General features: G+C 29.2%; 4 protein-coding genes across 5 annotated transcripts; 3 read left to right on the forward strand and 1 right to left on the reverse strand.

Moving 5' to 3' along the window:
• The first annotated feature begins 2908 nt into the window (after nt 1-2908).
• LOC113859550 (vinorine synthase-like) lies at nt 2909-4090 on the forward strand. Its single transcript, XM_027492293.1, has one exon. It carries the CDS (start codon nt 2909-2911, stop codon nt 4088-4090), a length of 1182 nt encoding a protein of 393 aa, XP_027348094.1.
• Nucleotides 4091-17235: 13145 nt separating this feature from the next.
• Nucleotides 17236-25350, forward strand: LOC113858904 (aquaporin PIP2-4-like). 2 transcript variants are annotated; one of them, XM_027491699.1, is made up of 5 exons: nt 17236-17254; nt 21726-22010; nt 22602-22897; nt 24635-24775; nt 24916-25193. In XM_027491699.1, the coding sequence occupies exons 1-5, from the start codon at nt 17236-17238 to the stop codon at nt 25033-25035; spliced, it is 861 nt and encodes a 286-aa protein (XP_027347500.1). In that variant the 3' UTR covers nt 25036-25193. The 2 variants fall into 2 exon arrangements, with proteins under 2 accessions (XP_027347500.1, XP_027347499.1); XM_027491698.1 differs by lacking the exon at nt 17236-17254 and having other exon boundaries at nt 21602-22010; nt 24916-25350.
• Nucleotides 25351-41299: 15949 nt separating this feature from the next.
• Nucleotides 41300-44948, forward strand: LOC113858207 (WPP domain-associated protein). The gene is made up of 4 exons (XM_027490726.1): nt 41300-43978; nt 44084-44210; nt 44385-44486; nt 44635-44948. Exons 1-4 carry the CDS (start codon nt 41310-41312, stop codon nt 44707-44709), a joined length of 2973 nt encoding a protein of 990 aa, XP_027346527.1. The 5' UTR covers nt 41300-41309; the 3' UTR covers nt 44710-44948.
• Nucleotides 44949-45202: 254 nt separating this feature from the next.
• On the reverse strand, nt 45203-47821 carry LOC113858208 (tyrosine-specific transport protein-like). The gene is made up of 8 exons (XM_027490727.1): nt 47637-47821; nt 47336-47531; nt 46837-47227; nt 46547-46684; nt 46294-46453; nt 45937-46084; nt 45705-45821; nt 45203-45573 (listed from the first exon to the last, which is right to left on the reverse strand). Exons 1-8 carry the CDS (start codon nt 47777-47779, stop codon nt 45379-45381), a joined length of 1488 nt encoding a protein of 495 aa, XP_027346528.1. The 5' UTR covers nt 47780-47821; the 3' UTR covers nt 45203-45378.
• Between the last annotated feature and the right edge of the window lie 24268 nt (nt 47822-72089).

Genomic DNA, 72089 nt, shown 5'->3' on the forward strand with positions numbered 1-72089 from the left:
ACTTAAAAAGAATACGAGTAAAGGAAGCATGTCATATTAATCATGGCATAGTTAGCTTACAAGAATAAAAAATATATAAATAACACTTAGTTTATTTGAACAGAAATATTCAATTCTTCTCATCTTACAAATGAAAAGGTCAAGTTATAGACTTTGCTCTACAACTGACTTCCTAAAAGGTAGCTAATTAACTTGCTTAGTAACAACATATTCCTAAACGTGGTAACAAAATATGAATGATCAAATGCAATAAATAAAATAAATAGAAATGGATAACTTTAAGTGGTTGAAATCTTTGACCAAGTCATCAAGCACACCCTGTGCTCCTCTTGTAACACTACTAAAGGCATGCTTAGGCAGAGCATAACTTGAGTTAGGTCCAAACCAAATTAGTGTTGAAATGATGAGCATCATCGTGCTCCAAAATAGAATGCTCTATGTTGAAAATAAGGGAGTTGAAGTACTTTTTGTCTAAGGTGTAATCAGGAGGAGCATGTCCCATGGTAGAAGTAATTGAGATTGCAGCGTTACACATGCTTAGCATCTAGCCCTGTACAGTCAAGTGAAAAGAACTTTTAGGAATTTGAAGGGCATCTTATCTTTTATCATTCAAAACATCTAACTACCTTTCTATTACTGCTTTGATTGTTACATTTGTGAGATCTCCAAGAGGTGATGCTCTCCACACATTGTTGGTGTATCCTTTCTTTATTCACTATTTAGGATTATGAATGTTTGGTGTTTAGTTTTTTTTTTTACTTCTATTATTAATTATAATTATGTGTAACTAAACATCTTTGTCATATAGCTAAGATGAAATCTTGTGACCTTTTGAACCTCAATTTTATACTATCAAATTGATATTATTTTTTTAATTAAAATTGTCTCTTTATCTATTATGTGTTCTAAACTAATCAATTAAAAAAATAATCTTAGTTAATCAATTAATTGGCAATTGAATTTGTAATGAATTAATGGAATCAATAGCTAAATTGAATCTAATAGTTAAGAAGATCAATCTAATCCCTAAACTTTCAATCAATTACTTAAATTTAACAAATTTAATATTATTTATTCATCTATTTTTTTCTATGACCATTGAGTTAATATATAGGGAGATTGGTATTATTCCATGACCTTTGGATAGTGGTAAGAATTAATTAGGTGATTGGTGATTGTTATTGTTATATATATATATATATATAAAATTCATAAAAAATAATTTTGATAATCAGTGACTTATATTAATTAAATAATATATATTGTATGATTATAAGTATTTTAGCATGCCCTTAGAGCTTATCTTTATGCATTAATTCCTTATTTGAATAAGTTTTACACTCATTATGCTACTAATTGTCGCAGTTTAGTGTGCTAAGAGCTTTGGTGAATCGTTGAGGCATTTTAGGCATTAGTTGATGAAAAATTAGTCAAAGCATGTTCTTGTTTCGTGGTATGCACGCCCATGCTTTGAGACTATGCATATTGACAAGCACAGTCATGCTTACCTTTTGTTGGAACCAAATTGGAGTTTTTGCTTGGAACTTGTAAAGGAAGAATTTGAATTCAAATTTTGGATAAATAATATCTTCTCCAAGAAGATACACCATATCATCCAATCTCTTACAAACAACAACCACCACCTCTTGTAGACCTAAATCCTATTTAAAGAACCTTGAGGGCAACGACTTGTGCATTCTGGATTTGGCACATCTTTGATGGCACTTGGAGTCATAGAGAGCGAATGTCACTTGCAAAGACGAAATAATCTTTTCTAGAGTCTAAGCAAGTGATCAAAATCGTGTTTGAAGAACAAGAACTCTTTTTCACTTCCTTCCCTTAGGGAATTTTTAAGGGGAGCTTACTTGAGCTTCCCTTATTCATTCACTAGATGCTAAAAAAAGGGTTGTGACAATTCTAAACACACTTAAATAAGCTTGCTTTATAATTGAACAAATTCTAATATATATATTGTTTTGAATAGTTGAAAGGTTTGATATTATTTAAGAATATATTACATCCTTTAAAAGTTTAATTCAAGAAATTACCTTTAAATATTTATTTATTATTTTTAATGAATTTATAATCTAAAAATATAAATAATTAATTTTATTATCAACATTTCTTTTTGAATATATTAAATAGTGAACTAAAACGAGTTTTAGAATTTATTTTGATGTTTTAAAAATTAAGAAACTTACATGACTAATAACTTAAATATTAATATGATTTTCATGGTTATTGATTGACTAGAGAAGTTATATTTAAATGAAATGATTGTGTTTATTTAAATAGTTATATTTTTAAGTATTATTTGTTTGTATATGTATTTAGGTATACTTCTTTTCAAAATAATAATTAATTATTGTTAACTTTAATATAATATATAACTTTAGCATTAGTTGTATATAACAACTTAGATATCAAAATTGAAACTAATAAGCTTAAACTTATTCTTTTACGTTATCAAATCTAAAAGTAAGTTAGATGTTTATATCATTAAAAAAAAATTATGTAACTATCTACTTGTAATATTTATTTGTAACATAATCTACATTAATGTAAGGACTTGTTAAGCTAGAGTTTTTTTTATTATTATTATTATCATAACTTCAAACATAGTTAAACGGTAAATAAAATCGTGCACTCTTCTATAACGTTAATAATATACACAAAATGATAAATTAGCATAATTCTTCTTATATGCTCTCCCTTCTTTATATTTATAATCAAGTTTGTGCAATTATATTATGTAGTTAAAATGGAAACTAATATTGCTTCTAGAGAAATCATTAAACCATCGTTGCCTACTTCCACTGATCATAAAACTTATAAACTATGTTTGTTTGATGTGTTTCAACTCAACACATATTTTCCGTTAATTCTTTTTTACCACAAAACCACTAACATGCAAGAATTCTCAAATATCTCAGCTCAATTAAAGAAATCATTATCAAAGGCACTAACCATTTTCTACCCTATTGGAGGTAGAAGAAGTGATTGTTTCTCTGTTGATTGCAACGATGAGGGTGTAATTTACATAGAAGCCATAGTGAATATCACCATGGAAGAGTTCCTAAAACCACCCAAATTAGAATTGTTAAACCAATTGCTTCCATGTGAGCCTAACAAGTGCCACCCGCACGAAGAAGTCTTGCCTCAACTATTAGTCCAAGTGAACCTTTTTCAGTGTGGAGGAATAGCTATTGGTTTGTGCAACCTTCATATATTTCTAGACGCATACTCTTGTAGTACATTCTTGAAAACTTGGTCAACCATTTGCAAAGGATTAAAGGAAGAAATATCCAGGCCAGATTTCTTTTCTGCTTCTACTTTCTTCCCTCCAAGAAACACCTTCGGTGTACGTGCTGGCGTTCTAAATATTAACAAAGGCTTAAACATAGAAGCAAAGTGCGTCACAAGAAGATTCTTGTTTGATACCAAAGCTATCAATAATCTAAAAGTCATGGTAGAAAGCCACTCAAAACCAACACGATATCAAGTTGTATCCTCATTCATATGTAAACATATGATTGTATCGTGCACGAAGGAATCTTATGATGACAAAAGGCCAATAGTTGTTTTACATGTTGTGGACATGAGAAAAAGAATGGGAAAGCCTTTTACAAAAGGTTCAATTGGAAACTTATTATGGCCCGCAGTGGTGCTTATTGAAGACGTAAATAAAAGCACTAGTATGGGAGATTTGGTTAGGATTTTGGAAGAAGAAATTGGAAAGCTTACTAAGGAATTTTTTTTGAAAGTGCAGAGTGATCCTAATTTTTTGTGGAGTGATGAGTGTGCAGAACTAATGCTAGAAAAGATAGCAACCCAAAACCCAACATCATTTGTGTTCACAAGTTGGGCTAATATGGGATTCAAAGAGCTTGATTTTGGCTGGAGAAAGCCTTTTTGGTTGGCTCAAAGAGGAGGTACTAAAGAAACCATTCCAAACACTGTAGTATTGATGGAAACCAATGAGGGAATAGAAGCATGGGTTACAATGGTAGAGAAACATATTGTTAATTTAGAAAATGATATAGCCTTCCTAAAATCAACATTACTTAATCCTAGTGTCTTAAATAAATAATTAGTTATTTAATCAACAAAATAGAATACATGTAAGGTAAAAAAAAAGAAAAAAGTAGTAAACATGCTTATTTTGTTTCTATTTTTTTTACTACACCAAAATGAAAAGAAAATATTTTCCATTCATAGTAAAAATAATGGATAAGAATGTATTCTTATATATTATTTGGGCTACTATTATGTTTGATAAAATGCGATTTTTCATTTATATATGTCAAGAAAAAGAATAATATAACTAAAATTTTTTATTCACGCACCCAAAGTCAAGACATAAAATTAAAGTTTTAAAATTGTTATTCATTGTTAATCTTATTTAGGTGATATATTTGATAGTCATAAAATTTAAAATGAATTCACATTAATATTATAATTTATTGTAGTTATTTTATTGTTTTATTTTGCCTATGAAAGGCATTTTGTAACACCTTGTTTTATTTTTCAAGTAATTATTTTTGAGTAAATTATTTTTTTCACAAATTAAAAAGAGATAAATGGTAAAGTTTCATTTCAAGTAGCTTTAAATGATTGTTTCAAAAAATCTTTCAAAATAAGGATGGATTACAAGTTTAAATCAAATCATTACTACAGGACGTCATTAATACATCATAATTTTAAAAGAATAATTTTTTAAATATTATAGTAGTTTCATTCATCCCTTTCAGTTAGCCTGGTGCTGATTTGTCTCTTTTAATAAATTTACATGACTTTAGGAAATCCTATGTTTTCCTAATGAAGTTAAAGACTATGTCATGAAACAAATGCAATCTCAATATAAGAACAGGCATCATTATTTGTATCGAGCATATCTTAAAAAATAAAATAGGCCAAATGATGTGTCTCCCGAGGATTAGAATTGGCTAATAGAAAATAAATGGAGTGATTCTAAATTTTAGGTACAGTTACTTCTGTATCCATAACTTTAGTTTATTCATTTTATTTATACTTGTAATAATAAACCATTTTCATTACATGTAGAAGAGGAGCTTGAAAAATAAAGCTAATCGAAATAAGCAAGAAATTAAATCTATCACTGATACAAAATCAATTGTGCAAAAGACATTTGAAATGGTTTTTTTTTTTTTTGTTTTATGTTAATTTTTTATGCATTATATATAATATCAGTAATTTGAAATGGTATTTATCTATGTTTATGAATAAAATATGAGTAATTTTTAACTCTAATAAATAATTTTGATATCTTTTATTAAAATTTACAATTGGTAGCTTATCTATAATGACGTTAAATTATTATTTGTTTTGATATCGTTAAATTATATTTGATATCTTTCAAGTTGATGATGTTGAATTATAATTGATATCTTTTATTGCAATTTTAATATCATTCATTTCTTTAGTTATTTTTAATAGAAAGAAGATTTAAAAACTAATGAATGGCCAAATGCTGTGAAAATATGGAAGGTCACACGAATGAGATCTAATGGAACATGGTGTACTCGAAATGGTGCTCAAATTATGGTAAGAGAAAATATTTTTAAAAATTATGAGAGTTGAAATAAAAATTTTATTAATATTTTTTTCCTAAATTGTCTAATTTTTATATTTTTATTTTATTTATCTTAAACTTTTTATAGGAAGATTTGAAGAATATAGAAGATATATATCAAGAAGACATTTCTCAAGCTCCAGTGCCATTAATTGAGCATTTTGCACTCGTATTAGGAAGAAAACTAAATCATTCACTTGGCTTAGGGAGTGCAACAATAACAAAAATATTTATAAACAAACAAATCATTGAAAATCAAGTTGAGAATACAAAAAAAGAAAGCGGATGATTTAGAATTAGAAGTAAGAAAATTGACTGACATCTCAAGAAAATAAGAGGAGACTAATTTTCAACTCCAAATTGAATTACAATCTCAACATGAATTGATTGATGCTTAAAGATTAACTTTTGAATCTTAACAGAAACAAAAAAAGCAAGACCTTAAGATGGAGATGAAAGGTCAATGGACTATCTTATTGAGAGAATTATCATTCAACAAGTTATTTAATGATTCACGTGCTCCAACTACTAATGCAAGTTTATTGATTATTTTAGTTATCATCACTTAATTATTATATGGTTACATTATTAAAATTTTATTAATTGATTGATTTATATTTATTAATATTATTTTATTTTATTTTTTCTTATCTACAGGATCAGAGTCCATGAGAGCATTTTTCATTCTATTTTAGTTGTTTAATTTAATATTAGTTTTTTTTATTTTAGAATTTTAATATGTTAATGATGTATTTTAATTTCATTTATAATTTTCATGTGTAAATTTTTATTGGATATTTATTATATTTAAATTTATAATTCAACATATGGCTTCATAATTTATCATTTATGATTTTAATTTATATTTATTTTATTTAAAAATACAATTGTTATAATATAATCACTTTGATATAACAACAACGTTAATTTAAAAAAATAATTAAAATCATTAGTAATATAAATTTGAGTAATAATATATAAATTATTAATTTAAAGTAATTATTAATTAAATATTATTTTTTTAAAAATTTTGTTATAAAAATATTATTAAAAATAATTTTTAATAGTGATGAATAAATTAGTCATTATTTTTAGAATAATAGTAACTAATAATCATCTTAAATGTTATACATATCAATGGTGAATTATCTTGTCATTAATACTTCTATATATTAGTGACGTTAATTTTCATCATAATAAATAATTTATTTTAATGACTACATAATATCGTCACAAATATAATAGTGACTTAACTATTAGTGACGATAGATGATGAATTTAAATATCGTCACAAACTTGTCTTAATGATGACTTTTAAAACTTTTAATGACAAATATTGTAATCACTACATATGTAATACAAATACTATAATAACTATATATGTAATTTCTTGTAGCGACACTATGGATGGTCGCCGGTTAGCCCCCGCAATGTAACACCCTCATTTTTTATTCCCTTGTTTTTTGGTGAAATAAGAGTTGTGGTGCAACAGGACTTCTCGCTCATGCAAGAAAGGATAGAGTTACCTCAATTATCCTCTCACTCAAGCAAGAAGGGAGCTCGCCCAGGCGGGGGAGCAGCTCGCCCAAACAAAATAGGGATCACACAGGCGAGATGTTGTAGAAAAATTTGGAACTTTCTGGACCCGTTCTCACTCAGGTAAGAATAACTCTCGCTCAAGCAAGGATATCAGAAAAATCATTGTCTGATTAGCTTGCTCAAGCAAGGAAGATCTTGCTCACGCGAGGATGTGTTTGCTCAAGCGAGAGCCCGCTAGCTCAAATGAATGGTATTTAAGGACTTCTGTGTTGAGAAATTTCATTCCTCACCAAAAAATCACTTCTCTTTCTCTGATCTATTTGTTCTCTCCCTCTCCTATCCTAGAGAAAGCCCTTAATACTTCTAAATCTTTGTTGGATCTGAGCTCCAACGTCCGTTCTTCTCAGATCTGAGTAAATTTTTGAAACCCAACCTTCAAATCTAGTTTCTATTTCTCTGTTCTTTCTCCTTTTGATAGTAATCTATTCTGTGGCTTTAGAAAGAACTTTAGTTCTTGGGAAGCTTTACCGATTGAGACATGGAGTTTCTTCTCAGAGCTCACAAAGAACTTAGTTCTCAGACTCATTTCCAAGTAAGGGGAGTATTCTTGAGCCTTAGTTTTATTTCTATATGTAGTGATCCCATGAGAATATGAGTAATCTATTTTAGTAATAATCTATAAATGTTTATGAAACCTTATGGTAAAAGTTAATTTTTGGTATAAAGAAAGGTTTGGGTTTATTTGAAATCACTCGAATAAGATTCTTAGCAAAAGTTATGGGCTAGAACAACATGAAGAAGTTTTAGGACTAAGTTAATTGGGATGTATAGGAGTTAAATAATAAAAGACAGAGAATATTGAATTCTAGGTTGGAAGACTCTATTGTGATTGAGGAAATATGACCTCTAATGAATGATTATGAAACTACACGATTTGGGCTGAGTCCGAGGGTGTCTGACCCTCGGCATATTGTATGCTAATGTGTTATGATTTGATAAATATGTGATGAAGTGATAAAATATGATAATTCTATTGAATTGTATGATGATGTGTTATTATTTAAGGTTATGTACTGAAATAAAAGAATATTATAATTATACTGAATGGTAAATGCAGTCCACTTATGTGTACACGATGTAAAAGTTGGAAGCATTTACAAGTCTCACGCTCATTTCTTGACCGAACTCCTAACCATACCTTTGTTTGGAAGGCTGTGAACGCACATGTTATATCCTTGTGTGATTTAGCTCACCAACGACTATCTATGTTACGTAAGTCCTTCGTAACTAGAGAGAGTACGTTGGCAGCAAGTTAGGAGCTTAAGAGTACTTAGAGTATCTTTGAATTGGTGGAATATTCGAAAGTGAAAGGGATAAAGTGGCAAAAAATTATATATCAGATGATGATATTTGGCTAAGTGTAAAATAATGTGCTTTCATGTCTTATTATTGTATGTTTAATTGAGAAGTTAAGTTTGGAGAAAAATTGATGTAAATGGATTAATTATTTTTCAAGAATAAAAGAAGTTATATTGCATGTGTATGCTAGAAGAAGTAGAGAATGCATAGACTTTGAATATAAATTGATAAATATTTTGGAATCAATATGATAAAGTAGAAATGAATTGAATAATTGTGTTATAGTATTATACAAGGAGAAATAGATGTTAATTAATCAAATGATGAATGAATTTGTTAGAAATTGAATGTTCCTAACTTATTATATGTGGCTTTTGAAAATATTGTCTGCATTGTTCCCTTTATTTTATAAATTAAGATTTAGTGGGTAAGGGATACTCACCCTTACAGCTATTTTTTAGGTAAAGAAGGTCGATTCATTCTAGGGTCATACTCGCAAGAAATAGTAGGAAGGGAATTGCTTTGAAGAGTTTAATTTATTTAAGAGAGAGAATTGTAAAGATTTTATTGAATAAGTTCTATTTAAAGTTATTTACTCTATACTATTATATTGATGAAAGTTTTAATTTAGAGTTAAAGCACTTTGATAAATTTATGGTGAAGGATGATTAATATAGCCTTTCAGTTTTCTTTAAATGTATTAAATTAAATTGTGTATGAATGAAGTTCTTTATCTTACTCAATTTTAGTAACTCTAAACATATATGAACAAAGATTTCTTATATATTTATTAATCTTTTACTTAATTTACTCAAAAAAAAAGGTAAAAGAATTATTTTAGCTTTTCTAGAAAGTGTGAATTGAGAATTATGAAAAATATATAATTATGATTTAAAATATAACTCATTTTCACTGATTTAGAAATATAATATATATATATATATATATATATATATATATATATATTCAGGAATATTTTCTACATTCATCTATCATTTACCCATTTTATTCAAATAATTGTGTTAGTCAAAGGTTGAGTCAGGAGTAGAGTGTGTGGCTTATGGTACACCCATGCTCACTATTGGTGTCACCTCCACCTTCTTTTCTCCACGATATTTCTACTACCCCTATCTTTCACACCTCTAGTGTATCAATGTAACCATTTATAGTTTCCAACATTTCACAATCACAATCACACTCACATTTTTCATGCCATTTCCACACACATTAGTTTGCATTCTCAATCATATCATGGTATTCATGGCATGCACACACATATTCAATCACATTATAATTAATCATACAATTTTCATTACAATCTCACTACAACCAAGTCATTTTCATCCAAACACACATCTTTCTATGTTCTATATCAATCACATTCCAACGCATAGCAACGTAAACAGATTATAAGCACAATGAGATAGGATAGATCTCCTCTTACCTCTGATTGAAGATCCAACACAAAATCAATAATGGAAATGCTTCCCTCACAGATTTTCGTCCTAAACACATGAAATACTCCATAAGAAACCGAGAAAACAAGAAAGAGAGACAAAAAACAAAACCCTAGTTCATAAAACTTACCTCAAAATGTTCCAAACGTAATTCTAACCTTCAATCTAATGTACAAACGGCTTTGAAGGTAATTGAATCAATGAAAAAGAGTTTAGGATCGGGAGAATCGAAGAATGGATGAGAGAAAGATTGAGAAATGAATTTCTTGAATCCTAAACCCCTAAAATACCATAAGAGTTGCGATATTCTCGTTACAGCGAGACCTCGCTACAACGAGATCAAGCCTAGAAAATACCCCCTCTCTGTTATCCTCTCGCTACAGTGAGAAACCTTTCGTTGTAGCAAGAACGTAACAGAGGTATGCCACATGCCCAAGACCTTCTCGCTATATCGAGAATCTTCTCGCTATGACGAGAAGCCCCTGCAACACAACCTTCGCCTATTTCTTAATCCACAATCAACATCCACAATTATACTTATATATTTATCTACACATATTCATATACATATGTATTTATCTATAGGTACTTACATATATACACATTCTCATCACCATATAAATCAAAATGCACATCCAATCACAACATGTATACTTATATTAATAATCCAATATTAATACAAAATTCGAGGCGTTACACATCTTGTTGCATGTATTTTGGATATTAAAGTATTAATCACTTCTGGTTTATAAATTTAAAACTTATTTCTTGTTATCTTTAAACTTTGGAGTCATTTCTTATTAGAACTTGGTTCTAACTTAGTGCGCTTTTAATTTTGCAAAAATATAGCCTCTCTATTTTTCCTCATTAGAGAAAATGTTGGCCCCTTAAAAAATTAGTCATGTGTTTAAAAATCAATATTATAAATAACTTGAAAGGCCTAAAGATCTCAAAACATCAAGTTTCACATTTGAATAAGATGTCTAGAGGCCAAAATAGGATCATCAAATTATTGAGAAATTGAGTTGGTCATTTGAATTTCAAGGGTGAAGACTCTGATGTCATCATTCCCTAGACACAACATTGCTTCATCATTCAATAAATAGGTCTTCCAACCATCTAGTGTTATTGTGTCACATGTCAATTTACTTTCTAGTGGTCAACAATCACACATATTACTAGTATCTAACTTACCTAATTTTTATGTTAAAACAAAATTTTCAAGATAATAAAAAGTAATTTTTAATGAATGAAAATTATTTTATCTAAAATGAACTCTTTGGTATTACCTGCTTGTTTGATCAACTGTTCTAATAACATTTGTAAAATGATACAATCAAGCAGAAAATAAAGACCGCATCATTTATGTAAGATTAGATTAACTATATAGCTTGTCTTATGTAAGACAATTAAGAAGATAGTTTACCTATTAAGATTGATTTAGAAGTAAGTCGATTCAAGTAAAAATGTCCAAATTCAAAGCTTAAAAATTTCAAAATCTAAGAATTACTAAAACATAAGACACCTTAAATGTAAAACTATCATCAAGAAAAATAATGTTGTTTGCATTTATTACAAATAAAATCCTTGTAGTTTACAATAAAATAGTATAAAGACAGAAAGGCAAAGTTAAACTTTTCATAATTATACTTTGACTCCTAAATTTTTTATAACTGTACCTTGATTCCTAAATTTTTCAAAATTGTTACTAATTTTTCACATATCTATTTTTTACCCTTTATCTTTCTTCTTAAATTATCTTTTGACCCAAATTAAAGAAATTTTAAAATAATCTCAATTTTTCTAAAATCCTATTCTTACCTCAAATTTCTACAAAATCAAAAGAATCAATCATGCTACCAAGAAATCTTTGTAAAATTGAGATTGAAGTATAAGACTATTAATGTTAATATAAAGATTATAGGTGTAAAAGTATAACAAAATTAACTAATAAAGAAACACAATTTAGAAAATGATTTTAAAGAAAGTGATTCTTCCACAATTAAAAGTTATAAAGATGATCCACTAATGTCATTTCAATAATTTTAAATTCAAAATACAACTATTGCTTAACGAATTCATGGATTAACTACAAGTAGTAGAAAAGGTGTTTAAGTTGAAAGAAGTTCTATATGAATAATTAGTCTATATTTTAGGGTGATTTTATAGTCCATTTTTATATCAATGCTTACTTGATAGAGATTTTGCACTTATTTTTTTTATTAATAATTGTAATTTATCATGAATTAATTATTAGAGAATTATAGAAGCATTTGGTCGTAATCAAAGAAAATTTGATGGAAAGCATAGGCAACTAGTAAGGTTATGCTTAGCAACTACCAGAGTCATGCTTAACAATAAGCATGACCATACTTAACATTTAGCATAGGGGGTGCTTCGTGGACTAGCGCGCCATACTTCACTTCCTGGTAATTTATTTTAAGAGATTTTCAAGGGTTTCTTGGAGACGCTATCAAATGAACAATCTGGGCTTGTGAAAAGGGGTTTTGCTTGGCCAACTTTTGAATGCGGTTAGAGTGGAGATCATTAGTGAAGACAAAAAAAAAATACTTTTTTAGAGTCCAAACGAGTGATCGAAAGCGCATTTTGGTAGTAAAGATTCTTTTCATCTATTTTCTTTTGAGATTTTTCTAGTTTATATTTCATTTTCAAATGAATATGATTTTCTTTACATTTGTTTTCTTTCCCTATTTTATTATATGTGGTGTAGCTAAATCCATAGCTAGGGCTATGGTAAATCTTTTACATACTTTATGAGATCTTTATGTATAATTACAATTCTAATTTCTTTTCAAGATTAGTTTTTGCCAAAGCATCTGTATGTTTTTATATTGGGATTTGACCAATTTTGACATCTAATAGTTGATTACATGATAGGTGATCGTACCATGTGTAATTATTGGAATTATAAGCTAAAACGAGATAGGAAATTATATGGACCAAACTTAGTTTTTATCTTTCAATTAGTTGTTGAATTAACAACTCATAGGTTCTTAATGTTTCCTTTCTCTTATTACTTTGCATGACCATTGGGGATGATAACTTAAGCAAAATAATACTAATATTACATGAACATTAAGTGTTAGTAGCTTTAATATGAGTGATTGGCGATTATAAGAAAACTAGGATTGGGGTTAAACTAAAAGTGAATATAAAAAGTGTAACGCCCTTATTTTATTATCAAATTTATGAAATAATTTATATAGAAGAGGGGAAAAATAAAAATGAATTTATTTATGCTCCTAATGCAAAAATTCAACAAAAATTTAAAACTTTCATTTTCATTACTTAGTTTATAAAATGTCATTATTCAAAATGATAAAAGATATATATTATCAATCTATTTAACTTACAAAATAAATTTACACCAGAACTGTAAGAAAATATACATATATTAACTTTCGTTCAATAACAATAGTTTGATAATTATAGACCATGAATTCAAAAATACGTTAGGACTTATTTACATAATTTACAAAAATCAAAACTACATAAGTCCTTATAAGTAGTTTGTTTCCACACAAAAAAAAATACTAAGGACACAATTCTAGTCATCGTTCGCAAACCAACCTTCTATATCAGTCAGCTCCTCCGGTGTCACATCCTCATTAGCACCAAGATCTCCAATATCAGCTACGACTTTAGTGCCAATCTCCTACTTTAAGGTAAATCGAGCTGGTCTTCCAAAGTGGTCATTGATGAATCCATATTTTAACTAATATTTTAGTGTAATTCTAACCTATTTGATAAGGAAAATAAGTTAGAAAAAGCAGAAAAACTCAGAAAAATAGAATGGTTGAAGGTTTTCTTTTAATATGTAGTTATTTTAGCATTTGTGAGATTTCTGCTTAGAAATTAAGAATTTAATCTTGTTTTTGTAGGAATAATCTGAGTAAGGTTCATGGAAATGGAAAATCAAAGGAAAGGAAGAAGAAAAGTAGCAATTCAGGACTCAAAGTACAAGAATTATGGAATGCAAGATGGGTAAGATCACTATTACCAGTGAAAGTGATCACTCCAAGCTTCAAAAAGGAATACACACTAGGCGTTAACACTCTCGCTGGCGAGAATAAGTGTTCCAGAAAAGCCTCAGACATATATTTGTGTTACCACTTTTACCAGTGAAAGTGGATGTTCAAGAGAAGACTAAAATTCAGCAAGTTCTGCGTAACCACTTTTACCAGTGAAAGTGGATGTTCCAGAGAGATCTCAGCTTGGCAAGTTGTGCGTGGTCACTTTTACTCATAAAAGTAAACACACACAACTACTCGACCTCTTGTGTTGCAACTCTTATCATCAAAAGTGATAGTTCCAGTTTTCAGAAACTATATAAGCCTCTGCGTGGTTACCCTTATGAAGCAAAGTGACAACGCCCAGAGTTGGGAATTCTATAAATACCAGAAAAAGCTCAGATTTCGAGATCCTTTGTTCATTTTTCATTTTCACTTAGTTCTTGGGTGTGGAGAGAGTCTGAGAGAGAGAGTGGGGACGAACATCGAGCTTCGACCTAGAGGAATCGAATTGAAGATCGGTTGAAGATGCTTCTTTTGCGTTCTTCCTCTTCTTCTCTTTCTTTTTCTTTCTCTATTGTAATGGCTGTGTAATTTCTTCATAGTTAGGGATTGTAGATCCAAAACGAACATGTTGAATGGATTCTGGATCTGGATTTCAAGTTTTGGAATGGATTGAGTGGTTGATTCTGCACTTTACGTAGTAATTGAATGGAAATTTGATTAACTAATTTCAGAGGAACTCTTGTCAATGGAAATTGAATTTATTCTTTAGATCTAAACCAATCACCAAGATTATAGCTTTCTTAGGGATAAGAGAACTTGATCTTGCAATCCTCTGGTTTCTCACACTTAAAGCAACATTGAATTGAATCAGATCTAAGGAATTAGAGTGATTTAATTGAATGTTAGGTTAACTGAGTTAAGGAATTAACCTTTGAATAATACAACGTGAAACTGATTGTCATTCTTTCCAATTACTTGTAAGTTCATAACTTTATTGATTCAACACTGGAGTTTTGGTGAAGCAACTCCCTAGCTATGGTTTCTACCTCTATTTTTCACATTTGCTTGTTCATTGTTCTGTTTTTCTTCTGATTTTAACATTTGTTAGTTTTAGTTCCAAATACTCTCTCAAATTCGTGAAGCTCAATTAATTGTGGCCTTGTGAAGTGGTAATTGAACACTTTTATTCCTCGAGATCGATACTTGGGACTCTAATACAGTTTTATCAATTTTTATAACTTGCTACATCAATACTAGTACACTTGCTAGTCAAATTAACTTCTCTTCTGAAGTGTGATAGTCATGATCATGAAAAAGGTATCCAAAATATACTACTACAGGTGTTCTAACTATCCCCTATATATATATAAACTGAGAATATGGTGAATCCTATTATTAACAGGGTAATCAAAAGGAACATTACATTCCATTGTCATTTTTAAAGTAAAATGTCTCCTAATTCCCTAATTCACTATTACAATTTACAACAAATTTACAATAGCAAACATACTGTCATTCTCTAAATACGTAGTGATAAGTTTGTAATTAGGCCCTCTTTTACAGCCCATATATTCATATTTGACATTTATTTTATTTGAGTTTTACACTAATTTATATATTAATTATATAGTTTGGTATAAAAAGGTTGCAAGTGGATTTTGGGTGCACTCTGGACCCAAATTGATGGAAGATTAGAGTTTCGCAGCAGTCAGCACGGCCAGACTCATTCAATAAGCACGGGGGTGCTTCGAGCCCATGCACGATCGTGCTTAAGAACTTGCACGGCCGTGCTCATCTGCGGGAAGCCCAATTATGAAGAGTTTTTAGGGTTTTCAAATCCTAAAAAAGGGAAGATCTCAGGCATCGTAAAGGGACCATTTTTATATCTTGACTTTGGCTCTAGAATACATCTCATCTCGTCTCTCTTGCACAACGTCCTTGGCATATGCTTGGCGAGACTTGGAGCTTCAAGCGATCATACTTGAAGACCAACACATCTCATACTCTAGTTTGCTATTTCTTTTGATTATGACTTTGTTTATGATTGTTTTAGTTCTTTTCTTTAGCATGAGTAACTAAGTCCATAGCTAGGGCTATGGAAACTATTACTCGTGAATTTATGAAATTTTGATATTTGAATTTAAATTTAATTTCTGTTTTGTGATTAGATTTTATCCTATTGCACTTCTTTCTTAATCCTAATTAATTATATCGTTAGGCGATTGTACCTCGATTAATTAATAGATCTACGGGAAAATGATGAAGTGATTAGAGATTTTATTTTGTACTATAATATTTAGATTTATAGTTTAAAACAAAATTTAGTTGGATTCTATCTCTTTAAAATTTAATATTAGATTCCAACTCAATCTTGACAATCCTTGCTTGAGTTTAAATTACATAAGGATTGAAAACTAGCAAGCCTACCTTTAGGGTGAAACTCAATGCCATTAAAGCCCCGCTCACTATATACTCTCCTAAATTTTTTTCCTAAATTGTATCACCTCACATTCATCAATGTACCAAACTATGATTTCTCTTTCAGCTCTTGTATAATGATGCATGAGCTTACCATAATGGATCTTTTATTAATCGTTTATACTTAATAGGGTACAAGACTTCACTAAGTCATCCTAACCTTTGGTTCTAACATCTCATTTAATGAGTCTAACAACTTAGATCAACTTAATCTCTTAGGCATCACAAGTCTTAAGTCTTATGGTCATAAAAGCAAACACACATAAGAAAGGAGAAGGAGTGAGAAAGAGAATTAATAAAATCTTTTAGACAAATATTATGATTAAATAAGTCTTCTTTTCTCCTTCCTTTTCCTCCAAAGGCTAATTTTGAAACAAACTTTAAGTTAGTAATTAGTTATAAACTCTAGAGTAGAGGTGTTCATGGATTAGATTTTCAAAAAATCAATCTAGATCTATTTAAAATCCAATTATATGGATTGAATTATAAACCAATCCATTTTAATTTTTCTAAAACCAGTTTAGATTTGGTTTTAAAATTTGGATTTGGTTTAAAACTGGTTTTAAACCATTTTTACATATACTAAAAATATACTATAACTATTTTTTAATTATTATTAAATTATTATTTTAAAAATATTTAAATTTTATAATAAATAATATAACATTATATATATATATATATATATATATATATATTTGTTAAGCATCAACATTTATTAAAGATAAAATATGAATACAAGAAGTATTTTAATCCATTACACTAACAATAAATGTCAAAAGAATATTTAAGTATATTTTAATTTATTAATAATATTTTTTATTTTTATATTTTATTAAAGTAATAAATATTTAGATATATTCTACTTTTTATCATCTATCCATCACACAAATTAATATATGAGTTAAATTTTAAATTATTTTATTTTATTTTTTTAATCTGTTCAAAAATAGTTTTGAAATTTAAACTTAGTTTAAAATCAGTTTTAAATTTAGTTTTTGTTGACATTAGTTTTAAATTTAGTTTTATGTTGAATTAGTTTTAAATCTAATTTTAAATTTAATTTTTAACACAAAATTAATTTTCAATATATTTGTAAATTATATTTTTAAAGTAAAACTAATTTATTGGATAAAAATGTTGCATTAAATTAGTGTATTTCAAAAATATTTTAACAATATTTATTAATATATTATATTTTATAGAAGTATATAAAATATTTATTATTTTTTAACTTATTTTTAATAAACGGAGTATATAGTAAAAATTTAAATTAAAACCTATAAAAATAAAATTAATGATATAAATAATAATAAAATTTTTATGTTATAATATTTTAAAAATTAAAAAATAAACATAAATATAAAAATAACAGTAATAATTAATTTAAAGATATTTGTTATATTTTAATATCTTTAATTATTTTAAATATTTAATTTTAATTATAAGAATTAAGATTAATAAAAAAAAATTAGTAGTAAAATGTAATTACAATAAAGTTTTGTACACTAATATAATATCAAAATTTAATAAATAAAAATATAAGGTAGCTTTATACATATGAATTTGAATAACTAAAAAAATTTAATTTTAAAAAATAGATTTAGACACTAAACTGATTACACAAATATATTTAATAAAAAAATCAGTTTAAAATTTGACATTGGATTTATAAAATTAGAGTTTTTGAACACCCCTAATCTATGGTCTAATTTCTTTTATAAATTTTAGCATTGGTGTCTATTTGATCATTTTTTTTAAATTAAAAATTTTAGGTAAATGTTCTAAGAGTCATAAGTTATCTAAAATTATTTTATAACGATTTTTCATTAAATTAAAACTAAAATTTGTAGGAAAAAAATAAATAGATTAATTAATTGATAAATGAGATGGTAAGTTTTAAAGAACAATGATGTTTTACAAAAGAAATTATAGATGATAATTTTTTTTTAACATTTCAATGACTCCGATTTACAGAACATGACACTCCAATTATAAGCAAACTAGTTAGGATCAACACGCTTTTTAACGGGTAAAAGTCCTATAGCAATTTTTGAAAATATAGATCAGCATTTGAGTTTAATTGTTTTAGAATTACATTCATATGCGCGTGTTGCATTTAATTCATTATATTTGGTTTTCTTCAGTATAACGATAGTGCACCCATTTTATAATGTTAAGATAATCCACTTAGTGTTCTTTGTTGTATCATGTCATGTACTCTCTCAGCCAGCCAACAAGACCATGCGTGATTTTTATTTTTATTTTCTCTTTAAATAATGATATTGTCATTTCTCAACCTCTAACTAATTTTTTATAATAATTTTTTTGTTTTGAAACATAAACTTTTTATTAATTTGTCTCCACTTTATTTTTTAAAGAAAAAGTTTGCTTAGTCGGTACTCCTCAAATGCCAATCATTGTCATCTATTTCTTTTTTTATTATCGTTAGAATAGAATGAAGAAAAATTATGAAAATGAGCTTTGTGAATGCAAGGGTTTGTGTTTTGATATGTCTTTTCAATTTTTTATTTTATTAAATACATATTAAATAAAAAATGTTAAAGATTATTACTTTAAAAACATGAAAATAATACCATTTTTATTTTATTATTAAAAGAAATTGTAAATATATATTAAAAAAAAGAAAATTTAGAATTTGTTATTCCCCAATCATAAAACCAACAGGATTGAGCCTGCAACAATGGATCTCACATTCTCCAATGTTGAACGGCGAAACCGCCAAGCCATTTAGAGCCACAACTTTTTCACCGCCTGCTTGTTTTAATTGTGTGGTTGGCACCGCACTCTCCATCATTGTTTACTTTCAATTTTTTCTACAATAAATATAGATTTTTTATCACATAGCTCCTGCAAAATAAAACAAACATTTATTAATTTTATAATTTTGTTGCAAAATAATTTTATTAATTTTTATCGTTAAAAAAATAAATTCTACCCTACGAATAAGTGTATGATGTGTATTTATGTAATTTATTATTATGTAAATTTTTATGATAATTACTACATATGAGAGAAAGTAATTTTTACTGTATTTTATAAATTAAAAAATATTTGTATATTTTTTTACATGTGAAATCATTATTATTATTATTAATTTTATTAATAAATAATAGGATTAACCTTTAAAATATATAAAAAAAAATCACAATAGTTAGTATCAAACGCTTTCATAAATTCTTGCACATTATAGGAACGTAGTCTTGATTTGACTGAGTAGTTCGTTCAATCTAACAACAAATAAAATATTTAGCTTCGTAAGACTCAGTTCATAAATAACTGAAAATATAGTTAATTGTTTCTAACAAGTTAAAACATAATTAAATCAACCTGTTGTATCAACTGAATCAATCAACATTATTATTATTTTTTAATGTTTTATCATATCATATATTTTTTATATTTAATTTTATTATATAAAACTTTTAATGTAGAATTTCAACAATTTTACTTCCCCGTATAATTATTATATAATTAAATAAAAATTAATATCAAATATTATGTTTAATACAAATAAAAATTAAATAATAACAATATAAGTCATATCAAATTATAAATATATATTTATATCGCTTTAATTATTTGTATCAATTATTGTAAAAAATAAATAGTATAAAAGTTAATATTAATTCTTTTTAAACTATAAGTATCTTTTATTTTTATAATTAAATAATTTACATAAAAAATAAATTATTCTTATTATTTTATTAAAATAACATGTAAATATTTTTACTTCATGGCTATTTTTTCTATTATTTTATTTTTATGTGTTTTATTTTTTTATATATTATTAGTACTTATTAATTTTATATTCTATAAATAAGCATAATCTTTTAATTTGATTTATTGTGAAACTTTTTTTTTTCTTACCAAATTTTAAGATAATCTTAGATAAAATAGTATTAAAACGTCATTTTATCAAATTTAATACGTAATAATATTTAACTTTATATTTAATTTAATATATAAGTGACTCTTTAGCCTTTCTTCCTTCAGAGAAAGTCTTCTCCAATATTCTTAAGATCTACTTTAGTGAGAAATTTCGTTAGACTCAAATAAAAGCCACGTTAGAAACCTTTTAAACGGTTCTTATGAAACTTTTTAAACCATGTCATTTTGTTTTCTTAAAATAACCTCTCCTTTTTTTCACTCCTGTAAATAAATAAATAAATAAAACGGTAACTTCCAATAGAGCATTAACAATTCTCTTTATTGTGATCGCATAGAAATTCAAAATTGAAACGATGACTTTTTCAGCGTATGTACGCCAAGTAACTTTTACAACAGGGTAATGTTTACACAGTAATTTTTATAATAATAATTTTTTATTAATATTTTTTCATCAAATCACTTACTCTGTCACTCTTTTATTTTCTCTCTTTTATATTTTTTTAAAATTATTTAGGAATTACAATCTATATTTTAAATCAATATATATATATATATATATTATATGACTTAAAAATATTTTATGTTTAAATATATATAAAGATAAAATTTATTTTTATATAATTAATTAATTAATAATAAATAAATAAAATAAGTAATAATTAATTTTAATATCTTATTAATATGATAAAATATATTCTTTTAAATTATTTAATACAAATTAACTAGTTGTAGAATTAATTTATGAAATAATTTTAATTTTATTTTCAGCTAGCTTTGAAGCTCACCGCTTTCAGCTGGATTTACCAAAGTTAGCCCACGTTGTTGGGGGGAAAGATCTAAAATTTTATTGTAGCTTGTTTTAGTAGGAACCAAAACATAAAAGGAAAACAGACTTAAAGAAAAAGGACCAAGTGAAAAAAATAATGGCCAACTTGCTAAAATTTGAAGGTGAAGGAGAAAACTAATTCCCGTAAAAGGAAGGGAAATGGGCAAAAACTTACTGGTATAAGATTCTAGAGAGAAAAAATGACATAAGAAACAAACGAGAAGCAAATGCAAAAAATAGAAGGCAGTGGGAGGGAGGTGATGGTGTAGTAAAAGTCAGGTCAAGGTCGGTGAAAGCGAAACTTAAACCAATAAGTTTATTGCTATTGCCTTTGTTTTTCAGTGTCAAAATGCAGTAATCAAATGCTCTAACCACACTCCATCACTCCCATATATACCCCTTCTTCTCCTCTCTCTCTCTCTCACACACATCTAAACCTTCTTTGATTTTCCGTGATCCTTTCTTTCACAGGATTGATCATTAAAGGGTGGTGATTGCAATGGCTAAACACGATGTTGAGACAGCTGAGAGAGGTTCCTACTCTGCAAAGGACTACCATGACCCTCCTCCAGCACCCTTGATTGATGCTGAGGAACTCACTCAGTGGTCCTTCTACAGGGCTTTGATAGCTGAATTCATTGCCACACTGCTCTTTCTTTACATCACAGTGCTCACTGTGATTGGGTATAAGAGTCAGAGTGATGTCAAAGCTGGGGGTGATGTTTGTGGTGGGGTTGGCATTCTTGGCATTGCTTGGGCCTTTGGTGGCATGATCTTCATCCTTGTGTACTGCACCGCTGGAATTTCAGGTGGGTTCTCATTTTTCATCTTTCTAACATCTTATGCATCATTTCATTGATTCTGCATGTTTGGATAAACTTACTGAGGAAATAACTGCTTATTTTTTTGTGGCTTTGTGAGTGAGCATTTGAAAAATAAGTGATTATCATCCAAACATGCATGACTATTTTCTGTTACCGTTTCTTAGCATCTGAACAGGAAAAAATTGCTCTGTTTGAATTCCAATTGCTTGGTTTCGTTTTAACTTTTGTGTGTTTATCAATAGGACCAAACTTAGCTGCAGTTTCTTAATTGCTTTTGCTGCTATTTTTTAATTAAAATTAGTAATTTGCAACAACATTAAATACTGAAATTTTATTAAAGTGAAAACTTAATTTTAATTAAAAATAGTACTAAAAGAACTACATTTAAATTTTGTTCTTTATCAAATGATATTCTTCAATTTAAATGGTCACTCTTGTTTAATTTCGTTTCCTCTTGTTGTGGTTGGCCTTGTTTTTCTTGGTTGAAAGCAAATAAATACCAATACCCATGATTTGGTAGCAAATTTTATTTCTTACTGTAAAACTTTTTGACATTTATTTTTTAATCCAACGCAGGGGGTCACATAAACCCAGCAGTGACATTTGGACTCTTCTTGGCTCGCAAGGTGTCTTTGATTAGAGCAATCATGTACATGGTGGCTCAGTGCTTGGGGGCAATTTGTGGAGTTGGGTTGGTTAAGGCCTTCCAAAAGGCTTACTACAACAGGTATGGTGGTGGAGCCAATGAGCTCAGTGATGGGTACAGCACAGGTGTTGGATTGGGTGCTGAGATCATTGGAACCTTTGTTTTGGTATACACTGTATTCTCTGCAACTGACCCCAAGAGGAATGCTAGAGATTCTCATGTGCCGGTAAGAATTTAGTTAAATATTGAATTATAGTCATGTTTGTGCTTCTTTAGCCCCATTTCTTAGGGGGAAAAAAATGAATATTAGGTCTTTCAGGTGTTGCTTGAATAAGTTATGCTGAAAATGAGCAAATGGTATAGTATATGCCAAGTTACCTATTATATAGGTCTTTCAGGTTTTAAATTGGAAATCATTTTCCTCGAAATTATTCTAGATTGGTTATTGGTAAAGAAAAAATATAGTTATTCTATTGCAGCCATAAACAGATAAAGTTGAGTGGAAGTGACTTTGCTAATTTCAGATATCTCAACTGTCAAGCATCTAGCTTTGCTTTTTAAATGAAATTAGGTAGAGTTGCATTAAAGTAATCAATACGCTTTAATAATTTTTCTTTGTTTTCATGGACAATTAGTTGTAGTTCTTGAAATGGTAATGACATGATATCATTCTAGAAATTCATAACAATTGGATATTCCTTATTCAGTGACCTTCACAATTGAAAGAGTTTTGGTTCATTACCACAAGTTGTACAACCTGCCACTCAATTATTTCCCGTTTGAAATCGATAGGTTTAAAGCTTATGCTATCATGCAATTTCAGTTTTCATAAAATGTTGTGGTACAGTCAACATATATGCTTAGATAATAGTGATAACGGCATTATTTTTTATAATAAATTTATAATAATCTGAACTAGTTCATCCTTCATAAACAGTTAAAAATAGCCAGTTAATTTTCTTTTAATATTGGAATCTGAATCTTCTTTTCACTACTTTATCTTGAGACTTCATCTGCAATAAAATATAACATAGATCGGGTAGCATTCAATGGAGACGAATTTTTCCACTTTTCTTGCTTGGCTTTCCTTGCTTTCTACTACTACTTTAATTGTTTTGTCCTCAAATCAAGAAAGTGGGTAACCTTTTTCTGTGGGCATATATCATGTCTTAATGGGCAGTGAAACTATCTTTTTCTTTCACCAAAATTACCAAATACATTATGGTTTTTATTGAAGTGAAATGTTACCATGCACTTGAGGAAAATGATTCCATTACCAGATATGATTTTGTGGTGGTATTTGATTTTCATAGCCTTATCATACGAACCTTATCTAATTTCTACCCTCTTTCAAGAAAAGTAGATTCTACTAGAGTTTTCATCTGCATCTTTTTGCCTTGCAAATAAAAAATGCCTCTAATAGTGAGAAACTTTGTGTTTAAGGTCTAAAATGTTCATAAAAATGTCAAGCATTAATGCTTAACGTCATTTTCCCCAAGCTGGCAAATCTATTGAGTGTTTCCAGCAACATCCTCATTTGTCATTATCAGCTTTGGTTACTTCAAGCACTTTCTCAGATTCTCCTAATTAATAAAATAGTTTTATTAAAATCAGCTGTTAGAACTAAATTTAAACATTTAAATATAACTTGTTATTAAAAATCATAACATTTATTATAATTTCTTATTCCTAAGATGATAAATACTTTTTTTAATATAAAATTATTGCTTTCAATTGTTTATTCCGAATTTAAAGGCTGAAGTTAATATTTTTTTGAATAAGAAAAGAAAAAGAAATCATGGGCCTCACATGGAAGCATGCCCCATTTGTCTCAAGTGTGTATTGTTTTCCAATTCCGAATCATGGGCCTCACATGGATTCATGTTTGGCACAACTTCTTGTGAAATTTTTGTTTTAATTTAAACACATGAGCGCTTATAGTGGTTTTGTTCTGTGTTTGAAGGTTTTGGCTCCACTTCCAATTGGATTTGCTGTATTTATGGTTCACTTGGCAACCATCCCAGTCACTGGCACTGGCATTAATCCTGCTAGGAGTCTTGGAGCTGCTGTTATCTACAACCAAGATAAAGCCTGGGATGACCAAGTGAGTGACTGTTTTCTAAATTCAACAACTTGCTACTTTTATACCATTATTATCAAATTCATAATTACTAGAATTGGTTATGTCTAGTAACAAAGGATTAAAAGAATGGCAACTTTTGTTTGTTGCTTGTGTCTTTTCAGTGGATCTTTTGGGTAGGACCATTTGTTGGGGCTGCCATTGCAGCCTTCTACCACCAATTCATCTTGAGAGCAGGTGCAGCTAAGGCTTTGGGATCATTCAGGAGCAACCCCACTGTTTGAGTTCTTTTCCTCTTCATGGCGTTAATGGAAAGAAGATAATCAGCCAAAAAAATGACTAAATATTGCAAGTATAATAATGGGAAATGCTTGTATTGCAAGGTTTCTTTGATCCTCTGTATTACCTCTTCAAGTATATGAAAGTGGGGGAATGGGTTGTGGGAGATAGTGGACTCTAGTCTCAAGTTTCTTTCAAGATTAGTAAATACGCTTAGTATTTTCAAGCACTTTCCTTTCTTTTCTTTCCGTCTGTCATCTTCCTGCTCCATATATTCATGGACAAATATTAAATAATTTTTAAAATAATTTAAATTTAATTTTATAATGTATCAAAATAATAAACATTAAATAATTTTAAAATAATATTTTTATGATATAATATAAATAAATAAATAAATATCAATATATATTAATAACTATAAATTTTAAAATTAAGATTTTAAAAGTAAACTTTAAATTCAAAAAATAAAAAATGAAGTTGTTATACGGTAACCTTGTATAAATATTTAAAATATATTATAAAAATTACAAAATAAAACCGTATAAAATAATTGACGTATGATATGATATCTATTTCAAAGATCAAAATCACATAAAACAACACCAACAGATCAAGCGAAAAAAATAATTTTTAAAAGAATTATAAATATAAAATATCATAATAAATTATAAAGATAAAAAAAGTAAAACTTAAATTTTTTGTATTATCATAAAATAAATAATAATAACTAATAATGATTAGACAAATATATAAAGTGTAATTAATATACATAATATCTCATTAAAAATATGTAAACGTTAAAAAGTACATGCATTATATATATATAATACTATAATAGATAAAAAATAATAAAATACATATTAATGTAAAAAAAATTATTATAATTAACTAAAAATTAATCGTAAGAGATAATATTTAAGAATAATGTGAATATAGAAAAAAATAAAACTAAATATATATAATTAATTCTCCCCTTTTTTTTTCTCCTCTCTTTAAAATATTATTTAAACAAATTTTAAATGTCTAAATTACCATTTTTTTAAGAAACTCATTTATCTAGTAGACAAAAATATATGCAATTAAAATAATAGTTCTATAGATCATAGATGTAATTTATTTTTTCTTATTATTATTTTTTGAGAGTGTCTATTTTTATATGTTATTTTTACTCTTTATTTAATATTTATTTATTTAAATATTATTATTAATTTAATTAATATTTAAAAAAGAATACTTTTGAAAAAAAACTATTTTAAAAGGGGTAATAATAAATTTATGTTTATTTTTTAACAATAATTTGTGATAATATTAAATATAAATTTTTTATTAAAATATATTTTTAATTTTAATTAGCATCTAAAATGTTCTAAAGAATATAAAGCTATAGCATAACAATAAAGAAATATTATGCACTAGTAAAAGGAAAGAATTAGGGTTTCTAATTTAAAATTCTATCTATTTAAAAATTTATTTTATTTAATATAATATTATATTACAATTTTTATTTAAAATTATTTAATATATTACTATAAATTTTATGAGTTTTAAATAAGTCATTCTAATAAGCCTAAGTCTGGTCTATTTCCATCTCTAGTTAATGGTATATTTAAAAATATTCCTTCTGAGGTAAATTTTGGTAGTCAAAAGCAGTCTTGCTATTTAATTATGGTCTTCAACACTGTTATCATCCAAATCATCAACACAGGTCATTATTATCAATCTCATTAATAGCCTAGTGTGCACTCTCGTTGTCCAGAATGGTAATGGATAAGGTATTATAGTATTCTTCATACTCACGTTTTAAAAAAATATTTGTATCTAGCCACACACTCGTGTGAGTAGTAACTTTAATCCACATACCTATATTCTCTAGGTATTTGTATATTCATACCCGTACATATTATTCATGTTTGTCCAAGAAAAAAAATACTTATAAAAATAATTTGTTTATATAACTTCACGTAAATAGTATAATAATACAAAAAATCTACAAGATGTCTAAAACAACTAACTTATAAACTTGAAAATGTACTGTAACCCTCAAAGATCTAAAGAAAGAAAGAACATTAATTAATTATTTATTATAAAGTCAAAATAATAAATATAGTTAATCTATTTTACCTTTTTATCAAAATCAGATTCTCCAAATAAACGCTTATTTTTTAGGTTTACATATTGCTTTGATCCAGCAATACCAATAGAAGCTAAAACATACAAGTACATAACAAGAATTAAGTTTTATATCAACTATATAATAATTAAAATTTATTAGCTTAGTTAAATTATATAAAATAATAAATAAATTTTTCCATTAAAAATATAAAAAAAATTATTTTTGTGATTTACTTTATTGATAAATATATTTTTATGTTAATCATATAAAACAAATTTAATTAGATAGATTTTTATATCTTTAAATATTCATTCTTTTATTTGAGTAACATAAATATTTATATTAAAATTTCAACCTTTTATTTTACATTGAAAAAATTTTAAAAACAGGGAACTATAAATTGAAAGATAATATTACTCAAAATTTTAAAATAGAAAATTTATCGATTCAAAAGAATAAAATAATTATGCCTATAAAAGAACTCTGAACTGAGTAAAAAATATAAGACATAAAATTACATAAAATAAATAGTAAAATCTTTATCTTGATCAAATTTTTTTCAAAAGCATCCACAAAAATTTTCTAAAAATTAAAAGTGAATTAGATTCCTTATTTCTTATAATTCATAAAGAAGATTATCATATTTCTACAATTCAATTAGATCCCAAATCTATAAATATACTTTATTAGCTCAGTGGTAGAGTGCGCTCTTGATAATTGCGTCGTTATGTCTGGACTGTGAGGGCTCTTAGCCACATGGATAGTTCAATGTACTTATCGGCTCCTGACCCTGAGATGTGGATCATCCAAGGCACATTAGCATGGCGTACTTCTCCTGTTTGAAACCAAACTTCTCCTCAGAGGATAGATGACTTACTTGTTGAAGATTTATCTTTATACAAAAGTTGTTGGACTTGATCTCTGAATTTTATAAAATGTGATATGTTAGATATTTCTTTGTAAGTAACACTCTTAAAACACAACTCTCGATAGGGTTAGTTGTGGAGAAACTCATATGATAACATAATTGCCAATAACTATAGAGAAAACCTAGTCAAATATATAAAGTATTAAGTAGTAACCCTAATTCTCTCTCATCATGGGCTTTTGAATTAAAATTATATATATATATATATATATATATATATATATATATGTATGTATATGCAGGTATAGGTAGGGTGGGTACTTAGGTACTCATACCCGTATTTGTTTAACGGGTAAATACCCTCCTATTAAAGGTAAATTTTGCAGAATACCCAATGAGTACTTTATCCATTGTTAGAGATAGAATTAGGCCAAGCCGCTTGACAGGGGTATGTAACCTAGCCTAGTTTAGGCTTGGCCTCACCTATTTTAAGCCTGGCTTGGCCTTGTTAGTAAACAAACAAGGCTTAGACTTTTTTTAAGGCTTGTTTAAGTAAATAAATCAGGCTTAAACTGTTTTCAAAGCCTATTAAGCCTGACAAGCTGGTCTATATATATATATATATATATATATATATATAATTTAAAAATACAACTATCAAAATATATTTAAATAATAAAGTTATTTAATAATATATTTTTAATTTTATTATATTAAATTAATATATTATGTTATAATTCTTTTTATTTATAATTATAATAAATAGAAATTATATTATTTATACAGGATTACACTTTTTAAATAATAAATTTATTTAATAATAAATTATAATATTTGTTACATTTAAATAAGTTAAAGAGTGGTTAAATCTTAGAACAGGAACAAGACGTAATCAAAATTGAACGAAATAAAATTAAAAAACGAAATAATAATATTATATTAATATATTTTTTATATTCCTAATTTTATTATTATTACTATTTAATTATTGTATTAATATATTATATTTAATTATTTTTCTTTAAAATAAATAAAAATTCTGTAAATAAGAATTATATTTTATTCGAAACTAAAATTTTATAAAAAATAATAGAAAAATAAAATAAAAAATTTCATATACAAAATATATATATATATATATATATATATATATATATATAATAGGACCATATAGTAAATAATATAAATAATATAATTTTAAATAAATTATATATAATAATATATACTTTTTGTAACTTAATATGTATTTTGTTTTTATTACTATAAATTTTTTGAGTAAAATTCTTTATAAAAAATTTTTACATACTAGATACACAACATAACACACGTACCTAAATATAAATATGTCAAATTTTAAGTAATTATTTTTTACAAATTTAACACAGATGTAAATAAATTTTTTTAAAAAAATATAGTTGTTAATATACAATTAAAATTTAATAATTAATAAATATTTACAAAAAAAGTATAATAAAAAATTAAATTATTAATTAATTTATAATATATGTATATATATTTTATTATATTATATCAGTAATATTTTTTATATTATATTAATATTATAATATAGTTAATTTTACGTATATTTGTTAATTTAAAATAAAAATTAATAAAATAAATAAAATAAAATATTTTTTAATTATTTTTTAATTTAATAGTTATTATTATTGTCATTATAAATATATATATATATATATATATATATATATATTAAGTTTTATTACATATTTTTTTATTAAAATAAAAGTTTAGAAATATAAGTTATTTTAATTTAAATATAAATTTTATTAATTTTTACTATATTTATATGTTATTTTTTTGCATCCTTAAATTTTATAATATAAATATTTTTTATCTATAAATTTTACAATAACTATTTATTTACTTTTTTAAATATAATAATTTTTTTTAGATGATTCAACAAATTTTGTGAGTATTAATTTTTGTTATTAATTTTATGTGTTTACTATGATTTTATTTATTAAATATAAGATATCTTTACGCAAATAAAATATAATTATTATTAAAAAATAATTAAAATTTTTAATACTTTAATTATAGTTATTAACATACATTTGAAATTTAATAATTCGTAAATATTTACATAAATAAAAAATTAAATTATTAGATAAATTATCAATTTATATTTTATATATAACTATATATTTTAATTTATTGTATGAGTAATATTTTTTATATTATATTAATATTATAGTGTTGTTAATTTTAAGTGTATTTGTTAATTTAAAATAACAAATTAATGAAATAAATAAAATTAAATATTTTATATTTTTTTAATTTAATACTTATTATTATTATCATTATATATATATATATACATATACATATATATATATACACATTACACAAAATTTTAATTTATTTATTTTTAAAATATAATAGTTATTATTATTATCATTATATATATATATATATTGTAAGTCGTGCATTGCACAGAAATATTTTGTCAAAAATAAAAATTTATTTGAAAAATAATTTTAATGAATTAAATATTTATAATGTATATAAATTTTTTAAAAAACTTTAAATAAAAGATAAATAGTTACAATAAAATCTTGTAATGAAAAAAATATACATGTATTTTTCAAAAGACAATTACTCTTCTATTCAAAGAAAAAATTATTTAACACATAAATTATAATAAAAATATAATAATAAAATAAACAGAAATAATAATTATTAATATTTTTATCCATATATTTTTAAATTTTTTGAATGTAAATAAATGATAAAAATAATATTATTTAGATTCAATAAATTATAATTGTATTTGTAACGCACATGTTGCATAGAAAAATATTATTTTAAATTAAAATATAAAAAATAAAATTTAAATATTATTAATAAATAATAAATTTATTATAACAGCAAATGATTGTAAAATTTTATTAATATTTACAATATGTTTATTATTTATCATTTATTTTATGATTTAAATATTAATATAATTTATTTAAAAAAATATTTATGTGAAAAATATTTTGTATGTGTGTTATATATAAATAATTTTTTTTAAAATTTAAAACCAATCTCATATTAATCATGTAATAATTAAATTATGTTAACTTAGTTAAACGATATAAAATAGTAAATAACTTTTTTTATTAAAAATAAATTTTTTATAATTTGTTTTATTAGTGAATATAGTTTTATGTTAATCTTATAAAATAACTATTTATATATGATGTAAATGTCTATTTTTTATTAGATAAATTTTTATATCTTTATATATGTATTCTTTTATTTTGAGTAATATAAATATATATATATATATATTTTATTTTATATAGAAAAAATTTGAAAAATAGAAAATTATAAATTGAAAAAATATTGCTCAAAAAAAAAAATTGTTCATTCAAAACATAAAATAATAATAGCTTATAAAAGAACTGAGTAAAAAATATAAAACATAAAATTAAATAAAATAAATAGTAAAATCTTTATCTTGACTCAAATTTCATAAAAACATCCATATAATCTTTCTAAAAAACTAAAAGTAGATTGGATTCTTATTTTTTTCAATGCTTAATTACTTCATTCCATGCTAATGCACTTTGCAAGGATATTCTTCTTTTTTGCAACATTTGTTAGTATTATATTTTAAAATCAAATATTAGTATACACTTGCTGACTTCCTTTGATATTCATTTAAGTAAGATTTATTATTAAAAAAATTATATTTAAAATTTAAAAAATATAGAAGTATTATATAATATTAATAAAGTATTTTAGCAGTGTTGTATAAACAAAAAATTATTTACATTCTAAACACATATTCTGCAAAAAATATGATAAAAGAAAAACTTAACTTTATTGAAGATGACTTGATGATTAATGTTTGTTCTTACGAAATGATGAAAACAATGTATACAAAAGTGTGTAAGCAATAAAAAATAATGAATTATACTGCTCTATACATCATACAAAAATAAATAAATATTTGATTAATTTTTAATATTTCATGATCAATAAAATTAATTTAGAACCTATTAAAAGATACTTAATTTTAAGGATAGAATGAAAGAATATAACAAAAATTAAGACTACATGTAAGAAAAATATCTTTATTTTTTGGCTTTTTTAGAGTTAAAAGGTGGTGAAATTGATTTAACTTACAATAAAAAGTTGAGGAACACACCAGAATTATTATATTAAAAAAATTGTTAGGACTATCCTCATAATAATGTTTTCTTGTAGTTATCCATTCATTATCATCATAATTGTTTTTGGATTAAATGACAAATAACTATGACAATTGGTAACATGTATTTGCCATTTGACAGTTCAATTCTCAATAAAAGATAGTAAACATTAATTAAGAGGTAAGTTTTTTTATAAAAATATGGGACTTGGCCTTGTATTCTTGAGAGACAGAGATTGTATCCTCAACAATCCTTAAAAAATATTAATAATTATTTTTTATAAATAAGTTCATACTTAGTATATAAAAAAGATAATTAAGATGACAAATATGAGAATACCACAAAGTTAAAGAAAAAGGTTAGAAATATAATTTTTAACATTTTTTTTAAATACATTCTTTGTTAACTAAAAGCTATTGAATATCACAAAAATAATGTGAATCATACTTTTAATTTAATAATTTCCATTCATACTTTTATATTTTTTAATAATTTTAATTTATATGTAAAAATGTATAAAAAAAAAGTAATTTGTTAAAGAGTGTATTTTTAACTTTTTCTCTCGTATTAGTTGTCGGTGACTTGAGCCTCACCATGTGATAGTAATAATAATTTTATTATTTTATATAGTGATAATAAAAATAATTTTTTATTTGAAATTATATTTAAGCTTAAAAATATATTTATTATTATCTCTATATATTAAATATGGTGAGCCAAATTTAAAAAAAATATTTTTAAAATTTATTTTAAATGAAACTATTTTAAAAATTATTTTTCTCTTTTTTCTATCAATCATGTAACTTTTTTACGATGAATATTTTTTTAATTTTAATTTTTTATTTTTTATTATTTATTATTCAATTTCAACCTTATTTTTTTTAATATAGTCACATTTTAATATAATAAAATATTTATTATCTAATTTATTAAATTTAAAATAATGGTATAATTAAAAATATAATATAATATATTTTAATTTTTTATTAATTTTTTTATTTTAAATATATTCACTCACAATAAAAACTCAATAGTACGTATAAATGTCATTTTAATTTACAAGTTCGAATATATGTGAATTTATTAAAAAATATACAATGAAAATTTGTTTTATACAAATGTAAACCGTAAATAAAATAAAAAAGGATTTTTTTTTTATTTTTTATGTATTGAGATATTTTTCTTGTGATTTTCTTCTATCCTCGACTAGCAATAGCACAGCAAGAATTAAAAAGAAAATCCGTGTTTCCCTTTAGTATATTTTCTTTTCAGATAACCAAATTGAGACAGACATGCATCTATGGCCGACAAAGAATCTCAGAGATTCCTTCAAGGTTTCGTACCTCCTAAAGCTCGAATGGAACTACCAGAGAATGGAAAGGGGCCAACAATCTTCGAAGGAGCAGAAACTTTTGGAAAATGAAAATCAAGTCGATGCTGAGGCACCCAAACTCCTTAAATCTGAATTCTCTTCCTTCTTCCAGGAGCTGTTTATGCTTCTCTCGTGCTGCTACTGTTGCTTCTGCTGTCGTGGTAGCTCTCTAACTCCTTTTGTTTCTTTTTTTTAGTAACCTGGAAATTGGTGTTTGTTTCATTTGGATTCTCTGGATTGCTTGCAAAAACCGTTCCTTTTGTTGGAATTTTTATATGGGTTAATTAGTGTGGAAATCAAGGGCTTAACATGTGAATTTTGATTACTTAAAACGGTTTTGGCTTTGATTTTTGGTGTAGACTTCATGTATGATCATCAATTGAGCTGGAAGTAAGACACAAAAGGAATTGATTCTCATAAAAATTCCCCATTTTGCTGTGTGATTTGTTGTGACTGAGGATATGTACCTGGAAGAATTGGTGTTGAGATTTAATTAAACTTGCCCAAGTTCCACTTAAAGATGCATGTTTCATTTGGCATGTGTGGGATTTTAACTGGGAAGTCAATTAACTTTTGTCCACGAAAATAATTCCTTTGGAACTGAGGGTGAGGGGTTTTTGAATGGGGATGACTCCTGCAACTTGCAGGATACATAATAGAGTTCTGACGATTGATGTGCTATATAAACTAGATTGAGTTTTTCTTACTTTGCATTTCATATCTGCATCTTGATATTCTTGTTAATTCTACATGTCTTAGTTAAAATTGTACTCAAGCATGAGTGATTTTGATCCTTCCTCAGAACATATTTTGTTCGGATCATTGGAGTGTGCATTTTCTGTAGAGGGAAGACCGCAGTCTCCTAGATTTTGCAATCACTTGGAGTGTGCTATTCCAGTGATTCATAAGACCATCCTATTGAAAAAGACAAGCGGATTTAAACGAGGGAACGTGTAAAGTGAGGAAGTAAGGCTTTATCCACCATTGATTTGAATTGAAGTATTTTGTAAAAAGTATAGTTAACTTTAAATGAATGGCAGATTCACTTTCTCACTTTACACTTCTCCTCACTTTAGAAGACCCAAGTCCTTGAAAAGACCTGTGTACTCAGTCTTAGATCTACCTTATTCTTCAACCCAAATTCTTCTTCTTGCTTTAAACCTTCTCTGCCATGTGGAGTGAAGAACTTGACTAGACCATAGCTAGGCTAAGAAATTGCATGCAACCTTGTCTGTGGGTCCTTAGTTATGGCATGGTTGTGTGATTGAGTTTTGTGACTTTGATTCAGTGTGTTCAGCTAAGAGTTTTGCAACTTAGAATTGCGGAAGTGTATCTTGGTGTCACTTGTGCAACTAAATTCTTTGCTTTAATTCAACTTGTGAGGTGATTGGTTGTGACTTTGGGTTGAGCTTTCATTGTTAGATTTTAATTTATTATGTAATTTTTATCTTTAATATAACTATCATGCAATTATTTTTCCATTAAACTTGAATTTCATGGTTCTTACAATAATACATAGTTTTCACACTATCAAGGGTTTAGAGAGCACTAATCTGAATCTATTGTTTTTTAATGTTACTTCTGATGAATGAAAATTTTCTCGTTTGCAAAAAGATTTGTCGTCAACCTTCATCAAATATGCAGCAAAATTTATGTAGTCTAGGATGCAAGCTTAGGTTGTCTCCAATGACTTTGGTTTGTAACATACATTGAACATGTTGTAAACATTCACCATAAAAGCAATTAAAACAAGGGAGTTTTGTGTGATTTCAATTTTAATGTAAAGGCAAGTGATGAAATTAATGAGTACAGCCAATGAAATGTGCAATCCTTAGTTTGTTCATGTAATTCTATCCCTATCTCTCTCAAGATTCAATACTTTTTTTCTTCCTCTGAATTAGGGGAACTCAAAAAGTAAGAATTAACCTTAAAGTCACTTACGAATTAAGCAATTTACATGAACTCCAACTCTTTTTCCTAAGATTACGCAACCTTAGAAATTAATTTAGGATTAAGCAAACCAAGTTAAGAATTTCATTGAAACGAATTAGGGTTAATTAAGCAATATCTTTCTCATTTAACCATTAATTCAATTCAAAGAGTTGGGAAATGTAAATTCATGAAGAAAAAGGAATTATATTGACATTCATACTCAGGAATTCAAGAATCCATAAACTCACTAAGGATTACAAGAAAGTTTAGCCCTCCATAAAGATGAGTCTTATAAATTCAAGATGAAAATAAAGGGAAATCAATATCATTAATGCAAGAATTAAGGAAAAATGAAGAGAAATTGTAAATCAAACCCTAAGATTGGCCTTGGCTGTCACCCAAGGATCTTAAGCTCTGCAAAATACTCACAAAGTGGCAAAAAAATCTAAAATTATGTAAAAAGCTCCGTATCCTAATTTCTCAAATCCTATTTATAGTGCAGAAAATTTCGTCCAAAGTAACTACTATGGTTTCATAGTGATAACGCGCAGTGCTCCATAGTAGTTACTATCGCTCCATAGTGGTTACGCGCAAGTCCTATGATTTGGGCCTCTCTGGAGTTATCACTTTGGCATTATAGTGATAACGTGCAGTGTTCTATAGTAGTTACTCTTGCCTCATAGTAGCCACGCTCAAGTCATGTGCTTTTGGCCTCTCTGGAATTGTCACTTTGGTATCAGAGTGATAACTTTGGCTGCTCCATAGTGTCTACTATGGTTCCAAAGTAAGCACGCGCAACACTTCTTCAAAATAGGTCTATGTAGTTGTTACTATGGGTTCATAGTGATCATTTTAGTGTGCCCTTTTGGATTTAGTTTGCTGTAGTGTTCATTATGGAGTCTAAAGTGATCACTTTCATATCAAACTTTCTCAAATGTTGAAAATCTATGGAAAAAGTCTAGAAATTCCTACATAATTATTCAAATGATCAAAATCGCAAACTATATCTATGTAAATCAATGTAAATTAATCAAAAATTAAGAAACCTATGATATTTGACCAAAATAATGTTTTTATGTTATTTACACTTCTTAAGTTTACTTTTTCTATTGAGAAATGTCAAAATGACAAGTAAAAATCTAATAAAATGTGAATTCATCAACTTCCCTTTTATGTTGTTGAGCCCTTGGTGTTTTTTTAACTCTTCCTTTCTCTTTTAGCTCCTCTCCGATAGTTTAGAGAAAGTTCTTTTGCGATTACTGTGAGACTGTAAAAATAATAGTCCGCGTATTAGAGAATTTCATAACCTCTATATATATTAAGAGAGATGGGAGAATTTTTTTATAATTGTATTTCTATATTTTATATTTAACCATCAGAGAGGAGCTAAAAGAAGAAAGAAGAGTTGAGAAAAATATCAAGGGCTCAACATTGCAGGGAGGTAATATTAAAGAACAATGGATTCATGTTAGTACTCTCTAAACTCTTGATTGTGTGAGAACTATGTATTGTTATGAGAACCATGGAATTTAAGATCAATGGGAATAGTAATTTCATAATAGTTACATCAAAGATAGAAACTATATAATGGATTAAAATCTAACAGTTGGTATCAAAGTATTGGTTGAGTTTCGTGATTCTATATGAAGAATTGGTTCTCTGTTAAAGTTTTTTCCCAAATTGTATGAACTCTTAAGAATTTTGAGGATTAGGGTTAGCCCAAAATTACGATTATATGATAGATTGTTGTTGTTTTAATGTTGTATCATAGTTTAGGATTCAATAATAAAAAATTCTAAGGTTTTAGAGGTTAAAAAGATTGATTTTTGAATTTGTAACGTGACACACATCATTTGCTAAGTTTAAGTTGTGAGTAGGGCCATGCATCAATGAAGCAAGACCATGCATTAAGAATAAGCACGACTATACTTCAAAGAAGCACGGCCATGCATCAACGAAGTAGGGCCATTCATCAATGAAGCAAGACCATACATTAAGAATAAGCATGGCCATACTTCAAAGAAGCACGGTTATGCATCGAGGATAAGCACAATAGTGCATAGTAACAATACTACTGTGCTTCATGGAAAAATGAGGAATAGACTTCGTAAAGCTTATTGACATTTTAGAATTATATCAAATTAGATTTTATTCACCAAAGTGAATAATTAATTCTAAATTATATGATCATAATGGGCATTTCACAGTTTAATGCTTAATTGTATGAGTAGCTTGTTAATCACCAAAGTGACCTGGCTTTAAAAGATTCTTTAAGCATTTAATTGTGTGTTGTAAATTGTTTAAAATTGTATGATAACATAAAATTAAGGGCGAACAATTTAGCTCATTAATTGTAACGCTAGGAGATAACCAAAAAGTGGATCATTACATATGATTAATAACATTAAGGAGACGTATAAGTACTTTATTCTTAATGCATGGCCCTGCATAGACTTCACAAATCATGTGGGTCATGTTACAAATTCAAAAACTAATCTTTTTAACCTCTAAAATCTTAGGGTTTTCGATTATTGAATCTTAAACTATCATATAACATCAAAACAACGGCAATCCATCATATAATTGTAATTCTTGACTAACCTTAATTCTCAAAATTCTTAGGGTTCATGCAATTTGGTTTAACAAAGAACCAATTCTTTATGGAGAATCATGAAATTCATAACCAATGCTATGATATTAACTATTAGATTTTAATCCATTATGTAATTTCTATTTTTGATATAACTATTATGAAATTACTATTCTCATTAATCTTGAATTTCGTAGTTCTCACAATAATACAGAATTCTCACACAATTAAGGGTTTAGAGAGCACCAACTTGAATTCATTGTTCTTTAATGCTGTTGAGCTCTTGGTATTTTCTCCAATTTTTATTTCCTCTTGTAGATTCTCTCTGATGGTTGAGAGAAAGTTTTGTTGTGATTACCGTGAGACTGTCAAAGACCGTGAAAATAATAGTGTGTGCATTAGAAAATGCTGTAACTTCCATTTGGTAACAGTTGTTTTATTTTTATACGAAGGGAGAGGGGAGAGTTTCCTTTTAATTTGTATTTACAATTATACTTTGAATGACTTTATATCTTATATTTAACCACCATCATATTATATCATTAATTAGAGCTTGACCTATATAGATTATTAATTTAATCCTGTTTTTTTGTGTTGTTTCTATAGCTCCCCTGTTTGGGTATTCTGCTGCCATGTCTATTATTGATGTTGAGTTAGATAATATTTTAAGGTTAGTTGTTATTGTGATTTTAATGCCCAATTACTCCATTTTTTAAAATAAAAATTAATCAATATAATTTCTTTACACCTTTTCTTTCCTGGATCCTTAGAAAAATTATTTTTCATGGCTTTATGATGATTTATATTTAGGACTGAATTTAATATCGGTATTTGGTTTATTTTATTTGAAAATTGAACTTTTTTGTAATTTTGTTTGGTTTTCGTGAATAGGATTGTCTATGCTAAGTTACTCATTTGCATGATGCCTCAAACTTTTCTGGAAGATCTGATAATCTCAGTGTTATTTTGCTGTTAGTCAGGGATCGTATATTTATCACCAATTCAATTTTATGTATATAGCTTCTACGCAATTGATTTTGGATTACATACATATGTTTGCGTTCTTCCTCTTTTCTGCGGAAAGACACTATTGTTACTTTGTTATATATAAAAGGATAACAAAATTGGCCTTCGCTTTTAATTTCAATGTGACATTTTAGCTTTCCTACCTTCAATCTTCTGTCATCCTAACTGTGCTTTTCACTTGAAGCTTGTATTGATGAGAAGTAAGGAACTACTTGGCTGCACTTCTGTTCTGTCCTCGGGTGCCCTTGGTGACACATTGTGCAAGCACCGTGATAAAGTTTTGTACAGTTGGTTAATGGCTTTCTTATAACTTTTAAGATTTTAACATTATTATATAATTATCTTCCTACATGATTCGTAAAGGGTACTAAATTGATTAATTAATGGAGGTTTCCTTGCCTAGAACTTCATTCCCTCATTTCAATGTTCAACATGACAATTTATTCAAAGGAAATACGCGGACCAAAGTCTGCAATGCTGGTTATTCATTTTCTCATTATTGTCAATATTTAATACTTCCCCAGTCCCTCCATTTAATATATGTGTTGATAATTAATTTAACATTATTTCAACTGAATAAAATAAGAGGGAAGGAGTTTTAGATATTGATAAATAATTGTATTGATAAGGGTGTTTTGTCATGGTATAGTAAAACTTTACATCAACCTTAAAAAGGCAATTGTTTTGGAGTGGAAGGAGTTTTATCTAGTGACTGTAATATGTGATCCTTGGCTGGTATACTAATAGAGTGGTTGATATTTATTTGGATAAGAATTTTTTTCTTTAGGCTTTGTTTGGGAATTTAGAGGGGGAGGAAGGGGAAGGGTTTGAAGGGAGAATGAGAGAAAGGGAAAGGAGGGAGAAAGAGGTTAAACTTCTCCTTTGTTTAGATGTTTAATATTGAGAAGGGAGGATGACAGGGAGTTTAATTATATAAATAATTTTAAAATTAATATATTTTTAAAATTTTTTTTTAAAAAATTATTACTTGAAAAACTAACATTTTTTTTTTAAAAGTTAAAAAAAATTTATTTGTGAAATAGTATAAAAGAGTGGAAGAGAGAAAACTCTCAAAATAGAGGTATTTAAAAAATAAGTTTTTAAAGAGCTTTGGAGGGTTTAGAAAAACTTCCAAAATCTTTCTTTCCTAATTAAGTAACTCTCAAACAAGATTAAATTCTTCTTAATCTCTCTTCTCTCTTAAATCCCTTCTTAATTAAATAAAAACTTGTTTATTAACGTAAGTTTTAAAAATAATTTTTTATTTTCAATTTTTTAAATTGAAAAACAGAATATTTCTAAAGTGTTTTTGTCTTTATTTTTCTATTTCTCTTCCTAAAGTTAATGAAAATTCAATTAAAAACAATTTTAAAAGCTAAATTACCAAACAAATTTTATTTTTATTTTTTTCTTAAAAATGGTTTTATAAAATTATTTTAAAATATAATTTTTAAAAACTAAAAATCAAAACAAAATCATTCAAAATAAGCCTTACTAAATATTGTCTCATTTTTAAAATATGAAGCTTATACTCTAGAAATAAAAATATTCAAAATTTTAGTTGGTCAATGCCAAGTCTCGATAAATTAGTATAACAGATAAATTTAGCCATTTATTTATCGTACGTAAAAATTGAGGTTTGAATCATAATATTAATATCTCATGTACCCAATCAAATGCACTTTGTCAATGGTGTTACATTTTGGTTCAAAGATGAATTTCTCCCTTTTTCGCTAAGCTTTAGTTATCTATCAACTTCTTTTGTCTCTATTTTCATCTAGTTATCAGTGATTCCCCATTTAGGATGAATAAATAATTTAATTATTTATTTATTTAATAAAATTTTACTATGTGAAGATTTATGTCTATAAACTAATTGAAGTATACTAAAAGTGTTTATTTTGATAAATTAGGCTAAAATTTTTATCAAAACACGTTAACAAATATTTCAAAACGCACGGACAAATCTCCTTAAAGAATGCCTAGAGACATGCTTACCACCACGTAAAGTCCCTGAAAAGGTCAATTCTAATACCCGCTATTAGTGTAAATTTCAGATCATTTCATTTCTCTTTGATTTCCATTTAGTTTTTGCGTTTGAACCCTATTTGATGAATTTTCTTTGGCATTTATTTGTCACTAGCTTATTGTTCTATTTTTTGTGTAATGAAATTGCAACTGGGTCTGTGTAGTGTATATTTGTTGGAAAAAAATGGATGGGATTTTCGGATATATGAATGGAAGATTTGAAGTGTCTTTGGCAGATTCTACCATGATGTGGATCGTGCACTATGCCATGAACAGAGCTCAAGAGAAGATGAAGACCAAAACAGGAGTGATTGAGCGGTTGAATGAGATGTCAAAATTTTATGAGTTGGCAGTGATGCAACTTGAAGGTTGTTTGAGCATTGTTCATGCAGAAACTGAAAGCACTTTTCTTGAAAGCAATCATGAAGAGGTACTTAATGACTTGAGAGAAATAAAAGATCGCCTTCAATGGCGTCTCAAGGAATCTGAATTAGCTATATTAGAGAAGGACAAAGAGTTGACACAGAGATTAGAAAATGAGTTACAACTCAAGCATGCTTTAGAGGTAAAAGCAAGACAATTAGATTCTTTTGGTGTCAGTGTCAGCCATGGTATTGAAACAAGTAATCTCAATGTTGACAATGATGAAACAACACAAAATGATCACGGCAATGGCGATTTCTGTGAGTTGAGGACTAGGGTGGATCAACAAAAGCTTGAGCCACAACATGGCATGTTGAGTGAGGTACAAGTACAGCAAAGTGGCATTGGCAGGAAAAGGGTTGAAGAGATGGATTCAGACATAGACATACTAAAGCAGACTATGGATCTTGCTTTTGGAAAGATGCAAAGTGCCCTTTTCTTGTGTGAGATGAGGCCAAAAGAGAGGCAATGGAAGTTGAGAATTGAAAAAGATGTGATGTCTATATTAATTGGAAGTTTCCTTAGGGAGTTCCAAGAGAATATTGAAGCAGAACGGAGAGATGAGAATCAGGTTCTCAAAGTTTTGAAGGAGCATTTGCCTCGATTTATGAATGAGTTCACAAGTTTACAGCATGAACTCGCTGTTTTACATGAAACATGTCATGAGGATTCTGACTGTTCATCCCGTTCGTCGCCATCAAAGCCTTCATCACCAGAAGGAAGTCATGAAATACCTCACAGGTTCCCTCAAAAGGTGGAAGAGATAGATATGGAGGAAAAGACACCAGAAGATGAAGAGAATGAAGATGGAAGCAAATATGTTGCCAAGTTGATAAAAAATCATGAGTCTATTATTCGCCGAAAGAGTGAAGAAATGAATTGGAGTAAGCATGGAATACTACAAGAGGTAAATACCTCATCCTCCAGGAAAAAACGGGTACTAAATCGCGTGAGAGAGAGAATCCATGCTGTCTCACAAAAATTGGACAACTTTATACATCGAAATGCTAAACTTTGTGAATCTCTTTTCAACCAAAAAGCTTTTCACAACAAGGAACCATTTTCAGGTAGGAAGTTGTCAGAAGTGAATGAGATTCATACTAGCAAGGATGTTGATAATCAGGGAAGTTCTATGGAAAAGGTAAAAGGAGTCTCTGATGCAGCAAATATAAAACAGGAGGAATTAATATTTGGTTGCAAATCCTGCAATTTTGACTTGGAGAAGCAAATACAGGAGCATGTACATAAATGTTACCTAAGGGAAGTTATCAATGAGTGGAATTCCCACATTGAAGCAAACACAATTGAAAGGAAAATAAGAGACGAAATAAATTTGATTGTCTTGTCTGAGGCAGTTATGGATATCACTGGAAATCAAGAATTTTCCCTAGTCAAGGGACAAGGTGAAGAAGCTAAGGAACATTGTTTACAGTGCTCAACATCTAATAACCAACTAGAAAGAACAAAGACGGTGTCATTAGAGAGTATGTATGCATGTCTAATAAATGAGGATGTATGCATGCTTATCTTCAGGAAAACTGTTGATGAATTCAACAAAATGATGGTAGGTTGTGAAGCAGACAGTGTCATTAGAGAGCATATACATCAGATTGTCTTTGGTGAAACGTTGAAAAATTTTGTCAATATTGCAAGTTCTGCTTCAGAGGAGAATCAAGAAAACAGCATTCAGAATAATTTTCTAGATCAGTTACAGTTTATAATCATTGAAAGTTTTCTGAAGGAAGATGTCTGTATGGTTGTATTCAAAACTATGCTTAAGGAATGGCAGTTGCAACTAGATAACTATTGTATTGAGAACTTCATCAGGGAGAAGATACACCAAGTTATCATGCTTGAGAAATTGAATGATGCTTTTCTCTTGACCATGGAAGTCAAATCACTGGTTCAAGACAATACCGTTGAAGATAATAATACCATTGAAGATAATTGCTCTACTATGATGTTAAATCAAGTTCAGAAAGTTGAAGGAGAAGAGAATTTTACAATTATATTGTTAGAGTCTCTACATAGTTGTTTTGAAGCAGAGGAGAATCTAATGCTAAGTGCAAAGTCTGAGATCAAGGAACACAGCAAGCAACTTGACTTGGGTTCAGAACGTGGCGACCTACATGAGCATGAAATATTTGAAGATTTGTTAACTGGTGAAGAACAGACATTCTCTTCACTGACCAGCAAGGTGGAAAATGTCTTGCAACAGTTAGGTATAAGCAAGGCACTGCTAAGGAAATTAGGCACCAGTTTAGGACACAGTTTGTGTGAGACACAATGTTTTCATAATCAAATGTCGACTAACGAGGAAGGTCAATTAAAGCTGTCTTTCTCTACTCTTCTACCCCTTTTGAATCTTGTACTAACATTTGCAGAATTTGGGGCAATGATATGCCAGAAATTTGAGATGATGACTACGAGGTATTTTACCAGTCAATATTATTCATCAATATTTTCGACATGCACGACATTTACCTATTACTTAAAGCTTCGTTCTCCTTACATTTTTGCAAACTATGCATACAGGTTGGAAAAAATAAAATGTTGTTTGGATCCGGTTATTGAGTTGGTTGGTTGCTTGAGAAACAAGGAATTGCTTTACCAGAAGGCATTCATTAGAAGGAGTCAGAATCTCCAAAAAGCTGAAGCTGAGGTCTGTAGCATAATCTCAAACTCTATATTCTGCATTAACTAGTCAGATAAACAATGAAGTTGAGTGTTTAGGCAATTCATTTTCTTCCTTGAAATCAAATATTTCTGGTTAGTCCTTTATGGAAATGCCAGTATCATTTGAAACTATTCAAATAAAGTGTCTTTTTAAATATAGGTTGATCTTCTTGGTGATCAAGTGGATGCACTTTTGACATTACTCGAGAAGATATATGTAACTCTTCATCAGCACGCACCTGCTTTGCAGCAGTACTTTGAGGTGAAAAGTTCACATTCTATTTGATTTTCCAGTTAAAGCTATGTCCCGCCCTCAAATCATTTAGAAGGATCATGCTCTTAGTTTGTTGCTTAAATTTGGTGCACCATAGTTTTTTATTTTTTGCATTTATTTGTTATATCTTTGACAGGTCTATGACATTTTGGAGTTAATGAAAAGAGAACTGAGTAGTGGAGCTGTTCAGGCTGCAAGTGTTGTGACCTAAATACATGCATGTTTTTGTACTTCATTTCTAGTTCTGTTTGCAAAAGGAGAGTACTATTCATGAAAAACATAAAAATTGTGTCTTAAATCAAGAACTTCACAAGAAAATAAGACTCAAACATTCATTCGTTTTTCTACTGATAGGTGATTTGGAATGTAAAAATGCATGGCGGCCGCACTCTCTGTATGTGGCTGGATACATATAATACCAAGTGTAAATAATTCACAGTTGACACACTTCCATTAATTTCTTTTAAAACATTAAATCATCAATTTTAACATCTCTTTATTAGAGAATTCTGAAAACCTGAAGGGTACGTAGCCATTTGCTACTATGTATATTGTAAACATATGCTACCTTATCAAATGTGCAATATATTAAAATAATTCAAGATGCAAACGTGGAGCTGTATGAAAACGGACTTGAATTTATGGCAGAACAAAATATTTGAATAAGGATTCAAGCTTTGCAGCCAAGTCAAATATAGCTAGCAAGTTCTATATTTCTTAAAAATGCTTCAGATTCAACCTTTGGCACCATGACATATCTTCTTTCCTTCAAATTCAACACACACGACTCTATTGCAAAAGCAGGCCTTATCAGGAAAACCTTCTCCTCCAGACTCCAAATTATATTTATTATGTTTAAACAAGAGAAAGGTATTTATTATTACGAGTGAAGTACTAATATATCTTGCAGAATTTGCTCCAATACAATGCCACATGCAAATAGTTCAGCCACAAAAAGCGCTGGATTTGCATTTAATAAGTTCTTTTGACCAGAAAGTTCAGGTTCCCTCTTGTGCATTGCCCATGCCATTGCAGGTGGGAGAACTCCATAGAGCACTGTCATGCAATAGCTCCCCTAGTTCACAACAAAACAAATAATAAACACCAAACGCATAATTTGTTAAATGTGATTAGATGAAAATCTACTTAATTTATGAAGACTATCACCAAATGTCCCACAAAGAAATAGATTCGTCCTCAACTTACAGCAACATCTGTGGCAGCAGAGAATGCATCTGGAAATATTGTTGAGACAAAGAGAGAAGGAGCAACTACCATTGTCACAGCTGTGACATTCATTTTGTTCCTGGCCCACCAATTTCTCTGTCCAAGGAGATTTCTTCATTAAAGTATAGCATGATTCTTCTTTTTGCATTTGCAATGATACAAATATACAGTAACTTAGTCAAGGTATTGAAGGTACATAATTTTCTTTTACCTCTTTTGCTGGAGAGGAATGCCAGGTTTGGTTTCTGAGTTGCTCCTTGAAGAACTCTAAGAAGCCTAGGAGGGTGCAAATAAGTGATGTACCTACTGCTAAAAGTGAGAAGGCGCCCACCATAACAGAAACGCCACTCCATTTTAACCTGAAAATTTGACATTTATGAATTTTAATTATTTGATGTTAAAAATAACGGTCTTCTGATTATGGATATGCTAGGATCAATCCTTTAATACTCGTAACAATCTATTATCTGAGACTACTGTTAGTGATTTTTGATTAAGCTCCCCAGAATTGCCTCTAACTTTATAGTTAAACATTAACAACACAACTGTATCCCAAATTATTCTCTACCTATATAACAGTTCAACCGGATCAACTACATTTTCTGCTTCAGCTGCAAGACCAAGTGCAATTGCATCCCAGACAAGCAATGCCACCAGTGGCACAAGGCTACCGAGGAAAACTGAAACTTTTACACGACGAAGGTCACCTTCCAAATAAGCACAGAGAACTGCAAAATTTTTAGAAGCAAAACTTTTTAGCCAAACAAAACTAATAGATGAAAGGAAAAAAAAACTATGCATTAAAAATCTCTCATTCTTACATGGTGCGAGATCATGAAACACCAAGGAAAAAATAATCACAGGAATTGTTGCTGGAATCTTTTCCCAGTCACTAATGCCCCCAACTCCTGACCATCCTCCAAACACAACAGCTAACACCTCAATAGCCAACAATAAACCTGCTTGTTACCATCACAAAGTTCTAGCTTAAAATTTGTTAAATTCTGGTCAATTTTGCACAATGCCATTAAATATAGATCAAAGAATGGGTTTTCCCCATCATATTATACTGCATAATGCCAATAACAATTCACAAGCATGCATAGCATACCAATCATAGAAGCTGTTAAATATTGGTTGACTTGATCAGTTGCACGAGTTCCCCAAATTGAGACAAGCATTGTGAAGAGTAAAGTGAAAAGACAGCCAGAAACTGGTGCTGGGAGGTTGATGAATTGGAAAAGGATCTCCCCAGACTTGGAACTATATGCAACCATGGAACTATATCCCAAGAAAACATAGGCAATAGTAGCTAATGTGCCACCTAAGTCCCCAAGTGTTTCTTGGGCCATGGTTCTTATAGAAATAACTTCCAACTCATTGTCTTTTTCTTTTCTTTCTCTCTTTCTCATCAAACTCACATTAATTTCAACTAGCAAAAATGCTTCAACAAGGAGGAAAATCCAGCAAACTATCACTGCTATAGAACTTGGAATAAGTCCCTGCAATAGTACACAAATGTTTTGGACATGTCAACATGAAAAGGACAAAACACTTTTTGATTCAAAGGCTGTTGTTCTTTTGCAACTCAGAAAAGAGGTAGTTAGTACTGCAGGGAAGGCTTTTGCTGGAAGAGCAAGAATTCCAGTACCAATACTAGTGCCAATGACAATAGCAACTGCACCAGCAACAGTACCCTCTTTCTTCTCAGCTACTTTGCTAAAGCTAGTAGTGTTTTTGCTGAACTGAGTGGAGCATTTCTGGGTCTTTCTTCTAATCACTGGCCTTTGCTGTTGCCAGTTGAGGCTGAGAGGAGTTGAAAATCACATAATATTCAGACAGAGAAGAGCAAAGACACTCCGACAAGACAAAAAAAGAGAATGAAATATGTTGTGCTAAATCATGTCATACTTGCCCATTTTAAAGCCAGTTGTTGTGATGGTGGTTGTGTTCTTAAGTGGATTTCTTGCCCACGATGGATTTGGTTTTGCACATCTCTTGATTTTGAGACATAAATGAAAAGTGGAAGATGAAGTAATGCATCGTGAATCCATGAGAAAAAGAGCAAATGGCTAAGGTGAATCAATTGTATGGTGTCCACTGTCTACGCTAGATTGTGAACAGTCAAATTTCCCCCCATATATATATATATATATATATATAGAATTAATTAATATTTGTGTTTTAAGCGTTCATAATTTTATTATTTGATTCTTTTATTTAATTTTTTATTTAGTCCTTTTAAATATTACGAATTTATTGAAGATTAAATAGAAAAAATTATAAAATATGTGACAGTAAAATAAAATAAAATAAAACTCACTAACTTAAAAAAAAGTTATAATATTTCAAGTGAGAAAATGAAAAACAAAAATCACAAAGAAATCATTTGATATAGAAAAAGAATTTAATTTGTGTTCTCACAAGGTAAAATTAGTACTTATATTTTTTATTTATTAAAATATTCTATTAATATAATTTTGATATTAATTAATAGAAAAATCAACGCTTTTATATGTAAGAACTCATGATTAAATATCAGCATAAAAGATTTTTAAAATATAAAAATAAAATTAAGACACGTAGTATTGAGATGGATAAGAAAATAACAAAGAGTACCTAATATTCAAACTTTCATTAATTTTAAATAGCTATAACTATCATTATTATTATTTTTAATTTAAATTAGTTCTTTTATTACACTCAAGAAATTTGTTGAATTTTTCTTTTTTAACTTTTTAATAAAAGAAAGTTTTGTTCTTGTAAAAACAAATCAAGGGCTACTTATTTTAATTATAAAAATAACATCTTGGTATATTTGTTTTCTATTTTCAAAGAGACTTGCATAGGAAACAACTAAAGTAACAAAAAAAAAAAAAACAAAATTCCACAGCTTCTTATAATTTTTTTTAAAAAAATAAAGTGATATTCTTACAATTAAAATTTAAAAATAAAAGAAAACTTTCTAAAATAAAAAAATAGAAATGCAATAATAACTTTTGACAAAAATTAAGGATGGAAAGTTTTAAAATGCCAAACAAAAATTATGTTTTTATTATATTACCTTTTTTTCTACTTTAAATTTAAATAGTCCTTTTTTCTAATAAAATAAAATAAAATAAATCACAATTTAATTTATTTTAAGTTTTTCATCAAAACATTTTTAAACATGTTTGACAATATTTTTACTAAAATATAAGGATGTATTTTTTTATGAGAAGATTTTTTAATTCTTTTTCATTATTTGATGTCAAAACAAGCTTTTAAAATATTTATATTAATAACAAGTGCTTGTAATTCCATGAAAGATATATTGAACTTCTTAAATAATTGATGAAAAAGAATAAAATTTATTAAAAAGAGTATTTTAGTAAAAAAAAAATGTCAAACAGGTATTTAACAATGCTTTAATGAAAAAGTTAAAATATATTAAATTATGATATCTTTTATTTTTTAAAAAAGGATATTATATATTTTAAAGTAGAAGGTATGATAGTGTAATATATGCACCTTTAAAGGAGGAGAATTTAATTTACTAAAAAATTATGTAAGGTCATTTTTCTTTAACTAAAGTTTTGCTTTAAAGAAAAAAGAACAAATTGAAGAAATACATGCTTCAACCCAAAATGCATTCAAATAAGAATTTTTTGAATGTGTTCAAATGTAAATATTTAAAGTATGGTCAAACACTAATCCTAATCCTAAGGAGTATAAATTAAATTTTTATTAGCATCCAAATAAATTATTTTAAAATTTTGAAGAGTGATTCTCAAAAAGACTTATACAAACTCCATCATTATATCGTAAACAAAGATTTTCAATAATAAGATTAGCATATCACCTTCTCTGATCCACTAAATTAGGGGCTCTTATTTTGGGTTAGATCAAGGGAGGCCTAAATTAATGGTCAACCTTATAGGACAACATATAACTCACTCACTAAATAGGTCAAATGAACTATTTAAAGGCCACTAAAGCGACTCAACCTATAAATATAAAACACATCATTAGTGTGCATTATAGGATTATAGCACAAAGTTACACTTACCACCCTAATACTTTTAGTAAATTCAAATGGTTATGAGGCCCATGCCATGCTAGAATTTTTCACATGGGGCATTATTGTACCTTATTTATGACTTATCAATATTTGAGTTACACCTACCACCCTAATACTTTTAGTAAATTCAAATGGTTACGAGGCCCGTACCATGCTAGAATTTACCACATGGGAGTACTATTGTACCTTATTTGTCACTTCACCATTATACGACTTCTTATGAAAAATATGAATAAATGTACTTATCAACAAGTAATAATGAAACTACTAAAATTTCAAGATATTATTACACAAATTTAGGTAGAAATTACTAATATTATCAACCTCTAATTATTTATGTAAATTAAAATTGATTGATTGTTTAGAAATAGTGTAGAGACAACAAAATAAATGGCAATAAAATACAATGTAAAGAGAAAGAACAAAAAAAAAAAAGAGAGAATGATCTAAAATAGCTATTAATGGTAACATGGTTTATTATGAACGAACCTAGGGCATTTGGCTTCACCTATGTTGTTTAGCAAGCATTGTATTCAATTCCTTTTATGAATTACTTTTTAATCAATGAGCAACCACTTATTTTAAATTTATCAATATGCAATTATCATGTAACATTGATAGTTTTTTCTTAAAATTATATCCTTAGTGATCATGAAAGATATAGAATTTGATAAGTCTTATGAAATAATAAGTTTTTAAATTTAATAATTGATTGATAATTTAGTATTAAGATTAATCATACAAAATTTTAAATTTAATCTGCACTACAATTCCATTAATTAGTAATGGTTTGATTGCCTATCACACAAGTAAGTTAGATAGTAACAAGGTTGGCATTTAAAGTAATAAAACAAATCCCAATTAGATAAAAAGATAAATTCATTAAAATGAATAAATAAATAAAAACAAAGTTTGTAATATAATATCTACCATAACTCTAACTATGAATTTAGTTCCAAATAACAAAACTAAAAAATAAAAAAATAAAACCAAACATATAACTCAAAACTCAATTAGAAATAGACAAAAGTATAGCAAAAGAAGAACCCTTCTTTAAAAAACAAGGTTCAAACAAAAAAAAAAAAATCCTTAAAATCATTATGTAGCAATACTAAGGGAAGATCAACGACATCATAATGACTTCTTACTCTTGTAGCTCTTTGCCAAAAAGGAAGAATATCAAATAGGTCTAAGGTAGTAGAAGGTAAAACAAACACTAAGCCATTTTAGACATCTAGCAATTATGACGTAGAGTGATTGCCACGTAGCTACTCTCTAGTTCTTATTTTTCTCTCAAACCCTAAATTGTTTCTTGGCTTCTATGTCTTAAGTTTTTCTCTCTTCTCCATTGCATTCTCTCACTCTTCTCTCTTTTTTATGCCTTTGGTTTGAATTGTGAGTGATTTAGTGACTCTGCAAGGAAGTCAATCTACTTCATCAACACTTCTACCATTGCCTGGTTGTTGTTTTGCACTACCTCCTTTGAGTCATTTTAATCTTCAAAGGTCATGTCTAGTTCATCAATAGAGAAAGAGAAGAGATGTAACATCCTTCTAATGATGTGAAGAGATGATGTGTAGTGATAAGGAGTGATCAATAGTGGGAGAATGGAGAGATGAAATGGTGAATTGTAGGTTAACAATTAGGTTGCATGGATGCAACAATTTAAGCTGACAACATACATGGTAAAGATAGAGTTGTGTTGTGATTGGTGTTGTAGTTTGAAAGTAACGAATGGTAGTGACTTAGATTATGATAGTCATAGTGTAGTGGCACTTGGAGAGTAGTTATGAATTGCTCCCCAAGTGTAACTAACTTTGTATACCGACATTTTCCGAATATAGCTTGAAGTTGTTCACTATTGAGGTTTTAGTGAAAATTTCCTAATTTTCCACTATGGTTCACTCTTAGACACTCTCATTACTTAGGCAAAATTACCCAATTTAATTTTAGTTACATTCTAATATATTCTTTAAGAATTTCTCTTAACCATTCTGTGAATTAGCCTTATTATATTGTCTTATTTTATGCACTTCTCTATTTTTCTTATCTGTTTTATTGTTAAAATTCTACTTATGCAACACATATTTCTCTCTTTTATGTCTCAACTATCTAGGTGACTTCAAGGAGCATAACTCCACAATCTATGCAATGGTTTCAAAACTCTTCCTCCCACAAATTTTGGTTTAGGGCCGAGACACACAACAAAGTAATAAAGCATACATTTTTCTTTTTTATACACATAATAGATGCCAAATTCACATACACTCCTAGGCAATCATTATATTCAATCACCTTATTGATTCTACACATATTAAATCACATTTTGAACATAGAGCCAAGATCAATATTGACAAACAATGAATAGATTAGAGAATCCTTTTAATCTAAACAATTGTGCAGCTCAAATAACGTAATAGCACATCATATTTTTCCCTTCATTAAGGTTGGATCAAGGCCATTAAGGTCACAAAAATGAGAGAAAAGGAATATTTTTAACAAAACAACATGCAATCATCAAAATAGTGAAATATTCATGCACATAGTTATTCTCAAGGATGCTCCAAGGCTAACATTCATCACAGAAGGGATTTTCAAGACGTGCACACGTATAACTAGGTCAAGTTCAATATTTCATCAACACACATCATTATACAACAAATCTAAGACATTCTAAACAAACAATAGACTTCCCTTACCTTGTTGGTTGTTTGAGAAAAGAATGAAGAAGGTGAGATGATTGAGTGCAACAACTCCTCTCAAATTCGTGGTCCTTTTTGTGTATTGAAAATACAGTAATGTGCTAAGATGATTGAGTGCAATAGCTCCTCTCAAATTCATGGTCCTTTTTGTGTATTGAAAATACAATGATGTGCTAAGATGATTGAGTGCAACAGCTCCTCTCAAATTCATGGTCCTTTTTGTGTATTGAAAATACAGTGATGTGCTAAGTGACGGAGTTGTATATTTGACTAAAATGAAAGGAAATTGCAGAGAATGGAGTAAGGAGTTACGATCAAAATGACATGAAAAGAATAAGAAAAGTTTGTGACCTTTAAACTTACATTTGGTGATCTTGATTAAGGAACAAAAGGAAGAAAGCTTCAAGGATTTGAGAGGATGGATGAATAAGGGGCTTGACGTCCTTGGAAATGAATAAATGGCATTGCAAGGTCAAGGAAAGAAGGGTGTAGTTCTCAACTGTCTCAGAAAACTTAAAGGTGACAAACATGTGTGTTTCTTTCACAAATTTTCTCTCTCTCTCTCTCTCTCTATTGTAAGTTAGGAAATAATTGCAAAAGTAATCTCCCCTAGTGCAATGGAAAAGCATCAAGAAAGAGAAATCGTAGAGAATGAGATTGGTGATAAAACCATATTTTACAAGTATTTTAGTTTAATTTCTAGCAAGTTTTTAATAGAAAAGTTGATTGAGAAAGCTAAAAATTCCATAAAAATGCTAAAGTGTTCAAATTCTTTTAAATAGTTTATTTATTTTAGATTTTATGCATTTCTGGTATAAATTGTTGATTAAAATAAACTTTTATAAGAAATTCTGAGCTAAGAGTCATGAGGCTAAGATTCAAGAAGAGGAAGTAAAAGAAAGTGCCAAATCTGGACATAAAGAGTTAAGAATCCAAGGTTGTATGCTGAGCGTGATCACTATTGGCTCATAAAGTGACAACTTTGAGGTTCATTTAGCAGAGAATGATGAAAGTATTCACTATTTCTATGAAAAGTGAACACTATAGAGCTATTTTCCAGAAGCAAGAATGAAAGTATTCACTATTTCTATGGAAAGTGAATATTATAAAGCCTATATCCAAGAGCGATGGTGCACGTGATCACTTTCTACTTATATAGTGATCATGCCCAAGCCTTTTAGATGGAACACAACTGCACGTGACTCATCTCTGTACCAAGAGTGAATAGGTGCATCCAAACATACTAGGTGTTATCACTATTTTTAAAAATAGTGAACACTACAAAGAAGCATGACATGAAGAGAGCTTGCACATGACTCCTTTACGCATATATAGTGAACACGGGCAAGCCAACTTTGGGAAAGCGCCTCTGCGTGACTACTTTCTTCAATAATAGTGACTATCCAGCCTTGAAAACACACATGAAGCTTTCTGCGTAGTTACTTTCTCCACATATAGTAACCATGCCAGAAACATGGGAAAACTATAAATATGAATTCAACTCAGAGATTTGGGATCTTTTATCATTTTTTCGTTTTCATTTCATTTTTACTTCTTAGGAGAGTTAGGGAGAGAGATTGGGGGCAACTTCCAAGCTTCAATTATTAAGGAATCAAATTGGGGATTTGATTTGAAGATGAATTTCTGCTGCTCTTCTTCTTTTCTTTCTTTCTTTTTTCTATTTGTAATGTTGTTCTAAACTCTTTTGTTAGGGATCTATGGATCCAAATTTGAGATGTTGATTTGATTTGGATCTAAACCTTGAGTTTCTGGTTAGATTGAGCAATTAATTCTAGTTTTAATGCATTTGTTGGATGACAATTCAATTAATTGAACTTAGAGAACTTTTATCAATGGAAATTGAATTAGTTTTTTATATCTGAGTTAATTGCCAAGATTAATTGTATCTTAGGGATAAGTGCTCATAATCTTGTAATTCTATAATTGTAACACCCTAAAATTTTAAATCCGTACAATGTATATTTCCTTACTAATAATTTAACATAAAATAAAAATTTATTGTATAATTGACTTTATTATAGCAAATTTATGAAGTTCTCTTTTTAATAAATGTATTTAGCTAAGAATTTTGAACTTTGCAATACTGAGAATACAACAATAATAAATTAAGGAGAGAATAAATAAATATCACAACTAAAATTTGGCGCCTAGAGAGCAAGATATTTGAGTCCTCACCTATGCGACATATCTCGCTTGGGCAAGATCCCATCTCGCTTGGGCGGGATCACTCTCGCTTGGGCAAGGTGCCAGTTAGGCTGAATTTATCTTATTTCGCTTGAACGAGAATCACCTCGCCTGAGCGAGATAGCCCTGCAACATTGTATTCCTGCACGCTCAATCTCGCTTGCGCGAGATTTATCTCAACAAAAGCTTTCCTTTCAAAGAATTAAGGCAATTCATCATTTCAATACCAATAAAGTGAAAAAAAATGTTATTATTGGAAAAGTGTACTTGAGAAGTTTATATTGCAAACATCAAATTTCATGAATAAGACAAAGACCATCTTCATGAATATTGAAATATAATTCATAATATTGAAGCTCAATGTGGACAACTAGCTCAAGATGTAGCTAAAAATTCTCCTAGTTCATTTTAATAAATACCTAAGGTTAAATGTAGTGTTATAACCTTGAGAAATAAAAAAAAAATAGTCAATTCAAATGTTGAAGTAAAAATTAATAAAGAGAAAGATGGCTTAAGAATGGAGGTGATTGAAAATATAAGGATAAAAGGAGCAAGGAAAAGAATTGTGTGATGTCCTTAATTTTTCTTTTTCTTTAAATATAATAATTTATAATGAAGTAAGAAGAAATAGAGTGAATTTCTTATAATTATAATATGAAAATTTATGAAAAATTTAAAACTTTTATTCTATTATTTAATTTAAGAATGTGTAAAGGCATTTTGGATGGAAAAGAGTAATTAATTATTACTGCATTACGATTTACTAAATAAGATTACACTTCAGTAGTAGAAAATATATATACATTGAATTTTATTTATATACAAAGGTTTACTATTTACAGGTCACTACCAAAAATACATTAGGACTTGATTTACATAATTACATTATAAAAATAATCTAAGCATTAATGAGTAGTGTATATTCATACCAAAATACTGAGGATATGATCCTAGTCATTATCCTCAAACCAGCCTTCTATCTCTGCCAACTCTTTCGGTGTCAAGTCCTCGACGTAATGATCTTTGGCATCGGTAAAGACCTTTGTGCCAATTACCTGCTCTTGGGTGAATGTAATCGGTCTCCCCATCTGATCGTCGTCGTGGAAGTTATATATATAGTTCACAACATAGGGTGTCTGAATCGTCCGTCCCTCTCTCCCTCTCTCCCTCTCTCTCTCTATGTATATATATATATATATATATACATAGAGAGAGAGAGAGAGAGAGAGAGTAAGCCGAGGGTATAATGGATCCTATTATTAATGAGGTAATCAAAAGGAACATTATACCCTATATTCATCTCTAAGGTAAAAAAGATTCTGGACCCATCCTTACTATCTATTACAAATATACAAGGGTAGATTTGCTACCATTCTCTAAATACATAATTCAATCTATTACTTACAAGCCACTCAGACAATCTAATAGGTCTCTAAGTGTTAGTCATTCTCACCACTAAAACATAATCACTTAAAATATCACAACATCGAACACAATAACAAATATGTTAGCAATTGCCATAAACATATACATATTCAGTCACGTGATCAGAAATATGTTAACAAATACATTCTTTCTTATGCACCGTGGTCACAGTTAATTGATGCCTCTAGCATTTCATGAGATCTTGTAGATATATAGGTGAATAATCGCCGGTTAGCTTATACATACGGATACAACGTACACAATAGCAGGCCACTTAGCAAAGTCTAGTAAGGAGTTTTAGTCAATAATAAGTTTGTATTTTAACATACTTTTATAGCTTATATATTTATTTGTGACCATTATTTTATCAAGCTTTTACACTAATTTTGTATGATTATTATGTAAATTACTATAAGAAGACCATAACTGGATTTTGGTGCATTTTGGACCAAAATTAGTTGAAAAATAGGATTTCACAGCAATCAACACACCCACATTTTTTTTCAAATCTTTCAACCTTGGGTTTGGCCAGTCGCTAATGACTACGAGAACTTTGGGAGTGCATCGGATCAAGAGCTCTCCTCATCTCTTCTCCATTGGAGACTCCTCTAGTTTGTGTTTATTTTCGTTTACTATAAATTGATTTATTTTATTTTGATTTTCTTTTATATTATGCATAGCTAAATCCATAACTAGGGTTATGGTGGATTCTTTACATGACTCTGAGATTTTTATGAATTATGATTATTTCATGTTTCCCTTCTTGATTGGTGTTATCCTATTGCACTATATTTATATGTCAGAATTGATAACTCTTGAACATACCATAATTAATTATATTGTAGGAAATCATACCATGTATAATTAATAGATTTATAGGATAAAACGAGACAGGATTTGGTGGATCAAGCTTAATTATTCTCTTTCAATCGTTATTTAGTTAATAGCTCATAGGCACTTTATGTTTTCTCTTCCTTTTATCTTGCATGACCATTAGGGTGATAGTTTAGAGAAAATACTGTTAATATTACATGGTTATTAGGTGTTAATAGATTTAGTATTTTCAGTTCGCAATCATAAGGAAATCGAAATTAGAATTAATCTAAAAGAGAACATAGAGAAGTGTAAAGATGAAACCATACGTCTTAGGTTCTTCTCGATTAGTTTATTGTTATAGGTTGGACTATTTTAATTTCTCATAAATAAATTTCATATTCAAATCCTTGTTATATTTAATTTTTCATCCTCTAAGTTCAAACAATTAAATTAATAATTTCTTAGTAATTGAAAATAATCCTTGCGAGACGATATTTCAGGAACTTACTTTAGAGCCCTTTATTACTTTTTGACGTGTACACTTGTCCACAAATAGTCAGGAAATGAGTGTGAGGCTATGTGATGCATTTGCTCTCAATAGATTGTGTACACAAATGTCAATGTCATTCACCATCCTACATTTCCCCCAAACTTCCAAAATCAGCTCCATCTCCTATACCCGAGTGTATCTCCATAACTATTGACACTAATCCCTTTAATCATTTTTATTGGTAATGTACTTTCTTCTATCTTTTTCTTATTATTTAGTTAAATGAATCGTGCTTAAGATCACACACACGTCCAAACATAGTCTAAAACATAGTCTAAGTCACATTTACATAAAAATACATTTTATCATTCAAGAACAGTCAAACGCTCTTCATCAATCTTATACAAACAACCAAAATCTCGTTTAAGCATATATTCATAAGACAAAGAAATACACCATCATACTTTCATGAGTACAAAATGTATACTATGTTCTAATGATATGATAAAACTCTCCTTACTTCGATGAGAAGATTTGTGAAGAGATTTGTGAAAGATATCATCCAAAGGACTGAGCTCTTCCTAAATGTTACAAAATATAGCACTTTTTTGAGAAAGGAGAAATCAGATGAAGTAAATGGAAGACTAAAGAACTAAGTTATGAGAAACTTACTTGGAGTTGATCGGAACAAATGTCCAAGCTTGAATTTCAAAGAAGTTCAAAGTTTGAAGGGGTTTTCTTTGAGAAAGGGAAATGAGAGTTCAGAGAGAAAAATGAGAAAAAGTTCCTTGGATTGTAATGCAAGTTTCAAAACAGAAATTTCCTTAAATACCTTTTTCAACTTGCCACTTCTCACTTAAGCAAGAGGACTCTAGCTTAAGTGAGATCCATTCTCGCCTAGGCAAGAACACTAGACAGAAGAATTATATATGTTTTTTGATAATCTCAATTGAGCGAGATGCCTTCTCGCTTGAGCAAGAATTGGTCTAGAGAGCTCTTATCTTCTCTTGTGCCTTCTCACCTGGGCGAGAGGACAGTTGGAGTGACATTATCCCTTCTTGCCTAGACGAGAATGCTCTAGAACACCTAGTTCAAAAAACTCAGTCTCACTTGAGCGAGATCTCCTGCATTTGCCAAAATTTAAATTCTTCTAAATTAAAACAAACAAAACAAAACAAAACAAAATAAAACAAAAATTAAATAATAAATAAAACAAATATGCAATAATAACAATGAAAATGAGGTTGAGTAAGGGATAAAACATTTATCAACTACTTTATCCCAAATAAATACACACCAACATACTTAATACATATAAATAGATAAAGTTATGTCATAAGGCATAAGGTTCAAAGTGCATAACATAATATTACATACCATCTAAATTGTTATCAAATTAGGAAAGCATACAACACAAAATACATAAATAATATAGACTTCTCCTTTCTTCTTAACTCTTTCCTCAATCATCGAATCCATTTGGAGGAGGATCAAGATCAATGTCAAGGCATGCAGCTGCATGGCAGAGAGGAAAAGGTACCTTCACTCTAACTTCTCCCTGTATAATAGTGGGATTAACAAAAGGGTTATTAATAGTAGATATGGTTAAGATCATAAAACCTTCAAATATGATGGTCTGGTTAGAGTCATTGAAACTCCATTTCCCAACTCCCATACTAAAGGTCAAGGTACGCGCAGGGGAGATTGGTGCACTTCCACTCATTCTGCATCCATGTACATATTGGACACATCACAGAAAAAGATAGGGGTGAGTACAAATATTTATAAACAATTTAATAGGCAATAATCATGTTTAAATGAATAAAACATCATTCAAGCTTCAACGATACCAAACATCAATAATACATATGCTTAAATGAATGAAATAACATTCAAGCATAAAATAATACTTGTACTTAAATGAACAAAACAACATTTAAGCATCAAGTAATACCAAGCTTCAACAATACACATGCTTAAATGAACGAAATAACATTTAAGCATCAAACAATACTTGTGCTTAAATTAACAAAACAACATTCAAGCATCAGACAACAATCATTCGATGTCTTTTGTTTATGATTTCTCCATGGAGTAATTAATTAATCATCAAACATTTTATTTTCAGGTTGAGATTGATAGTTTTGTGCCTAAATCCGACTAGTGCCATAGGTACATCTTCTCCTTTTACCAAAGACAGAACATAAGTACACAATTCTCATTTTATGATCACTACCAATAACCCACACTCTAAGTAATCTTGGTATGCTCTAGTGCTTGTCACGATAAGCTAGCAAAGTTCTCACTGCCTATGACACAAGTTAGCTATGATTAGTCCCCTGTAAGTCTTGGGTGCTCTCCTATCCCCTATGGTCAGACCAACACTATTTTCTCCTTGCCTATATCGTGGCGTATTCAACCTCTTTCACAATCACAATACCAAACACAAACACAAACACAACAATTTCATAACCAATAATTGTCCAATAGGTATGATGAATCCATATTTTATTGAATTTTTGCTTACAATCTTATTGTTTTTTAATAGAAAAATAGACTTAGAAAGTGTAAATAACATGAAAATCTCATTTACGTCAAATATCACAGGTTTCTTAATTTTTGACTATTTTACATTGATTTATATAGATATATTTTGTAATTTTGATCATTTGAATAATTGTGTGGGAATTTTCAGACTTATTCTATGAATTTTTGGCTTTGGAGAAAATTTGAGGTGAAAGTAACTACTTTCAGATACCATAGTAATCACTACAGCAAGCCAATTCCAAAGGGCAGGCCAAAGTAACTACTATCACATGCAATAATGGACACTACAAAGATCCCAGAATGCTGCAGACTTGTGCATGTCCACTATCGTAAATGATAGTAGACATTACAAAGAGTCCCAGATGACAGTAGAGTTGTGCATGGCTACTTTCATTTACCATAGTAGCTACTAAAGAGAAGAAGGAAAAATTTTGGGAGCTGCACGTGGCTACTATAATGGATGATAGTAGTTACTATGAAGGATGTCAACTTCATTATAAATAGATTTTTATCATTTAGGGTTAGCAGACTTTTACACTTTAGATTTTTTACAAAATTATGATACTTCTGTAGAGCTTAGGTCAGTCTTGGGTGACAGCCAAGGGGTCCAACCTAGGATTTGAATTCCATTTCTTCTTCACTTTTCTTTGATTTTTCATCTTGATGTTACTGATTTCTCTTTAATTTCACTTTGTAATGGTGGGATCCATCCTCATGAAGGGCTAAACTTCTTGTAATCCTTAGTGAGTTCATAAAGATTCTTGAATTCCTGGGTCTTTAATGTTAATACGAATCCTTTTTTCATGAATTTGTTTTCCCCCAATCTCTTGAACTAAATTAATGGTTGAATGAGGGGGCATTGCTTAATTAACCCTAATTCATTTTAATGAGGTTTTGAAGTTGATTTGCTTAATTCTGAGTTCAATCCTTAACTTGCTTAATCTTAGGGATGAGAGATTGGAGCCCATTGATTTACTTAATTTTGTATGGGAATTTAAGATTGATTTTCGCTTGTTAAATTAACCTAATTCAAAGAAGAAGAAAGAGTATTAAATTTAAAGAGGAATGGGGATAGAATCTATGTGGACAAAGAAGGGAGGAATGGGGATAGAATCTATGTGGACAAAGAAGGGGTTACTACATTTTATTGATTGAACTTTCTAATTTAGTTTTCTGCTAAAATATATTGAACTTGGAGTCACAAAACCCCCTTGTTTACTTGCTTTCTCAGTTATTTTACAACATGATTGATGTATGTTTTTAACTAATGTCACTGGAAACAACCTAGGCTTGCATCCTAAACTACATTATTTTTTATTCTTTTTGCATATTTTGATGAGGATTAGCGACAAAATCTTTATGCAACAAATCTCTGTTCATCAAGGTATATTATAATATCTCTATTTCAAGAGAACAACTAATCACATGGACATGACTAACAATAAGAAATTTCCAGATTTCATGAAGCAAATTGAAAATTCCATAACTAATTCAATACAAGTCCAAACATCATGAAATCACCAAGGTTTTCTTCCTTTAAATGTCTATTATAATATAGAATTAAAATAAAAATTTAAACACTTCTAGAGAATGCGTTAAACCTCAATTCATCTCTGCTGCTCTCAGATTAATTCACTAAATAGCCAGCACCTTAGAAACTATTCAGTAAATTCATTTCTCATCCAAAACGCATGAAACTAGTGAGGTTATTCTCCTTAAAATGTTTATTTTCATGTAAAAATACTTTAAAAATCAAACTATTCACATACATCAATTCGTGCTTTAATTTCTCAGTACATATCACATAATAGCACAACTCAACAAAAACATATTGAAAAAATCATAAACCATTCAATTCATTACCAAAACTCATGAAACTAGTTGCATTATTTCACTTTGGTTAGTTAGTTTCATGGAAAAATATAAGTAAAATTTTATAACCTTTAGATTCTAGAATAGGTCCTAAACATTCTCTGTTCTCACAGTAACATACCTTTTAGAATCAGTTAAATAGATAAATCATAACTATTTTACTTTTAGTCTAAAATTTATCAAACTAGTGAGGATAATTTCATTATAGTCTCTATTTTTATACAAAAATACTAATAAAATAACACCACTTGAGAAAAATACTTTTTAGGTTCAGTTAAATACGAAAATAGGTTTCTCAGTAACATGCACAAAAATGTCCCGTGTTCTCCTCCTTGCTCACATGACAATGATATACAATGTAACATCTTAATTTAATTTCAAAAATAATAAGTTTCACAACATGAGAATAATAAAAATTCTCAATTTAAATAGAATTTCCCAAGCATAGTTTCAACAAATATTCAAATGGTAAAGGTTTACAAGTTTTGATTAAGTAACTGCTACAGGACTAATCCAAATACATCACATTTTCAGATTAAAATCTAAGTCCTATAGCAGTTTTGTCCATCTCTCACTAAGTCCAATGCTGATCGTCTTGGTCACTTGAAAAATAAATGTAAGGGTGAGTACTCTACACTATCTAACACACATGGATAACATAGAGACTCACCTTGCATATTTCACCCATATTCTCACATATTCTATTCAATCATAGTCAATTACACGCAACACTATCAAGCATTTCATTTCAATTCATAACCGATGCACTCACGACACCAAATCAGTTTACACACACATGCGCTTACTGCACGTAGCTACGCTCACTATGGCACTGTGATTATAGTTTCACACCATGGATGATCGCTAGTTACTCCCACCTCACAGATACCACGTGGGTGGTCACGAGTTGCTCGATAAAGGTGTTGGTCAGAGGTCTAGTCAGGAGGAGAGTGTGTGGTCTGTGGTGCATCCACGCTCATTGTTGTTGTCACCACCACTCTCTCTTCTCCAAGGTATTTCTACCGTCCCCATCTTCCACACCACCAGTGTATCGCTGAACCATTCATAGCATTATTACAATGGCATTTGACATGCCCATTCACACACATTTCAACCACATACAGTATTCATACACAGCACACGGCACAATGCCCATAGTCATTCACATTACACGGCACATAGGCCCACATTTGTTCACAACACATGACACAAGTGTCCATATTCATTCGCATTACTTTGACGCACAATATTTCTAACACACACACACACATACACACCAATCTCAACATAATTCTCATCCAGTAATTTATTCCATTATACACATTATGTTCCACACAATCCTTTCAACCATTCATATTATTCAATATCGTTAATATCATACCCCACGCATTATTCATCAAAATAGACAAGTTCATACATCCTATCTCAATCACATTACAAAGTATAGTAAACAAATGGATTCTCAAGCAAGTGAGATAGGGTAGAGTCCCCCCTTACCTCGGGTTGAAGACCCATACACGAATTCAACCCAAGGAAGTGATCCCCACATGAATTTTGTCTTAAACACACTGAAGAATCCTATGAGAATCAAGGGAAACCAAGAGAACAGAGAATGAGGGTGAGAGACCGAAACCTTAACCATTAAAACTCACCTCCAAGCGTTCCCAACGCGAATCCAACCTTCAATTTAACTCACAAACGACTTTGGAGGCAATTTAGTCTATGAAATAGGGTTTTGGGTTGAGAGAATCAAAGAGATTTTGAATAAGGAAGATGAGAAATGAATTTTCCCAACCCTCACCTCTTCAAATACCCTCTGGTAGTGACACTCTCGCTGCAGCGACGCCTCTTGTCACTGCAGCAAAAATCTCAGCAGAAACTACACCCTGGTTTCTGCAGAATCTCGCTACAGTGAGGCCCTCTCGACACAGCGAGACTGCTCCCAGAAATGCGCCCCAAACTGTCACTTTGTCGCTGTAGCAATGGACCTCTCTCTACAGCGAGAAGGCAAGAGTTTCACGCCTTCCTCCCAGGGCCCTCTCGCTACAGCGGGAACACCTAGTATTGCACACTTAACTTATTTCTCAGCCCAATCAATCCAGTCCAATCATATATGAACACACTTATATGCATCCATTTGCATTTATACACATCAACATCATCATCACTCACTCAAGTGAAAATTCTAACATCTATTCACGTTTATATATATATATATATATATATATATATATATATATATATATATAACAATAATCAATATTACAAAATTTGGAGCATTACAACTCTCCCCTCCTTTAGGAAATTTTGTCCTGGAAATTCAAACAAGGTACATAAACAAATGTGATACAACTCCCTCTTTCTTCTCTTTGTTTCCCATGTGGCATCTCCCTCATCACTTGAACTCCAAATCACCTTCACCAATGAGATCTCTTTGCCCCTCAGTTGTTTAACATAATGATCCGCTATCCTCACTGGATATACATCATAAGACAAGTCTTCTCTCACTTGAACTAGGTCGAGATCAATCACATGAGAAGGATCCGACACATATTGCCTAAGTTGTGACACATGGAACACTGGATGTAGATTTGAGAGATTCGAAGGCAAGCTATCTGATACGCAGCAGGACCAATTCTACTCAGTACTTCGAATGGCCCAATAAACTTAGGAGATAGCTTTCGAGATTTTAGAGCTCTCCCAACTCCAGTCACAGGTGAGACCTTCAAAAACACATGGTCACCCACCTAAAACTCCAAGGGTTTCTTGTTCTTATCATAATAACTCTTATGCTTATTCTATGCTGCCTTCATCTTTTCTCGGATCATCTTAATTTGTTCATTATGTTTTTGGATCATGTCTGGTGCACACAGAATAGCCTCTCATCCTTATACCAGCACAAAAGAGTCCTACACCTCCGCCCATATAAGGCCTCAAATGGTGCCATCCCTATGCTAGCATGATAATTGTTATTATATGTGAATTTCACCAATGGCAAAAATTCATCCCAAGTCCCCTGCTACTCAAGCACACAAGCTCTCAACAAGTCTTCCAGGGACTGGATAGTTTGCTTGGTCTGGTTGTTTGTCTGTGGATGATATGCCGAACTAAGCTTCAACTTGGTGCCCAATGCCTTTTGTAGGCTCTCCTAGAACCTCGAGGTAAACCTAGGGTCTCTATCGAATATCACACTAGTCAGCACTCCATGCATCTAGACTATCTCCCTCACATATAAGTTTGCAAGTCTCTCCAATTTATACTTCATGTTAATCTGGAGAAAGTGTACAACCTTAGTCAATCAATCCACAATCACCCAAATGGCATTATGATTATTCCCGGTCCTTGGCAAATTAGAGACAAAGTCCATGGATATGCTGTCCCATTTCCAATCAGGGATCTCCAACGGTTGCAGCAACCCAGGTGAATGTTGATGCTCTACCTTCACCTCCTGAAAAGTTAGGCATTTAGCCATAAATTCAGCCACATCTCTCTTTATTCCGTTCCTTAAAAATCTTTTTCGAAGATTCTGATACATTTTAGTCGCACTGGGGTGAAAACTCATCCTGCTCTTATGCGCTTCCTCAAGTATCATTTGCTTTAACTCGTCCACTTGGGGAATGTACACCTGGTCCTAGAACTTAATCACCCCGTTCTCATTGCAGTGGAACTCCAAGTCCTTTTTCTCATTCTTCTACCTCATCTTATCTTGCAGAAAAACATCTCCCTGCTGCGCATCTCGGACATACACTAAGAAGTCGTTATGAATTGTTGTCGCTCTGAGGTACAAACTTCTCGGTCTTATATCATGGTCAGTGAGCTACTAGGTTCATATTTGAGCGTAGGTCTCAACAATCCTGTGGGTGGATTTCCATACCTAGTAGTGTCAACTTCTGGCTACCCCAACACTAATTTAAGAAATGATTCAAGCCCGCATGCATGGACATTTTAGAAAAATAAACTAGGATCATGCAACATCATCACCATTCATTTGGAATGCGATTGATCTATGAATGTTTATGATGTTTGATTTTAACGTGATGTATGAACTGTGGCTCACCCTATCAATTTTTTGTTTTCTTTATTTCTCTGTACCTGCGGTATTCATTGGACCTGATCGGTTACCACCTATAGCAGAAAGAGATGGCCCAGATTCCACACTAAATGAATATGACGATCAGGCTCATTAGCCAAGAGCCACATCGATGGCAGCACGATTGGGATAGACACACCCATACTTTTGCGGGCATACTTACTATATTTTTTAGGAGCGCGGTAGGACCCGGAGGTGGTGTCTCTATTACCATAAGGATTAGACTAACCTTTGACTTAGACAATAATAATCCTTTTTAGCCCATACCACCACCAATTCCCCCTCCAGCTGAGGAGGAGGAAATGGATGTTGATATTCTAGAGGATTATAATCCTTTAAACACCGAGTTTGAAGATATGGATTCGGAGTAGGACTGATACTACTTTGTTTTTTTTGTATAGTGGCAAAGGTTAGTCGTAGGTATTATTTTGTTGTACATAGACCTTTATGGTACCGGGTAGAAGCCACTCTTTTTGTTTAGTTATGCTGCTCTGTAGGAAGCTATCTCCAATGTTGCCTTTATTATTTTAAAGAACTGTAACTAATGTTTTATCTGAATGTAATTATGTTGCTAGGTGAAATGGTAATTGAGTTCTCCAATAAACAGTGTTGTGTAATGCGGGGAACTTACTGACCATTTTGCCCTTTGTATTACTGTGAAAGGATATCTAAATATTTATGAAAGTTTACCTTAAGTACATTATGCAACAACGAAATTCTAAAATATGTTATTAAAAATTTGCTTGTTAAAGTTTATTTTTGCGATTAATGGTTTAATACATTGTTATTATATATGAGGGGAATATTATTAGTATAAAAAAAAATCACTAATTCTCTAATTGAGGGTCTATAAAGTAGGGTGTTACAACTTCAACAAATAAGGTTAAACAAGTTTATAATGTAATCCTTACTACATAGCCCACCCTTTACCTTTTATGTCCACCTTTGTTCTCTCCAACGCTTGAAGTTGATTTTTGACGAAATCTATACACGTAACGAAATGCTAGTTAGAACCTTATAATTCTTTGATTTTATTTGGTGAGAATTTAAACTCATTTTGTTTTGTTAATCCATTTTTGGTAATATGTTAAGCTCACATTTACCTTACAGTTAACTTAAAAAAAATCATCCTAGTTGGTACACACTTAGAGTAGGAAGAATCCTAATGGGGAACATGAACAAGGTTCAGTACTTTGGAATTTTTTAGAGTTATATAGACTGTTTTGGCATGAGGTCAAAGCCTAAATTTCTATAATGTAATTATCTACAATATTGATGAGATCAAATTCTAATTCAAGATAGATTGTACAATAAAGTTGGTCAAAGTCATGACAGGGAAATTTTTGAGCAGATTGCACAAGGTTCAATGTTTTTGCCATAACTCAAGATATACTTAATATTTTAACGTGAGACTAGTTTCTAAATTTTAAGGATTCATTTATCTACAACTTTTATGAAAGAATTAAGTTCAAATACCCTATAGAATAGTGCCAGTTTTCAGTTTACAGTGTCTATTTCTGATAGGGCTCAACTACATTAACACTTTGAACATACCTTAGTAATTTGACCATATCTCATGCTACACACAAGCTATTGACATGAAACGAATTTCTAAATTTCAGGCATATGATTTCTTACAACTTTCATTGAGGAGTCAAGTCCTAATTTTACACTCATCAGTCTCAGTAAATCAAAATTTGTGGTCGTTGGAACAGGGCAACCTCCTAAGGTGACAGCTAGAACACCTGTTAGTAAAATGGACATAACTTGAGTTATAAATATCTGTTTAAGGTGAAACTAGTGGCTTAATTTCAAGTATTAAAAGGGCTACAACTTTCATGAAGACATAAACTCTCAATTCAGTCCATACAAGTCCCAAAATTTAGTGAACAGTGACTTGTGAATTTGGGTTCTTAGACTTTTAGCTCAACCACTTCTGATCCTCCATTTCAAGGATGATTCTAGTATCTTAGATGTAAAATCACAACAATTAAACCAAGATAACACTCTTCCCATTCCTATTCAAGTTCATCTAAGTAAGAAGAGAAAATTAAATAAGCACCATTTTTAAAAATAAAATCATACAAGTGTAGAGGAGGATGAGGGTAACAAATTTACCTCTTCAAACTTCTCAAAAAAATCAAAGTTTGGCCCTCAAAACCAAGCTTGAAAGTGAGAGTATTTGAGAGAAACACAGAGGAAAGAACTTACGGGAAGCTTGTTGGAGAAGAAGATTATTTTTCTTGCATCTTCTCTCTCTTAATCACTTTTAAAAGTCAAAATTTAATTATTTTATTATTTTTTTAACTTAAAAATTACACTTTCACAAATGTAATTTTTTTTTTGCTAAGATGCCCACAAAATAGGCCAATTTTGATTATTTCTTAAAAATTCCAGAAAAATTCTAAAAAATCACAAATTATCTAATGAATATAAAACTCTAAAGTCACTTTAACTAATTCCTAACAATTTAATTTTTATAAAATTTTGACAAAAGTTTTGTCAAAATTCAGCAGATTAGGGATACTTAGAATTAGGATGTTACAAGAGGATTCGTTATCAAAGTTTATTTTAAGAAAACTTTGGAAAAACTTTAAAATAATATGATCTTTGAAACCAAATATGAGTTCAGGAGTCATGTACGTATAGGGAAGGTATTAGCACCCTGCAATGTCTATTTAAAAACGGTTACTTAAAATTAATTGTGAAAATCTATTTTAATTTTGAAAAATATTTATTTAATCCCTAAACAATAATTATTTTTATTTTAGAAGAAGAAAAATTATTCATTAAAATATTAATTTGTATCTTAAAAGGAAAAAATTATTTTGACTTGACGGAGTCAGTTGCCACTCCTACGTATCCTCAGGTGTAATGGAGAACTAAAAGTCAAGTAGTTCTATCTATACAAATTATAAAGTTAGTTGATTAAAATTTAGTAAGAGAAAATTTATTTTGAAATTAAAATTATTTCCATAAAATTATAATATTTAGGATACAAGATAACGCGGTTATACATGTACTCTACATGAAATAATACAGATGGTGAAGAGAGATCACACAACTATATTGCAAATTATTAAAATATGTTATTTATAAATGAAGTATTTGAATTTGAATTTTTATTATGATTAATATTGAAAGAAATTTAAGATAGCGTAAGCTATACGTAAACCTCTTATAATTTATTGGACCATTGAAGACAATGTAAATCGCACGTCGATATTACAAAAATTTGTATAATAAAATGAAGAAAAGTTGGTTGTTTAATTTATTAAATTGGAAGTATGATTTAAAAAATTTAAAATATGAAATTAATTCTATTTAGTGAAATGAACAAATATATTTGAATTGATTAAAAAAATATTTAATAAAAAAAATAAAATTTTGTTTGATAAATTTATATTGTATAAAACCTAAGATAACGTTGATACATAAATGTTCTAATAATTTATAACACGTAAAGATAGAGTTTTTACACATTAGCATTATAAATTATTGTGTTAATAAAATAATTTTTATTGATTGATTAGTAAAATAGTGATTATAAGGAATACATTTTGATTGATTATTAAGATAATTTTTCTAATTAATTAAAGATAATATATGATAAATTAATATTGCCTAAAGTCTCGGTAACGTAGGTACACGTAGACTTTATCAATTTATAACACACAACGGTAGAGAAGCTACACGTTAATGTTATAAATTGATTCAAATATTGTATTATTTATTTATTTAATATTAAATTGAAAATGTAATTTATTTATCATCAAATGTTTAAAATTATACAATACAATGAATAATAATAATAATAATAATAATAATAATAATAATAATAATAATAATAATAATAATAATAAGCAACACGAATAAATGATTAAGATTCAAACAACAAAACAATGAAATAATAATGAAAAAAACACACACACAAATATAAGAATTAATTTAATTGTAATCATCATTTATTATTATTCTATTTTATTGCTAACATAATTAATAAATAAGATGAAGGACAAGAAAAAGTAAATAAAATACCTCAATTTAAAACAGACTAACATAGAATCTTATTATTAAAAAAGAGATTAAATGGTAATAATGCAAATAAATAAATAAAGAACAAATATAGAAATAAAATGCGTAAAAACAATAGTAAAAAGTAAAGCAATGTAAAACAAATCACCCGCACATTGATTGAATTTTTTTAACTCTCAACTTTTCATTAATTAGATCTTTGTACTCTCCAATCTTTTATTACATGCTGTTTTAAAAATGTAGGCAACAATAATACTAAACAAAAGAAAAGTACATGATTTGATTATTTGTTCCGTATATAGGTATATTACATGTTCACGTTTGCTGCCTAGTGGTGCAGTGTAGGAGAATCGTTCAAAGGCCAATGTACCTTAGGCCATTATAATAATAATCAAAATAATAATAAAAAAAAACTAAAACTTAGTTGAAAGTTCGTGACCCTTTATCTCTACATCATTCATCTTTTATTCCATACTGTTTATTTTTGCGAAGGGAAGCTTAAAACATAGTTTAGAGAAAGTGAGATTGTAAGCAATAACCATACCTTAAGAGATTAAGGAGTTTGTAAGATCAAGCAATAGTGGAGACAGAGTGGCTAGAACGGTGTATGTTTCCTTTTTTTTTTTGTTAGATTTCTTCCTTTATCCCTTTGTTCTTCTTGGTATATTTTCAGAAAATGTTTGCTCTATTCTCTCCTTCTCTCTCAAATGTCTAAAAAAAATGCTCTCTTGATTTTTTCTGCTCCCTTGAAAACTTGTTCTCTCTTCTTTCAAAATTTTTTGCTCTCTTACCCCTGAAAAAGAACCACCCCCTTCCTTCTAGATTTCCTACTTTTGATTTTATATTGGGTACATTTAAGGTTTTTGCAAAACGCCAAAGGTCCAGAGTTTTTTCTTTTTCATGCTCAAAACTGGTTTTTGATATTGGGATATAAGCCTGTCTAACATACTTCTGTTTTTGGGAAGCAAAATTATTTTTTTGTAAAAATATTTTATCTTATTTTTGAATTTTTTAAAAATTTGGAGGCAATCTCTAGTAGGCCAAAAAAATTGGTATTCACAATAGTCTAGATTATCATCTAAAACCTACACTAACAGAAGAAGTAAAGCTACATATCCCAAAAAGAATGTCAAGCTCAAATCACTCCTCAGCCAAATCCTTTAGCATAGGAAGTGGACGTACCACCTATCACACTTGCTCACATATCACCATACGATCATCACAGTACACACACCAACACAAACAGAATACAAGGGTGAACTTATACAACAAACAACCATAGTCATAAAGTGCAGAATATAAATGTAAATATTTATAAGCTTAGTACATTCACAGTTCTCAGCAAAACAATGCAACAATTTCACCAATTCTTAGTCTCTAATGCAACAACTTAATTTCAACTGGTTTCACAGCCTAGATAATTCAGAAGGAACTTAAAATTTTTTGGTTTGGGAGCAACTCTAACTAGTATTTGGATTCAGATACAACACAGCTTAGCATTTTTCCTACCGTTATATATCTAACCAACTAAATATGTAACTTGGCTCTAAGATGATATAACCCTATGCATTTTTTCAAAACACAGTATAGCCACAAATATATAAATATATAAATTATAACACTTTATCATTCTCCACAAGCAGTGTAGAATCACAACAGTTATCAACCAGTCTCGGCATAATAGATTTACAACATATATCAAGCATTTTCAGCATGTTATGTTTTACCACACATTTCAAATATTCGTCATAGGCAAGATCAATTTCCAAATCAATTTTCATACCATTTACACAATCACAGAATCTCATAAGCCATACATACTATGTGTTCTACCCTAGAGTTTATCCATACATCGATTCATTCTCAGCTAAATCAAGAGTTGTATACGAGTATTTATATTATCCGAATGAGTAATAATGGCCATCTAAGGTAAGCTCCCCGTACTTGAAAATAGTTTTCTCAGATCAACTACTTTGTGGATACCAAAAGAGAGATACAACGTTCAAATGAAAAGTGTTGTCTAAAAGATTCAAAACTCCTTAGTATTACAAAATAGAAAACTCTTGATGAGAGAAAACAAAGGGTAAGGAGTGAAGTGGGAGAACTAAGCTCTGAAAACTTA

Source organism: Abrus precatorius, unplaced genomic scaffold (assembly GCF_003935025.1).
Source record: "Abrus precatorius isolate BTA unplaced genomic scaffold, Abrus_2018 Scaffold2, whole genome shotgun sequence".
Lineage (NCBI taxonomy): Eukaryota > Viridiplantae > Streptophyta > Magnoliopsida > Fabales > Fabaceae > Abrus > Abrus precatorius.

Bases quoted from the DNA above. Each gene is read 5' to 3' on its own strand.
- LOC113859550 (XM_027492293.1), top strand. From the start codon at position 2,909: ATGCAAGAATTCTCAAATATCTCAGCTCAATTAAAGAAATCATTATCA.
- LOC113858904 (XM_027491698.1), top strand. From the start codon at position 21,701: ATGGCTAAACACGATGTTGAGACAGCTGAGAGAGGTTCCTACTCTGCA. The intron at 22,898-24,634 runs GTAAGAATTTAG...CTGTGTTTGAAG, and splicing joins CTAGAGATTCTCATGTGCCG to GTTTTGGCTCCACTTCCAAT. The intron at 24,776-24,915 runs GTGAGTGACTGT...GTGTCTTTTCAG, and splicing joins ATAAAGCCTGGGATGACCAA to TGGATCTTTTGGGTAGGACC.
- LOC113858207 (XM_027490726.1), top strand. From the start codon at position 41,310: ATGGATGGGATTTTCGGATATATGAATGGAAGATTTGAAGTGTCTTTG. The intron at 44,211-44,384 runs GTCTGTAGCATA...TTTTAAATATAG, and splicing joins TCCAAAAAGCTGAAGCTGAG to GTTGATCTTCTTGGTGATCA. The intron at 44,487-44,634 runs GTGAAAAGTTCA...TATCTTTGACAG, and splicing joins CTTTGCAGCAGTACTTTGAG to GTCTATGACATTTTGGAGTT.
- LOC113858208 (XM_027490727.1), bottom strand. From the start codon at position 47,779: ATGGATTCACGATGCATTACTTCATCTTCCACTTTTCATTTATGTCTC. The intron at 47,532-47,636 runs GTATGACATGAT...AACTCCTCTCAG, and splicing joins ACTGGCTTTAAAATGGGCAA to CCTCAACTGGCAACAGCAAA. The intron at 45,574-45,704 runs GTAAGTTGAGGA...GTTGTGAACTAG, and splicing joins CTGCTGCCACAGATGTTGCT to GGGAGCTATTGCATGACAGT.